Source organism: Populus alba, chromosome 1, assembly GCF_005239225.2.
Source record: "Populus alba chromosome 1, ASM523922v2, whole genome shotgun sequence".
Classification (NCBI taxonomy): domain Eukaryota; kingdom Viridiplantae; phylum Streptophyta; class Magnoliopsida; order Malpighiales; family Salicaceae; genus Populus; species Populus alba.
In genome coordinates this window covers 46,343,576-46,397,542 of record NC_133284.1, presented here as the reverse complement: position 1 = coordinate 46,397,542, position 53,967 = coordinate 46,343,576, and the positions used below count along the sequence as shown (strand labels likewise).

General features: G+C 32.4%; 4 protein-coding genes, 2 long non-coding RNA genes and 1 other non-coding gene across 11 annotated transcripts; 4 read left to right on the top strand and 3 right to left on the bottom strand.

Annotated features, from left to right (window-relative positions):
- The first annotated feature begins 5,962 nt into the window (after positions 1–5,962).
- LOC118058607 (uncharacterized) lies at positions 5,963–7,267 on the top strand. Its single transcript, XR_004689200.2, has 3 exons — positions 5,963–6,369; positions 6,633–6,768; positions 7,127–7,267. It is a non-coding gene; the product is annotated as an uncharacterized lncRNA (long non-coding RNA).
- On the bottom strand, positions 6,982–7,991 carry LOC118058604 (uncharacterized). Its single transcript, XR_012169806.1, has 2 exons — positions 7,817–7,991; positions 6,982–7,575 (listed from the first exon to the last, which is right to left on the bottom strand). It is a non-coding gene; the product is annotated as an uncharacterized lncRNA (long non-coding RNA).
- A 1,684-nt stretch (positions 7,992–9,675) lies between these two features.
- LOC118058602 (double-strand break repair protein MRE11) lies at positions 9,676–19,086 on the top strand. Of its 2 annotated transcripts, XM_035071326.2 has the most exons (23): positions 9,676–9,803; positions 10,044–10,080; positions 10,338–10,473; positions 10,719–10,876; positions 11,269–11,359; positions 11,622–11,741; positions 11,824–11,892; positions 11,977–12,068; positions 12,285–12,387; positions 12,465–12,572; positions 12,665–12,727; positions 12,809–12,880; positions 13,013–13,090; positions 13,574–13,636; positions 13,733–13,793; positions 15,210–15,292; positions 15,633–15,746; positions 15,993–16,070; positions 16,524–16,595; positions 16,757–17,022; positions 17,534–17,639; positions 18,320–18,523; positions 18,713–19,086. In XM_035071326.2, the coding sequence occupies exons 2-23, from the start codon at positions 10,064–10,066 to the stop codon at positions 18,887–18,889; spliced, it is 2,331 nt and encodes a 776-aa protein (XP_034927217.1). In that variant the 5' UTR covers positions 9,676–9,803; positions 10,044–10,063; the 3' UTR covers positions 18,890–19,086. The 2 variants fall into 2 exon arrangements, with proteins under 2 accessions (XP_034927217.1, XP_034927216.1); XM_035071325.2 differs by lacking the exons at positions 17,534–17,639; positions 18,320–18,523; positions 18,713–19,086 and having other exon boundaries at positions 9,693–9,854; positions 16,757–17,232.
- Positions 19,087–19,108: 22 nt separating this feature from the next.
- Positions 19,109–23,298, bottom strand: LOC118058603 (uncharacterized). The gene is made up of 6 exons (XM_035071327.2): positions 22,945–23,298; positions 22,291–22,355; positions 22,137–22,166; positions 21,151–22,024; positions 20,700–20,939; positions 19,109–19,538 (listed from the first exon to the last, which is right to left on the bottom strand). The coding sequence occupies exons 1-6, from the start codon at positions 22,984–22,986 to the stop codon at positions 19,470–19,472; spliced, it is 1,320 nt and encodes a 439-aa protein (XP_034927218.1). The 5' UTR covers positions 22,987–23,298; the 3' UTR covers positions 19,109–19,469.
- Positions 23,299–24,931: 1,633 nt separating this feature from the next.
- LOC118058620 (small nucleolar RNA Z247) lies at positions 24,932–25,068 on the top strand. The gene has a single exon (XR_004689201.1). It is a non-coding gene; the product is annotated as a small nucleolar RNA Z247 (small nucleolar RNA).
- A 6,221-nt stretch (positions 25,069–31,289) lies between these two features.
- Positions 31,290–32,654, top strand: LOC118058601 (chlorophyll a-b binding protein 13, chloroplastic). Its single transcript, XM_035071323.2, has 3 exons — positions 31,290–31,525; positions 31,630–31,791; positions 31,992–32,654. Exons 1-3 carry the CDS (start codon positions 31,406–31,408, stop codon positions 32,499–32,501), a joined length of 792 nt encoding a protein of 263 aa, XP_034927214.1. The 5' UTR covers positions 31,290–31,405; the 3' UTR covers positions 32,502–32,654.
- A 223-nt stretch (positions 32,655–32,877) lies between these two features.
- LOC118058599 (myosin-2) lies at positions 32,878–47,263 on the bottom strand. Of its 4 annotated transcripts, none has more exons than XM_035071322.2 (25): positions 47,005–47,263; positions 45,470–45,941; positions 44,181–44,282; positions 43,938–44,081; positions 43,685–43,835; positions 43,549–43,576; positions 43,204–43,372; positions 43,044–43,107; positions 42,912–42,925; positions 42,738–42,822; positions 41,618–41,721; positions 41,364–41,502; positions 40,708–40,826; positions 40,439–40,594; positions 40,265–40,354; positions 39,522–39,599; positions 39,237–39,395; positions 38,124–38,291; positions 37,686–37,891; positions 37,465–37,600; positions 36,242–36,371; positions 35,803–35,916; positions 35,612–35,727; positions 34,621–34,833; positions 32,878–33,820 (listed from the first exon to the last, which is right to left on the bottom strand). In XM_035071322.2, exons 2-25 carry the CDS (start codon positions 45,905–45,907, stop codon positions 33,356–33,358), a joined length of 3,588 nt encoding a protein of 1,195 aa, XP_034927213.1. In that variant the 5' UTR covers positions 45,908–45,941; positions 47,005–47,263; the 3' UTR covers positions 32,878–33,355. The 4 variants fall into 4 exon arrangements, with proteins under 4 accessions (XP_034927213.1, XP_034927212.1, XP_034927210.1 ...); XM_035071321.2 differs by having other exon boundaries at positions 47,083–47,263; XM_035071319.2 differs by having other exon boundaries at positions 47,090–47,262.
- Between the last annotated feature and the right edge of the window lie 6,704 nt (positions 47,264–53,967).

The window sequence follows — 53,967 nt, the reverse complement described above, 5'->3', positions numbered from 1 at the left end:
ATGAGTTTCTTTGTGTCATTTAATTTATATAATTGAGATTGTTTTCGATAATATTAGTTGGTGTTGTAATTAGCGTCTTGGTGTCTTTTTTTATTTTCTCTTCCATTTCTTCTTTCTTCATTATAATTTGTGCTAGCTTATTTGAATATTTTTTGAAATTTTGTGTTTTTCAATCATCACATGCATTATTATTTCTCTAATTTTTTTTTTAAATGGTGTTATTTTACTAATTTGTTATTCTTAAAAACAATAATAAGCAAAAACAGTCTTATATAATCAGATTCACGTGGGATAAGGCTTTCCATAGGATTTTTGGGTTTCCTCTTTCATTTAATACCAAGTTTAAGTGTTTGAAAGTATAATAATAATTGCTTTTTAAAATGTGTTTTATTACCAAACATATTAAAATAATATTTTTTTAAAAAAATTATTTTTGACATAAACATGTCAAAATAACCTGAAAACATAAAAAATATATTAATTTAAAACAAAATAAAAAAATTTCAAAAACACTTTTCAATCACAATATTAAAGATAGTCTAAATTCAAAATCTTAAGTTCCTTTGACTTCATGTTTTTTCTTTGTTGATTTCTAGAATATTAGTATCCAATATTTATGCAACTATCCTTTACAGCTATTTCAATTTCATGCAACTTTGCTTCCTTTTCGTTTACTTTCAAGATTCACAAATAAGCTTTGACTCGAAATTAATAGCTACATGATATCCCATATTTAAACATTTTTCTTCGCATTCCTTTGTTTACAAGACTCACACGTAATTTTTTTTTTAAAAAAGTATTATTAATTAATCTCTTGATAATATTTATCTTTAAAAAACACTTTTTACAAAGAGAGAGAATATCTAAAACTTACAAACTACTTAGTGAATTCCTAGCATCATCAATAAGAAGCGTATGATTTTATTTAAATTATGCAAATTATAAGTTTATAACATCTCTCCCCTTCTATAAAAATGCCACTATTTTTCTAAATGAGGAGATATTTATTGAGATATGCCTCCGCAATGTTAGAAAAATTCAAAATTATGCATAAACTATAGATTAATTAGCGAAAACTCCTAGTTAGTAATTTGCTTTTCATTTCTTATTATCTATGTGTGTATTTAGTAATGCATTACAGGGTATTTTTAAAAAGTTTTTTTAATTGAAAATATATTAAAATATTGTTTTTTAATTTTTTTTATATTATCAGATCATAACCATAAAATTTTTTCAATAAAAATATAATTTAAAAAGTTCTTTGAAAAACAAGTTCAAGTGCATTAACAAATATACCCTAAATAAAACATATAATTAAAAGCACTAAAAATATGATACAGTTGAAAGGACAAAATCAAGGTCGTCAATTCCGTTTCGTTTCGTCTGGAAGGGCCGAAACATCTCATACCAATTCAAAAAACGAAACAATTTTCATCTTATTTTAAATCTTGGTTCGTTCCGGATTTTTCGACTAAATTCCATTCGGAATGTTCCGGTTTCATTCCACATGTTCCGTTCTGGTCTTGAAAAGCCATTGAATAAAATTGAACCTAGTTCAATTTAATTAATTAAACCACCCAAGTATAAAAAGCTCTTTTTCATTACTATTTTCAATAACAATGATATTAATAATAACATTGAAAATTATTATTACTATTTACATTAACAATGATATTAATTTTTTAAAATTAGATTTATCACTAATATATATAGTTTATATTCATATTGTTTTTTTCAAGTTTATACTTTGTAGGAATTTGAGTAAAATAAGAAATGTTTTAGATCTCATTAGCTTTGATAACATTAACCTAATTTTATATTTAAAATATTTGTGTTAAAACATTTTAATTTCATGATATTTTGATATTTTGTTTAAGTTGAATTGCTTTAAGTTAAAGATCTATTTAATTCTTGACTATTTAGAAATATTTTAAATTTTGAAATTATATTTGTTTGACATTATGTTTATATTGCATAATTTATAATTATTTTATCTTGAATTTGAATTATGTTTGTTTTTGTGTGTGTGTGTGTGTATGAACAGTACAACCCCGAAACAGTATGTTAAAACACTCAAAAACTAAAATATTTCATTCCAATTAAAAAAACAAAATACCTACCAAAATGAAATTATCATGCTTGAACAAAATAGCCCAAATATTCCACTCATTTCCATAAATGAATGGCAGGACATTGTTGTCAATATAAAACATTCAGGAATGAATAATATTAATTATATTATACAATACTTTAATAGGTGTGGGGGAATCATTGTTCTCCCACACCAAAAGCACTGTGGATTACTGTTGTAATCCATAGTGCATTTCTTTTTTTTTTTTTTTTTTTTTTTTTCAACTTTCCTCTTTTTCTTTTTTTTCCTTTTATGTTTTTTCAAAAACTATTTTTTGTTAATTTTACTTTTAAAATATTGAGCTGATTCTCTTTTTTTTTTGTTTTTTTTCTTTTTTTCCTAAATTACTTTTTTTTTTCAACTTTCCTCTTTTTTTTTTTTTTTTCCTTCTATTTTTTTTTTCCAAAACTATCTTTGTTAATTTTACTTTTTTAAATGTTGAGCTGATTAAAAATTTTGATTTGTAATTTTTTTTCTTTAAAATATTATAGATTGCTACGATATTTTTCCATATAGTTTTTCTATTTTCTATTTTTATGTTTCAAAATTATATTTGTCAATTTTATTTTTTGAAATCATTATTTCCCCACGCCCAAATGCATTGTAGATTACAACAATAATCCACAGTGCATTCCTCTCTCTTTTTGTTTTTGCACTTTTTCATTTTTTTTTCAACTTTCCCTTTTTTTCTGTTTTTTTTCCAAAATTACTTTCCTTTTTTTTTTTTTCAACTTCCTCTTTTTCTTTTTTCTTTTTTATTTTTTTTTCAAAATTATCTTTATTGATTTAATTTTTAAATATTGAGCTGGTTAAAAATTTTGCTTTATAATTTTTTTCATTTAAAATATTGTGGATTGCTACGATATTTTTCCATGTAGTTTCTCTTTTATTTTATTTTTTAAAATAATATTTGTTGATTTTTTTTTATTTTTTATATTGAGTTGATTGAGAATTTAGTTTTATAATTTTTTTCTTTAAAACATTGTTGATCCCTATAGTGTTTCTTTGCATTGTTTTTTTTTTATATGATTTTCTTTGAAATTATCTTTTTTATTTTATTTTTTAATATTAAACTGATTAAAAATTACAGTTACAGTATATGAGCAAAGCATTTTAACTTTCCTCGCAAATAATTGTGGCTTGCTATAATGTTTTTTCCTACATGATTTTTTTCTGTTTTGTTATGTTTTTCTTTAAAATTATCTTTTTTAATTTTATTTTTTAAATATTAAGCTGGTTAAGAATTGCAATTACAAGTGAATACAAGTTTTTCCTCACAAAACACTATGTATTGATACAGTTTTTCCTCACATGGTTTTTTTCCAGTTTCTTTTGTGTTTTTTTTTTTTGTATTATTTTTTTCTAAAATTATCTTCGTCGTTTTTTTTTTTAATAAAGTTGGTTAGAATTTAACTTTGTAATAAAGCTTAATTATGTGGGAAAAGCACTGTAGTTTTTCTCATAAAACATTATGGAGAATTACAATTACAAGTCATTACAAATAATGTTAAATCATGTGGGAAAGCACTATAACTTTCATCACAAAACATTGTGAATTGCTATAGTGTTTCTAACATGATTGTTTTCCCTTTTTTATGTTTTTTTTGTTATTTTTTTAAATTGTCTATGTCAATTTGATTTTTTTTAATATTGAGCTGCTAAGAATTGAGTTTTGTATTTTTTTTCTTTAAAACACTATGAATTGTTGCAATATTTTCTCATATAATTTTTTTTAAAATTATCTTTGTCAAATTTTTTTTTAATATCAAGTTGGTTGAAAATTATAATTACAATAAACTTAAATCATATGGGAAAAGCATTGTAGTTTTTCTCATACAACACTGTAGTTTTTCTCACAAAACATTATCAATTGCTGCAATATTTTTTTTCTCATGAGATTTTTTCCTTCTAAAATTATCTTTGTTGGCTTTTTTTTTTAATATTAAGTTGGTAGAGAATTTAGTTTTGTAATTTTTTTTGCTTTTTATTAACAGAAAAGCTAAATCATGTGGTGAAAGCACTATATCTTTCCTCCCAAAACACTGTGGATTACTACAAATCATTTTGTTCAGTTTCTAAGTTTTTTTTATCACCAACACAATTTTTTTTTCCGTCATGAAATATTGACTCTACCATACCTTTAGTTTCTAGTACTTATTTAGAGCTAATTTACAATTATAACATTATCAAATATATTTGTTTTATAAGCTCGTGGCAGCGCGTGGGCATGTATCTCGTAAAATATTAGAAGATGTAGCTAAATTACTATGCTCACACCTGCAAAATATTATTTATTAGAATTCTGTTTTGTTTTTTTATAATATTTTTTTTTTAATTTAACCCTTCAACAACCCTATCTTTTTTTTATTTAATTTTATTATTTTGTATTAAATTGTTTCGGAAATTTACTTCTTATTTTTTTTTCTTTATGTTAAGTCATATAATGATCTCATATATTTAATTTTTTTTCTTCTTAATTTCAACTTTCAATGTTAAATATATTATATTAGAAGTGGAGTTTTATAGTGTTTTTTTAATGAATTTATCTCGATTGCACGACTTAAGTTATGAGTTTAGTAGGTAAACATGAGTTGATCCGTGTCAATTTTTTTTTGTTTATTTCTAATTGATTTTTTTTTTATTTTTTAATATTGAGTTAGTTGAAAATTGAAATTTCATACCTTTTTTTAATTTTTTTTATGGAATTATACCGATCTCATTACTTAGATCGTGAGTTTGATTGGTTCGCTATGTTAAAATTTTTTAGGTTTCTTTCTTAACTTGAATATTTTTTAATTGTTGATTGTGATTTTTTTTAAAAAAAAAAGTTCATGGAGAGTTATCCTGATATTAAGATTGGGTTGTGTGTTCAATTTTTTTGGGTTCCGTTTTTTACTATAATATTTTTTAATTGTTGCTCGTATTTTTTTTTTTTTTTTTTCATGTTGTTATCAAGATATCATGACTGGGTTGTGTGTTTGACATATTAACATTGGCTCACTCAATTTATTTATTTTTTCTTATCATTTTTTAATTGATTTTTTTTTTCAGTTTCACCCTACAACAACCTAGTATCTTTTTTTAATTATTATTTTTAATTTCATCTTTTAATATAAGGTTGTTTGAGAATTGAGATGTGTAATTTTCTTCAATTTGTGTTTTTGGAGTTCTCTCGGTCTCATAAATTTATTTTTTTCTCGATTTCAATCTTTAATATTAGATTTATTAAAAATTAAATTTCATAATTTTTTATTTATTTATTCTGAACGAAGTTATCTCGATTTTATGACTTAGGTGATAACTATAACAAGAGAGCTTAGATTGACTCTTTTTTTTCTTTTTTCTTCTTTTAATTGGTTTTTTTTTCATCCTTTTAATATTGAAGTGGTTGGAAATTGAGTTTTGTATTATTTTTTTTCAATTTAATTTCTATGAGTTTATTCTAATCTCATAACGCAGGTTAAGAGTTTGCAAATTAAATGTAGCTAACTCGTATGGTTTTTTTTATCAATTTCATTACTTAACATTTAATTAATTAAAATTAATTTTCATAATTTATTTTTTATAAGGTTATAACGATCTTATAATTTTGATTATGAATTTAAAAAATTAAGTTGAGTTAATTTAAGATATTATTATATCAATATTTAAAAAGAAAAGTTCTCAAACATGTTTCATATTAATATTTAAAAGAGATATTTAATATGTCATTTTAAATTTATAACTAAATAACTTTTTTTCATTAAAAATTATGTTAATAATGTTTGAATATTCTTTTATTAGAAAAAATAATTATCTAAAAATTAAATTAAATAGCAACCCAAAAAAAATAAGAAAGGGAGAGAGAAAATTGGGGGGCTATTTTCTGCCCTTTTCTGAGTGTCATCCTTTCTTCTTTGAAATTCCCCGTCACCGCAAAACCCTTTCAACTCCTTTCAATACCAAAATCAAACGGTGAAAAAATGTCTCTCTGTAATGTTTTTCTTTTCTCGGCAACCATAAAGCGTGTGCTCCCTTGCTTTTTAACTCTTTCATTCGTGTTTGTATTTACTTGCTATTATATCTTCAGAAGTCCTGATTTGTGGAACTTGTTTTTGATATTTAAGTGATTTTGAGTTTCTATCCAGGATTTTAGTTATTTTTTTTATTTTTAAATTTACATTACTGTTTTTTTTTTTTTTTTTTTATTTGCCCTTTGTGTTTTTTTGAAGAGGAAGGACCGGGGGAGACTTGTCAAGGTGAATTTCTCTCTCTCTCTCTCTGTGTTTATTTTTTAATTTAATATTTGATATCTGATTGCAAGTTAGAGAGAAAAATAAATTAATCGCATATAAAAAAAGATGAAATTTTAAACCAAAGAGGCCTAGATTGGCTAAAAATTTTGATTTTTTTTTTCCAATCTCATTATACTATACTGTAAGGCAAGTCTTGGTAACTGGGAATTTTTTACATTTATTTTGGAGTTTTTGTTTTTGTGATTATATTGAAATGGGTTTCCCAGGGATGATGTTGCAAATACGCTTCGAATACTTGTTGCAACGGATTGTCATCTAGGGTATATGGAGAAGGATGAGATACGGCGGCATGATTCTTTCCAGGCTTTCGAAGAGACATACTCCATAGCTGAGCAGTAGAAGGTAATTTTGTTTGTGTGTGCTATTGATTTGCTTTTGTGATGTGCCTGCTGGTTTGAAAGTTCTTGCTATATCTTGTATATATAGATATACTTTTCTAAAACAATGATCTACTTTGTGATGGCTAAGGCATTGAGAAGCATGTTCTCTTTTGACCCAGGGGCAGTAATTCTCACATTCTCATATTTCAATTTCCAGATAACATGAACAAGTAGATTCTTTAACACAGATCTCTTGTGAAAACGCTTATTTACTGACCCACTAATCAAGTAAAGTACATACATATCTCCAAAATACAATGACATGTGATACAAAAACATATATTTCTACACAACCCATGATTTTTAAAGGACCTCCGCAGGCGGCTGGTTTGTTTCCTCTTCTTCAAGGCATCTCACACTTCCAATGAGCTTGCTCGACATGTGGAGTACCCCAACAACTGTTTGGCATAAAATGCTGTACAACTCCTGGAATGATTCGAATGCTATTTTCACAAATAAACAGACCCACATCAAGGAAATGATGCAGCCCAAGATTGGATAAAGAATTGCTAGCAGCAAAATTGCAGCAAAGCCGCCAGCAAAGAGGCGGATGTTGCCAACATGTGTGTGATGGATTGATTCAGAAGCTCGGAGCATAACCTCAACCACCAATGCCGTGGCATATATAAACAGAGCCAGGAGGAAAATGAACATGATAAGATTGTGTGTGTCCCAGGGGGACGCTTGAACTGATTGGTACTTCACTTGGATATAATTGTTTGACGTCTTGAGGAGAAGGGCAAAGATCCCATGTTGCACAATAATGATGCTGTCAAAATGGCAAAGTCAATGTCATTAGCCCAAAATGTAACTTTTAAAGAGGAAATTTTGACTTCGTTTCCTACACTCTGAGCAAAGGAAACAAAGACCAGATGGATCAACACTAAGGCTAGTTTTGTTATTGAGACTTGAACAGGAATAGATTACAGTAGAAGAAAAATTAAAGTCAGTGAAGATCAATAAACGGAAAAGGAAATTAAACTGAATGAAAAAAAGAAGAAAATACCAACCTTTCTTTTTCAAAAGCAAGATTTGGGCTCTGGCTGTCAGCCATTTCCTTTTTTTTTCCCCTCTCTACAGAGCTAATAGCCTAATACAGTCTCTTCAGTTGGTGGGAAGGGAGCTCAATTTGGATATGAGATGGTGCAAAGCCTCTCCATATGTGTGTGTATATATGTGTGTGTGTGTGTGGTGGGCTTTCTTGGAAGCTTGGGGCTACAAGAAAAAGAAGGGCTATGGTGGTCAAAGGACGTCTCCCGTTTTCGTTTTTGTACGAGACGAGTTGTAACAAAAGAAGACGTCTCAAGACGTGTCAGAAAGACACAAGTTGGGGGGGGGGTTTTTTCATCGAACTTTGACTAAAACGGCAATCAAGTCTTCTCCCATGGCAATCATAATTAATAATTAAGTAATACTCTAAAAGGCTTCCCCACGCCTTTTATTTATTTTACTAGTTACATGAATTGTGTTTGTGTGATGTTAAGAGTTAATTTTTTAATATAAAAAATATTAAAAAAATAAAATTTAAAAATGTTAAGTTTTTTTATAAAGTTATATCCAAGAATCTTGGGTTTAACTATAATATTTGACTTTAGAGTAATATTTATAATAATATTAAATTTACATGACTTAAGTTTAAATGAGTCTGGTTGTGACACTGAACCTAAGAGCATTGGATGTAGGTTTTTACTGTAAGTCGTGTGATAAAAGTATGATAATTAAATAGATTAATTAAAAAAAAAATCAAAAAAAAAAAACCAATAAAAAAAAAAACTAATGAAGAAAAAGAAAAAAATCTGAATTAATTGAGTTAATCCTTCAAACTAAATTAACCTATCAAACCTAAGATTCGTGTTATGAAAGTTTGATAATTAAATAGAAAAAAAAAATTGACGGGTTTACCCATAATTAACAGGGTTAACCCGTCAAACCAAGTTAACTTGTCAAGCCCGAGATATATGTCATAAAAGTCTGATAATTAAATATAAAGAAATTTAACATTAATAAACTAAACTAAACGAAAAAAATTAATTAAAAAAAACAATTTCTCGGGTTAACCCGTCAAACCAGGTTAAACCATCAAACTTCGGGATCCGCGCCTATGAAAGTTTAATAACTAAATAGAAAAAAAAAATTGACGGGTTTACCCAAAATTAACTGAGTTAACCTGTCAAACCAAGTTAACCTGTCAAGTCCGAGATATGTGTCATGAAAGTCATAATTAAATAGAAAAAAAAATTAACATTAACAAACTAAACTAAAACAAAAAAAATTAATTAAAAAGAAAAACAATTATGAGTTAACCCGTCAAACCAGATTAAGCTATCAAACCCAAGATCTGTGTCATGAAAGTCTGATATCTAAATAAATAAAAAATTAACATTACAAACTAAATCTACAAAAAAATTTTATTAAAAGAAAAAAAAAAGGCAAAAAAAAAAAAACAGTTAATATATGTTATAATATAATAATTATAATTATATTCATAATCGGTTAGTTGTTTTTGTTATTTTTTTTTAATTTTATTATTTAACATTGAATTAATTAGGAATTTATTTTTATAATTAATTTTAATTTATTTTTTATAGAATTATTTTGATCTTCATAATTTAGATTATGAATTTCGATAAAATAACTCGGGTTGATATAATATATCATTATATTAATATTTTAAAAGAAAAAGTTTTCAAACATGTTTCATATTAATATTTTAAAAAATATATTCCATACATGTCATATTTTAAATTTATAATTAAATAACTTTTTTTTATTAAAAATTATGTTAATAATGTTTGAATATTTTTTTATTAGAAAAAAATAATTATCTAAAAATTAAACTAAATAGCAACCCAGTAAAAAAAAAAAAAAAAAAAAAAAAAAGGGAGAGAGAAATGTGGGGGACTGTTTTCTGCCCATTTCTGAGTGTCTTCCTTTCTTCTTTGAAATTCCCCGCCACCGCAAAACCCTTTCTGCTCCTTTCAATCCCAAAATCAAACGGTAAAAAAATGTCTCTCTGTAATGTTTTTCTTTTCTCGGCAACCAAACAGCGTGCGCTTCCTTGCTTTTTAGCTCTTTCATTCGTGTTTGTATTTACTTGCTATTATATCTTCAGAAGTCCTGATTTGTGGAACTTTTTTTGATAAACAAGTGATTTTGAGTTTCTATCTAGGATCTTAGGTATTTTTTTAATTTTAAATTTACATTATTGTTGTTTTTATTTGCTCTTTGTGTTTTTAGGTTTTTGAAGAGGAAGGACCATGGGAGACTTGTCAAGGTGAATTTCTCTCTCTCTCAGTTTATTTTTTTAATTTAACATTTAATATCTGATTTCAAGTTAGAGAGAAAAATAAATTAATCGCATTTAAAAAAAGATGAAATTTTAAACCAAAGAGGCTTAGATTGGCTGAAAATTTTGAATTTTTTTTTTCAATCTCATTGTGCTGTACTGCTAGCAAGTCTTGGTAGCTGGGAATTTTTTACATTTATTTTAGAATTTTTGTTTTTGTGATTATATTGAAATGGGTTTCCCAGGGATGATGTTGCAAATACGCTTCGAATACTTGTTGCAACGGATTGTCATCTAGGATATATGGAGAAGGATGAAGTACGGCGGCATGATTCTTTCCAGGCTTTCGAAGAGATATGCTCCATAGCTGAGCAGAAGAAGGTAATTTTGTTTGTGTGCGCTATTTATTTGGTTTTGTAATGTGCCAGCTGGTTTGAAAGTTCTTGCTATATCTTGTATTTATAGATATACTTTTCTTAAACAATGATCTACTTTGTGAGGGCTAAGGCATAGAGAAGCATGTTCTCTTTTGACCGAGGGGCAGTAATTCTCATATTCAATAATCATACATCAAACTTCTTGCAAATAGCATCGAGGTTTACTGCGTGACTTCTATTTGGTAACAGGTGGACTTCTTACTCCTTGGCGGTGATCTGTTTCATGAGAATAAGCCCTCAAGGTCGACATTAGTTAAGGCCATTGAGATTCTTCGCCGTCATTGCCTCAATGATCAACCAGTTCAGTTCCAAGTTGTTAGTGACCAGACTGTAAATTTTGCAAACGTGTAAGAATTTAATCCACTGGTATTTCATTTCTTTTCTTTGGCTGGAAAGTGATTTTCTGCTTCCAATTCATTTTGAAAGAGAGCTAATGACTTCATGTATAAGTTGACCTCTGGATTCTTATCCATGTTGTCACCATGACTTAGTTCATTATTCTATTAAGTTGAGTAAATGTAAAGCCGGACTGTATTTTTAGGATATCCATATCATGATTTTGTGTTTTTTTGTTATGTTGTAACATTTTTTGTTTTTCATTTATATGTTCAATGATAGAAACACTATTCAGGCTATATGTATGGAGACACAAACACACTTGATTCTTTGCAGAAAAATCAAGGTGCAACTCTTCAAATATACTTGGTAGTGCGTAACAACCTTTATTGTATTGTATCAGATTTGGCCACGTAAATTATGAAGATCCACACTTCAATGTTGGCTTGCCAGTGTTCAGTATTCATGGAAATCATGATGATCCTGCTGGAGTGGTATGGATTTATGGTAACATGGTTTTCCTAAGTAAATTTAGAGTGCAGATAACTATTGCTGCTTGTGTTCACTTTTAAGTGGCGCACAAGGATCTGCTGGCTTTTTTATTCAATGCTAATTTAAGATGACAATTTTTCGCTGTCTGTTCTGGCAATGGAAATAAACTTCTTTAAACAAATTTGATGCATTTATTCAACCATATATTTCAACTGCTCTTGAGTACAACACATCTTGTGCTCCTTACTCTGGTCATTGGTGCAGGACAACCTTTCTGCAGTAGATATCCTGTCAGCATGCAATCTAGTGAACTATTTTGGAAAAATGGCACTTGAGGGTTCTGGAGTGGGTCAGATCACACTTTACCCCATCCTTGTTAGGAAGGTATGTTAGTGGATAAATTTAGCAGGATGCATGGGGTATTTTAAATACTTTAGAAATGACCTGTTGTTAATTTGATTTGCAGGGTTCAACAGCTGTGGCTCTTTATGGTCTTGGGAACATTCGGGATGAACGGCTTAATAGAATGTTTCAGGTATTTAGTATGAAACTTTTTCTGCTGTTTAATTTCTTATTTGAGGTACTCACCTATCTGTTTGGTTTGTCTTTAATTTCTCAGACACCACATGCTGTGCAGTGGATGAGACCTGAAGCCCAAGAAGGCTGTCTAGTGTCAGACTGGTTCAACATGCTGGTACTTCATCAGAACAGGTTGTGTGTGAGTGAAACAGTATTAGTGTGTACGAGTGTGTGAAAGTGTCTGTATGTGTTTTTGCCTGCTTTTCTTGAAAAGGAAATGTCTAGATTTGTCTTTGAAATTTTACCTAACCTGGACATTTTGATGTTCACATTGTCTATTAGAATTATTAAAATTGTATCTTGTATTGTAATTTTTTTATATTCTGAATCTTCTATTGTGGTCTGCAGAGTGAAAACAAACCCAAAAAATGCTATAAATGAACATTTTCTACCAAGGTTCCTGGACTTCATAGTGTGGGGTCATGAACATGAATGCCTTGTTGATCCACAGGTGCCACTAGCATTTTTTTTTCAACTATCTTTTTTGTCCGCATCTCACTGAATTGAAGATGGGTTTTGATTTAAAAGGAAGTTCCAGGGATGGGTTTTCACATAACGCAACCAGGTTCATCAGTTGCAACATCACTGATTGATGGAGAATCAAAGCCGAAGCATGTGCTGCTTCTAGAAATTAAGGTAGCCTATAGGAAAACCTTGGAGAAAACATCCTTTTAATAGATGTGGTACCTTTTGTTTTACAGTGTTTTCTTGATGTGTTTTTCTTGTAGGGAAATCAATATCGCCCAACCAAGATACCTTTGACTTCTGTGAGGCCTTTTGAATATAAAGAGGTAATATAAAGAGGTAACCTAATGACTTTCTTACTTCATCTGTGAAAGAACTTTACTAACTTGCTTAGGTTCATCATGCAGATTGTATTAAAGGATGAATCTGACATTGATCCCAATGATCAGAATTCAATTCTTGAACATTTAGACAAAGTGGTAAGTCCTGTTTCCTACGATTGGAAAGGACAATTTTGGATATTTTAGGTTATCATGCCATCTTACCACTTTATCATAGACTTCATTGGTGCTGTGCATTTGCTAACTGTATCATCATAACTTCTACTGTAGGTCAGAAATCTGATAGAGAAATCTAGCAAAAAGGCTGTTAGCAGATCAGAGCTCAAGCTTCCCTTAGTTCGGATTAAGGTAACATCTGCCTATACTTACAGATGATACTATTTATTACATGTCATTCTCATCATCATCTTTGGGGCCCTGCTCTTAAGTCTTCATATTACCATATATTAAACAAAAAACTTAAAAAGTGTTCTTAATTTTTCAAAAAATCACACTCATCATTATTAGGGACAGGGTACATTCCGCCATATTTGAAGCCACAATTTCTTGTTCAACTCAAATAACTTTTCAGAACTTTATTCTGGCCTTACAATCAAATTATTTGACTCATATTGCAATGCTTCTGACTTTGAAGAGGTTAAAAAGCATTTGGTGCTTCTTTTACCAATCAAATTAGGGAATTTGCAACTTCACATAGATTGCATGTCTACAATAAGCAGAGGCTAATGGCACCTAAGCCTTCTAGTAGGGATGGCAAAAGGTGTCGAGAATGGATACTTTATTCTTGGACAATTGTAATCCATCTGCTGACTGATCTGGTTAATTTGACAGGTAGATTACTCTGGATTTATGACAATAAATCCTCAAAGATTTGGACAGAAGTATGTGGGAAAGGTATTCTGCCCATTACTCCTCTCATTCAGGGAGTTAAGCTCACTTTATTTTGAGTACATCCGAGCATTGATCCTTAATTTCCTCTACTTTTTTCAGGTTGCAAATCCTCAAGACATACTTATTTTCTCAAAGACTTCTAAGAAGGGGCGGAATGAAGGTATTGTGAAACCTCAAATTGATGTTGTTTACCTTCTTTGTATTGATAGTATGATTATTTGTATATCTACTAAATGTGTGCACAATTAAGCCTCATTGCAATTGGATCTGCACATGTGTAATTGCATGCCTTGGTTATGGTTTTATTTTGAATCCCAATGAGTACTGCATGTATGAGATCTGGGGAGGTCTAATGGATGAAGTGTGAACAATTGACTTGTTCTTGCCTCATAGTGTGGACCTTGGTTAAAAGATTGTTCAATATCTTTTGAAATATTGAAAATAAATATTTAAAAAATTCTTTTTTTATACACTTCTATAATATAATAATACTTTTACAATTTTTTCCAATAAAAAAAACAATTGTATCACATTACTGCTACAAATACTGAAAAAAAAAATTTGAACTACATCTATAATGTGCAATTGTTCAATTCTAAATTTAAATTCTCATGACTCTGCCCTAACACTTGAAACAAAACATTTAACAACACATTCCTAAGCAGGAAATTTGAAATGCATGTATGAAGTGATGAGCTCCACACATTCCTGTACACTCAAAAGATTAAACAATGCATATCTATGGAGGGAATTTAAAACACAAATATTTTTCTTCAAGGGATGAATGTTATATGTGCTACCATGGTGATGGAGGACCTGTTAGGGATTTTCATATTTTTATCTTAGAAAGAAAATGGTGTATGTGCCTTTCTCTCTCTCTCTCTCTATATATATATATTGCTTGACTCCTCTTCCCCATCTCCACCTTCATCCTCTCTCTCTCTCCCCACTCTTTTCTTATCTCTTCCCTGTTCAACATTACATGAAGCCTGAGTTGTTTGAGCTTCAGGTATTTTCCAGTTGAACTTGGTCAACCTGAAGTTCATCTTTTAACAATTGCCTTTATGTTGTGGCTTGATTTATAACTTCTTCTTTTTTCTTTTTTCTTTTTTAAATAAGTTTTGCAACCTTCTAGTGTAATAAAGCAGTATAGTTGCTAGAAGGAACTAACATCGCTTTCAAGTGAAGCCCAAATTGTGGTTTATCATCTCAAGTACTTTAAACTATATGCTTGCAAGGAACCTTCAAGTTGGTCTTTGCACTGCCTGTGGCCTTGCAGCTTGGGTTGCTTAGTATGGTTCTGGTACTGTAGTTGTTGAACTTTGACATTGAAACATGTCGGAGTTCTTGTTGCTATTGAAATCTTTTTATGATTTCTTTATTTAAGTATTTCTTATCGGATAATGTCCATATTTCATGCCACGGAACCAACATGTTTTGAAAATAATATCAAGGATTTGTCTTGTACTTCTTTCCCACCTTTTTAAGAAATAAAAAGTTCAGTTTCAATGTAGTAATTGCGTAAATTTGTTGCTGTGTATTTAAGCAACACTATAATGTTTTTCTTGAATTGCAGCTAAATTTGATGATACTGAACGCCTTCGCCCAGAAGAATTAAATCAACAAAACATAGAGGCTTTAGTTGCTGAAAATAATCTGGTACTTACTCATCATGTCCTTCATTTCTTCATTACTTCACCTGGTAACTCTTGTTTGAATATTAAACATCATAGTAAAATGGAGTTCCTGTATATCATCTACAGGATCCAAATATCTTGTAATGCTTTATTATTCCAGTTCTAGAGGATGACTTTAGTGGTTCCATATATGAGAGATCTCTATCCAACATATAATTCTCTTTTCAACCTTCTATTAAATTGAACTACATAAAATCCTGGAATAAAGTTAGAAATAGCTTAGAATCAGTCACATAGTGCATTTTTTTTTTCTTTAATCAATTTTGAGTCTTGATTCTGTGTGATAATTTCTGTTCTTGCAGAAAATGGAGATTCTTCCGGTCAATGATTTGGATGTTGCATTGCACAATTTTGTTAGTAAAGATGATAAGATGGCATTCTATGCTTGCGTGCAATATAATCTTCAAGAAACGCGTGTAAGTATGCCATAATATATTCCCATTTTGAAGTAATTCATGGAATATCTACTGGATTGCTTCTGAATCACTGCATTTATGCTGTCAAAGTCTATATGGATAATTTCTTGTGGACTACTAGTGGTTCTCCTTTGAGTTATTTGTGTGGACCACTGTGTCGGGACATTATATTTCTTGCTGATGCTTTGATTTATTAACCATTATATTTCTTGCTGATGCTTTTGATTTATTAACTTACTTCCACAGAGCAAAATTGCAAAAGATTCAGATACCATGAAGTTTGAAGATGAAGATCTAATTCTTAAAGTTGGAGAATGCTTGGAGGCAAGAATTTTATGTTCTTATTATTCATAATATTAATTGCCATGAAGGTTAACTAACGTCCAATTATCCCTGGGACTTAGTTCTTTTTCCAAAGCATGATATACAGGTGGTTGCATTTTTCAAAGCAGTTGGCAGCCACTTTTTCAGTCCTTGAGGCTTTGACAGTTGCTCAATTTGATTTTATTTGTTGTGGAAACTTTTAATTTTCACATCTGTTAGTGTGTCTATTCAGTAGGTATACTTTTTCTTCATATATGTATGCGTGCATTATTTACTTTTGGTGCCTTAGCATTATGCTTTTGGGGTGGTTAAACCAACAAACAATGAGCTCCAAATGACTCATTCAGAAGCTCTCCTCAAAGCTCATGCTGAGCCTTTATTTTACCTAGTAAAATCAGTTATATACCAAGCCAGGAATATATTTTTTTGATGATACTATAATACTTGTTGCAGGAACGCATCAAGGAAAGGTCTGTACACTCCACTGATGCTGCACAATTCACATCCGGTGCACAGTCCATGGAGGTACTTCATGCTTATTTTCAATTTTTGTAAGCGAAATGGGTTTTTCCAAGTTCATTGCAATAACATTAGTAATTCCCAATATTTTCTCTTATTAAAAACTCATTGTACCAGCTAAAAGAAATTGTCTGAGCCTCTGCTCTCTCTCTCTCTCTCTCTCTCAGGATTTCAGAAGTACAAGTGCTGGAGTTGGAAGTGCTGTTTCATTTAGTGATGAGGAAGATGCAGCACAGATATCTGGCTCCACATCCACCACTAGAGGCCGAAAAGGGTCAAGAGTTGGTTCTAGGTCTTCACATGATGTGTCAGAAACTGGTAAAGGCAAAACTTCTGCAAGAGGAAGGGGAAGGGGAAGGGGTAGGGGAAGAGGCTCAAGTAATTTGAAGCAGACGACTCTTGATGCAACTCTAGGGTTTCGCCAGTCTCAGAGGTTCGTGCGTTTGTCCCTGATTTTTCTTATTTTATGTCTGATTATGTAGAAAGGGATGGAATTTATAGTAACATGCCAATTATGTTTGAAGGGGATGGGATTTATCTAAATGACAGCTTTTAGTGGACTAAGCATCAACAATCTCAAGAAAAGAAATAAGGAAATTAAATCATAGCCTGCATCATCTATCAAATCAGAGTTTTATTTAAATTCCAACTATGGCAAAACCAGGGAAATCTGGAGGCTCTGATCACTCACAGAAAAATATGAGTTAAAGAGAAGCTGCCTTATCTTCATTGTGTACGAAATTTGTGAAAAAGTGCGTTAAACAGTTTTAAGGATCTCTGCTAAACAATACTCATGTATCATTAATACCCTAATTTTCATTTGCTCACTTTTGTTCAAAGCCTTTGAGGGGGTACCTCACTAAATTCTGGGCAGTTCTTTTGGTCAAAAAGGGCATGCTGACTTTTCATATCATTGGCCATACTTCAAATTTTTGGCGTTGCAGGTCTGCATCATCAGTTAGAAGTGTTGCTGTTGAGGATGAAAATGTTGATTCAGCTTCAAGTGAAGATTCAAAAAAACTTGGAATGAATGAGGTTGCTGATAGCTCGGTATGGCCAGCTAGCCGCTATTATTGGCTTTGTTTTTTCATTTCTCAACTCTTTTAAATATAAGTTTTCATGATATCACCTCGATTGGTGTAAAAAAAAAACCTGTGCCTTAATCTTATACCTTCACTCAGAATAAATTGAAAGAAACAGAACTAGGGATTCCACTAGCAACAGAAGGAACCATCCACCAATTACAGCAATCTTGAATTTATCTTCAGGAAACTAGTTACAAGCCATTAATTTACTAATGGATTTTGCAAGATGGGGCCATGTTTTGTTTAAGCTTATCATGTGGGTGATTGTCTATAAGCACACAGCCTCAGTTCATTTTGCTTCAACCTAACCAAGTTAACATAATATTGGATGGAACAAAATATTTTCTTGGAGACCAGGTTGCAAGACATTGCCTCTTTCCTATAAATAAGAGTCTCATTTGTAGTCCAACTTAATATTCCGGAAGTAAAATGTAGATGTTTTAAAAGCGAATCTAAAGCTAAAGTTCAAGTTCGAAATTTTGTTTCTGAGTACTTTTGACTTTTGAAGCTCTTGATTAACTGAGAATCAGGCACATATATCAAGATGAATCTCCTGTTGCTCGGTTAATGTGATAGATTCTAATGCATGTGCCAAAAATGGATTGAATCAAATATACATGTAACTGGATTTGGTCTGTTGTGCAGAACGATGATGAGAGCATCCAAGGCAAGGGACGCAAAAGAGCTGCTGCAAGGGGAAGAGGAAGAGGAAGAGGTGCTACACCATCAAAGCGGGGAAGAAAATCTGAAAATTCTGCCCTTCAGAGGATGCTCATGAACAAGGATGATGATGATGATGACGACGATGACGATGACGTGACAAAGAGATTAAATAAGTCTCAACCTCGGGTCGGTGACTTCTAGATTCTTTCGCCTAGGGGAATTTTATTTGTGCATATTAGCTAATACCACATAATTGGTCAATCTCACAGTTTGCCAGATGGCAAAGCTTAGAAATCTCTCCTCCACGGGTTATTTTATGATTACCTTACAAATTTGCAATTTATACTTGAATTTCAAGGTATTAACATTTTTTAGTTCTACTTGAACCTGACAAGTATCCCCTTTTTTGTAGGTAACAAGGAATTATGGTGCTTTAAGAAGGTAAGAGCAGCTGAGGTCTCGCACTCCTATCCTAGATACTGGTGGAGCAGATGGTCTGCTATGATCACGCGGACCCATTCTGGTGTGCATCCTTGTTTGAAGAATTGCTGATGACCCATGCGCTCTGTAATGGAAATGAAGAGAAAACACTAATCCGGCAGTATTTTCTAATACCGGCAAGCCACAGAGCTAATGACGCTGATGCATACTAGAGTGCTAGTTGCCGCATGCTTGTTGTGGTCTTGTACAAATTTGAGCTTGTATAGAACATGACTAATATGAAGCAGCTTTGAGGTCTTTTTATTACATGATCAAGTGGGGTCTTGCTCCTCTTACCCACCCAAGTGGTATCCCAAAGTAAGTCACAATCCAGATAAATATACAAGAGTTAATTGCAAGGTTATTTGTTAATACAGCCTGCCGGAATAAATAAAAAAAATGAAAGCTGCTTAGCTTCTTGACAGCTAGTTCGTATATGCTCAGATAGCAAGGCCTGAGGGAAAAGAACCACGGCGCCTGTACGAAAGAAAGCTAAGCACGGCCAGCCAAAAAAAAAAAAAGGCATAATAACAAAATTTGCCCCTGGATATGGCAAGTTTGATATGGAAGCAACAGAAGTGGGATGAAATTTCACGTTTCTTTGATAGAGAAATTAGGTTTACAATATATGTACTGTCCAGCAATGCTTTGTTTATCGGAGGTGTCTCCTCTGACTCAAATTTGCTGAATGCCTCCCCTTGGTTGGACTGCTGGCTTTTCCCTGCTCAAAAGTTTGTTGAAAAATCAGATTGTGTGAAGCTATGGCATACAAAAATTCACAGTTGAGCAAAATAATGACACTCAATTTGCAATCCACCAGAAACATCATATAAGGGATGTTGCATCGGTTCTTTGTTGATGATAATCCCATCTTCAGACTAATTGGGTTATTAAGAGTATGTTTATTTTTATATTTTAAAAGTACTTTTAAAAAATTAAAGTTTTTTATTTTAAATTAATATTTTTTTTTAATTTTCAGTTTGTTTTGATGTACTAATGTTAAAAATAAATTTTAAAAAATAAAATAAATTATTTAAATATATTTCTAACTAAAAAATACTTTAGAAAACAGCCATTACAATAAAACTAAAATAACTCTAAAAGCAAAACCACACCAACGATATGCCATCATAACAGCACTTAATAACTCTGCATGCAAGTCCAATAAGAAATCCTCCCTAGGAAATAAATTCCGTCAACAGACTCAAAAGCAAACAATTGGAATTTTTTTTCAAATGAGTAAATTTTGATTTTCAACTGTTACCACGTTCACGAACAACTTATGAAGCTGCCAACCTCAAGTACTATTGCGTTCTTTTGAAAGGTCAAGTGGGGTTAGAGAAGGAAAAGGGATAAAAGAATGGTGCTCCTTCTCATTCCTGCCTTTGCAAGCTAAAATTCCCAATTTTAATTTGATTGCAACATGAGGATTGGCGAGGACAGGAGCAATAAAGAACAACTTCCACATATTACACATTTATCAGTCCAAACCCTACTTGTGTTTGTAATCCAAAGACATCTTAAGAAAGAAACAAATGTCTTCCACTAGAACGCATTAGAGTCTGTTAAATTTCTTCCACAGGGTAGAAGTAAAAAAGGCTTAGACAAATAAATCAAGATGCTTTATAACAGCAGGCTCTTGTTAAATTTCTCATTACCAAAATTTAGTTAACCATTTCAGACTTCTTCTAATGAGCTGTGTAATGTTTAGCTTACAAATAAAGAAGAAGAAGAAGAAGAAATGTGAAGTTTCATTCAATTTCCGCATGATGATTTTATCCTCATGAAATGGTAAAGAACCTCACATGTCCATAGATGACTATGCAATTTTCAGGAAAAAAGAAGCAAACAAAATCAAAGTTCAGGACAGACAATTTCGTACCTTTTGTCTAACCAACACTGTTTTGTCACCCTTTTGTGGCACATCCAGTTTAGTCCCTCTGCTGCTGCAATTCAAGCTCAGGGAAGCTTTTCCTGTCACGTTTTCTTTTCCAGGGCCTACCGATTTGTTGATCCCGCAGACTCTCACCTTCTCCTTGGCTTTTGCGGTACCAAGTAATGGGTGTAGTTCATTACCTCTATGGTCTGCCAACGCTTTTACACGAAGGGTCTGGTTCTGAACCTGCAAAGTTTAACAATTTCAACTTGTTCCCATCTTTATGACAAGTCATTTATTAAAAATTCTAATAAATGTCACTCATCTTGGCAACCTATTACTGTCATTAAAATAGAATGCAATAAGTTATTTTACATGTAATTTATCAAAGAGCCAAAAGTTTCTGGGCTTGGAAAATTTAGCAACACACATCTCTTGAATTTGTACAGATTCTAACCTTTGATTTCAGAGCTTCTAGGGAAGCTGACTTTGCAACATTGCTTATACCTCCCTTTCTAGAATTAAAGACCTTCTCCTTAACTCGAACATCAGAAGCCTTGGACATGCCAGAATCTTTTGTTTTCTTCCTCGCTGCTTCAGTCATCCTTGTCACATTTCTGCTATCTGGAGTTTGTTCTTTGAACGCAAGTGTTGAGCTCTTAGCATCGTAACCAGGGTTTGACGATGATCCCCAACTAGATTTGCTGGATGAAGATCTGCGATCTCTTAATTGCTTATTCTCATCATTAATCTCCACCCTTGATGCTTTTCTTGTAACAAAGCTTTTCCTGAGACCATTCCTGACAGCTGACAAAAGCCCACTTGCGTGATCAAATCCTCGACTTGATACTTCTAGGTTCCTTTGCTTTGCTTGATGATCTCTCTCAGATGTAACAGTACTTGTATTGCTTTCAGCTGCCTTAACCACCAGAGAATTCAAACTACTTTCTGTACCACCTTGACCAGATTTGGCTTCTAAATCAGTTTCCTTAGCATTTCGAGTGAAGCTCTTCCCAGAAACCACACTTACTTTTGACCTAGAAGTTCCTTTAGAATTTACTAAGCTTAGTTTGGGTTTTATTTTGTCTTTGGATTCTGAATTCACCCTCGAAGACTTACTTAACACCTTAACTGGATGCTGCTTATTCATTGAAATATCGTGACCACCTCCTCCCCATTTCTTGCTTGCATAATGTTTGCCCCTTGATCTTGAGACAGAGGATGGAATATTCGGGGAAAATGACCCCTTACACTCAAAATCTGAAGATGTACTCTTCTCACCAGAATAAGCAAACGCAGATTTTAACTGGCGAGAAGAACATTGGTGGAACCTGTATTGATTTAGTTGTTAATAAGCATCACTATTTTAGATTTTCACCAACAAAAATTCCACTGCTAAATATGGAAAATAGAAATATAACCAAGGAGGATAAAGATGCTTACGGATGGCTAGTTCTAAACCACTCATCATCTCTGCAATGTGGAAAAAAGAAACGTATCAGTATCACAAATGCAGAATTTCGCTTACCATGGAATTCTGAAAAAAAATGGAATTCTAGTAGCAGTTCATAACACAAAGAGGAAGTGATGAACTAACACATCTTGGTAGTTAGACTTTGCTTCTACCAAAAAATCCAGCCAAATTGGTGCTTCAATTTCTTCCTATACATCAACAATCAGAGCGTAATCAACAACGTCTAATAAATGAATGCGTGAAAATCCATATAAAATATAAAGGCCACCATTAGCAAACAAAAGGCAATGTGATTGAAAAAAAAATGATATCAACTGAGCCTAAAATTTTGGAAATAAGACATCAAATATGCTCAAATCAATTCAGGAATATTAACTAAGTCCAAAATCAACATTGTATATCATGACATAATCTACAACAAATCTAAAAAAAAAAAAAAATGAAAAAATACAATCAATAATCAAAATAGGACCCCAAGATTAAAAATATATTAGAAATAAAACATCTCTTGCCCCAAACATGTTAAATCCCTATCAGAGATACTACCAAGATACCAAATTCAAGATAAAGAACCTCGAAATTTCAATCAAAACCTGTTAGATAACCCCTCTTAAACTACACACATGACCCTCATAAAACATGTGACAAAAACAACCAAAAAGAAAAAACATTTCACAATGCAACAAAAATCGGGTACCCATTCAAAGATACAGAAAAAACCATAAACCCCATTAGAATCCTCTTTTTTTTTTTTAATAAAAGAAGTACGAGAGTTACCAGAAATGCCCAGTGATCTCTATCCTTATTTACCAGATCCATTTTATGGTTTCTTTCGTAAGTGATGAAGAAGAACCCTTCAACAACAAAAAATCACACTGTTCGTGTTTCTTGATTGAATTGTTCTAAAGAACCCAAATTTTCCATTTCAAATCTAATGGGTTTTGTTTGTTCTCTTGGCTCCTCCGCTTCTCTCCTGTTTTTTTTTTTTAACAAAAATCCCAGTGTGGAGACTGCCACGTTTTTATTACACGTGACGTTACAAGTGTCTTAGATCTCTGCTTGAGTGAGTTAAGGACGTCGGATTGATTTACGAGTTGGTGGACTATGTGGAGCCCACGAAAGTTGACGGCTGAGATCTTTTGATGGGAGGGTGGAAATGTTAATAAAATGGTATGGTTTTTATGGAAAGATGGGGCAAGTAATTCGACCGTTGGGAAATTTTGAAATATTGAAATGATGGAATGAGAGTGGGCGAAGGCTACTGTCACGGCTTGGTTCATTTTCTTACATGAAGGACAAATTATATTTCGGGAGGAAGGGAGACCCCGATACAAGGAATTAAGAAAGAATGAAGATTCTTTTAAGCTTTTTGCAATATTTTTCTTCCACTTTTCTCCAATGTTTCTGGATTTTTTTTTAAAAAAAATTACACAGTAATTTAAAATTTTTTTACAAAATAATACTATTTTAAAAAAATTAAATAACATTATTTCATCTTATTATATTTCAGAAATGCAAAGCATGATATATTATTAAAAACATACATAGACACAACAATCATTTTTTTTTTCAAACTAGCATCCTCAGCTCTAAATTTTTTTAAAAAAACTCATTGAACACTTGTTTTTTTTTCTTTAAACACCCAAAAATCAAACTCATCCTATTATTCAAGCATTTTGAAATGTTTTTCTCTTCAAAATTATTAACTAAATTAAATATCAAGTTAACAAAATTAATAATAAATCTCATTAGAACTAATTTTTTTGTTAGAGTTAAATACAAGAAAATTTATTGCTAGAATTCTTGTGGGATGGCTACTAGAATTTAATTGATGTTGTGGCTCAGATTATAATATCAATTAAATTTCTAAACTGTCATAGAAGATCAAGTAATGGTTACTGAATTCAAGGGTGAAGATACTGATCCACCCGTGAATGCAGTAACAAGAATTGCAGAAGATCATGACAAACAATCCTATGAAGATCAGGACTCTGATCTGCCAGTGATTGAACCAGCAACAACTTATCCTTCGTGAATGCAGCAGCAGATAAATAGCTGGAAGATATGATCTCATGAATTCAAAATCTACAGCTTTTGCCAACCATATCAATGTATACGTTAGAAGAGGTTGTCACTGTAATACTATATATACAAGATGTGTATAGAATAAACATAAGATAGAAAACCGTGTAATTCTATTAAATACATCAGCTATTATTTTTCTATATGATATCAAAGCTTCTAAAAGACTAATGTCTAAATGTCTTCCTCAAATTCTCCTCCTACAACTCTACCCTTCTCCTCTATCATTTTCATGCCTTCTGTTGCTACTGTCAAACTCAACCATGACAACTTTCTTCTCTGGAAAGCACTACTTATACCATATTTCAGAGGCCAAGATCTCTTTGGTTATATAGATGGTAGCATTCCCAAACCACCTAAAATCATCTCTGTTACTCACCCTGAAAATTCTGTTGTCTCTGAACGTCTAAACCCAGCCTACTCTCAATATGTTAGTCAGGACAATCTTATTCTAAGTACTCTTATGACTTCTCTGTCAGAGCCAATACTTGCTCAAATTGTCACTTATACATCGTCCAAAGCTGTATGGAATGCATTGGATGACACCTTCTCATCTCGTTCTCGTGCGCGCATCTTACAAATTCACACACAACTTGCAACCGCAACGAAAGAAAGTAAAATAGCCAATGATTACTTCCATTACATGAAAAGACTCATGGATGAACTGGCCGTTGCTGGACAACCACTGAATCATGATGATATTACAACATATATTCTTGCAGGACTCAGCCATGAATATGACAGCTTTGTGGCCTCCATATCAGCACGCACTGATGACATTACCCTTGAAGAAATTTATTCTCTATTACTAACTTCTGAAGCGCGTCTGTCAAGGCATCAACTCACTCTTATCATCCAGCAACCTTCTGCCAATATTGTTTATTGACAAAACAATCTTCCAAGGCGTGGTGGTTTTCGTGACAAGGGGCATGCTAGTCGTGGTGGTTATAATTCCAGCCATAAGAATCATGATCAACCATCTGTTGTTTGCCAGATATGTGGTAAGATCGGACACTTTGCTAAGAAATGTTATTTTCGCTTTGATTTATCTTACCAAGAAGCACCTCCTCTACCAACAAAGTAAGGTCTTGTTGCTATGCGTAACAACTCAAACAATACGTGGGACACTGCATGGAATGCAGATACAAGAGCCACACATCATTTTACCAATGATGTTAACACTTTGACTCGTTAGAAATCCGACTATGCTGGTGTAGATTGTGTTAAATTTGGAAATGGCCAAGGTTTGCAAATCTCAAAAACTGGGACATCCGAAATTTCCACTCCCTCTTCTATCGTTGTTCTTAATAACATTCTTCTTGTTCCTAAAATACATAAAAATTTATTGTTCGTGCATCAATTATGTGTTGACAATAACGTCTATTTTGAGTTTCACTCATATTATTTTCTTGTGAAGAATATCTTGGGGAATGTCCTTCATTGGGGTTATCTTCATGAAGGACTTTATCAATTCACTAATAATTTGAGTCTTCCTAAAGCCTTTTCCTGTGTTTGTTCCTATGAGTAGCATCGTAGACTTGGCCATGCATCTACTCCAGTGGTCAATCAAGTGTTATCCCTCATTTCTTTTCCTGTAGAGAAAAATAAAACACACAATGTGTGCCCTGAATGTCAAATGGAAAAAAGCCATAATTTGCCTTTTAAAACTTCTACTTCTATTTTGATGCATCCTTTGGATTTAATTTTCACCGATGTGTGGGGACCTGCATCAGTTTCTTCCACAACTGGTGCTAAATATTACGTTAGCTTTCTTGATGATTATTCCAAGTTTCTTTGGTTATTTTCTATTCAACTCAAATCTGATGTTAAACATGTCTTTTTAAATTTTCAAACATATGTTGAAAAAAAAGTTTGATAGGAAAATAAAAGCCATACAATCAGACTGAGGTGAGGAATATCGCCGACTAAACACTTATTTTCACCAAAATGGTATTAATCATCACCTAGCTTGCCCGCACACTCACCAACAAAATGGCGCTATTGAACGCAAACATCGACACATTATCGAAGTTGGTTTAAGCTTGTTGGCTCATTCTCATTTACCTATGATATATTGGGAAGATGCTTTTCAAACCGCTACCTATATCATAAACAGACTTCTCACACCTGTTTTACACCACAAATCCCCCTTTGAAATTCTTCATACTAAGATACCTGATTATCATTTTTTGCGTGTGTTTGGTTGTAGCTGCTGGCCTAACTTAAGACCTTATAACAAGAATAAACTAAATTTTTGATAAAAAAAACCTGCATTTTTATTGGTTATAGTCTTTGTCATCAAGGGTATAAGTGTTTAGATCTCTCTACGGGTAAAATCTATGTCTCTCGCAATGTTATCTTTGATGAAACTTTATTCCCTTACTCACACACCACTATCTCTGTGAGTGATAAATTTTCTCCTTCCATGTCTGTATCTCTCCCACATCAGATCACTGTACCACAATTCCCATGTCCCAATGAGTTGCAACCTAACCACATTCCTACATGCACACCATCTGCACCTCTTATGTTGATTACTACAGGAACAAATGCTCAGGCTCCGCCTCCAGCACCCTCTACAGAAACAGAACCAGCTTTGCCTCCCACTGTTTCTCCAGCTACTGCTCCAATTTCTCATGCCAATCCTCTGCCAGTTCCTACCAACAATCACTCTATGGTCACAAGGTCCAAAAATAATATTCATCGCCTAAGACAATCAAGTGATGATTTTATTCGCTATCCATTACCAAAAGCCTTAACCGCAGCACTTAGTCCCACATCAACAGAACCAACATCATACAGTCAGGCCTCCAAATCTATACATTGGCGAGAGGCCATGAATCAAGAGTTCTCTGCATTACTTCACAATGGCACTTGGTCCTTGGTCTTACCTCCCACACATGCAAATATTATGGGATGTCAATGGATCTATAAAATCAAAAGAAAGGCGGATGGAGCTATTGAGCGTTATAAGGCTCGCTTAGTAGTTAAAGGATTTTACCAACAAGAAAGGGTTGATTTCTCTGAGACATTCAGCCCAGTCATCAAAGATTCCACCATTCGGTTAGTCATCTCTCTTGCAGTAACATATCAATGGTTTATCAAACAGTTGGATATGCAAAATGCTTTCTTGCACGGTGACTTGCATGAACATGTGTTTATGAGTCAACTACAAGGCTATGTTCATCCTCAGTATCCTAACCATGTGTGCAAACTACACAAATCTCTTTATGGTTTACGCCAAGCACCTCGCTCTTGGTTCTTCAAACTTTCAACCAAACTCTTGTCCTTGGGGTTCTGTGAAAGTAAGGCAGATACATCTCTATTTGTGCTTCAGAATTTTAATTATGTGATCTACATTCTAATCTATGTAGATGATATCTTAATTACCGACTCCAGTCCATCTGTCATCACCAACATTATTCATTCTCTTCAAACCACCTTTGTTGTCAAAGATTTAGGCAGTCTCGCTTACTTTCTTGGTGTCAAAGCACTTTGGTGCATAGATGGTATCTACTTAACTCAACGCAAATATATTGTTGACTTGCTTAAAAGGAGCAAAATGGAGAATGCTAAGCCCTGCAGCAGTCCAATGGCCTCTAACTGTCGACTTACTTCTATTAATAGTACTCTGTTTGAAGACATTAATCTTTACCGCAGTATAGTAGGATAGCATGCAGTATTTGGCTTTCACAAGACCTGATTTAGCATTTGTTGTTCATAAAGTTAGCAAATTTATGCATAATCCTCTGGACACTCATTGGCTGGCTGTCAAGCGTATAGTACGCTACCTCAAGCACTCCATCTCAATTGGTTTGTTTATCGCCAAAGCTGTTACTTCCACCTTGCAGGCATTCTCCGATTCTAACTGGGCCGCCGACAGAGATGATCGCATATCAGTTGGTGCTTATTGCATTTACATGGGTTCCAACTTAATTTCTTGGAGTTGCAAACAATAACCTACAGTAGCACGCAACAACACAAAAGCTGAGTACAAAGCAATTGTCAATGCTGCTGCAGAACTAATTTGGTTTAAATCCATTCTCCATGAACTTGGTTTGCCCCTGAAGCATAGTCCAACTTTGTGGTGTGACAATATTGGTGCAACTTACCTGACATCCAATCCTAAATTTCATGCACGCACCAAACACATCGAGATTGATGTTCATTTCGTCCGCGACCAAGTTTCCAACAAAGAACTCGTGGTTAAATTTATCTTTAGCAAAGATCAGTTAGCTGATGCCCTTACCAAGCCTTTGCCACCAGTTAAATTCAACCAGGTTCAACGCAATCTGAATGTTCGTGAACTACCCTCCAGATTGAGGGGGCGTGTAGAAGATCAAGTAATGGTTACTAAATTCAAGGGTGAAGATACTGATCCACCCATGAATACAGCAACAGGAATTGCAGAAGATCATGACAAATAATCCTATGAAGATCAGGACTTTGATCCGCCAGTGATTGAAGCAGCAACAACTTATCCTTCGTGAATGCAGCAACAGATAAATAGCTAGAAGATATGATCTCATGAATTCAAAATCTACAGCTGTTGCCAACCACATCAATTTATATGCTAGAAGAGGTTGTCACTCTAATACTATATATACAAGATGTGTATAGAATAAACATAAGATAGAAAAGCGTGTAATTCTATTAAATACATCAGCTATTATTTTTCTATAATGTAACATAAAAAATAAATATCAGCAATTTTTTTACTGTTATGTTAATTCACTGTTACTTTTTAATTTGAATACTAATTGCTCAATTTGTCCATGTTTATGTCCTTTTCTCCTTGACACAATTTTTTATAAGGTTAAGGAAAGAGGATAGAAAGCAAGGGTTGAGTGTCGTGGGAAAATTGTTCTAAATTTTCCATCATCTCTTCCCCCATATTAACATAAAAATTGATAATTTTATATTCATAAAAATTAATTGAGATATGTATAAACTAACCCAAATATTTCTAATAATTCTAATTGAATTGGATAATAGGACGAGCTGCAAGGAAATATATTTTCTTTTTTTACAATGTAATTTAGCTAATATTGAAAAATTATACAACTAAACATAAGTATGTTTTCACAGCTGTGTATACAATGAAAATTTTTTAAATGAAAAAAGATTCAAGTGTTATTTATAAAATCCCTTGAGTTTCCCGTTGAAAAAAAAAAAAAATAGAACCGAAATAGGTTGTTGAGATTTTGTTTTTTTGCACGAAACACATAATCCTTTTGCATTTCTATAAAGTTTGATTGTATGAAGCTTTAGGTCGAGGTCGTGCATTTGAGAAGGTTAAGTGATTTTCAAACACTAAATATTCTAAAGTGTAAACAGGTAGTTTATGATTGATATAATCATAGTAAAAATTGATTTTAAAAAAAAAAACGAATGGAATTTGCTAAGTGGAAATTATTTGTTTTAGTACTGATAGGAAAGGTGTTTTTTTTTTTTTTTTTTAATTTTTATGAAAAAGCCACAAAATTGATGAATTTTGGACCTCTAATTCATTTTTTTTTTTGTAAGAAAAATTGTACTCAAATACCTTGTAGGTCCCCTCAACAACATGTGATTACTAAAAAATACTTTTAAAAGATATGAAAAAACACCGTACATTATATTTTTCATTTCACTTTTTTGCAAGGAATTGATTTTTATTCTGATTTTCATCCTTCCTATTTTTTAGAATTGAACTTTGTTTTCTTTTTTATTTATGATACTTCTAGTCTAATTACTCACTTCATAAATTTAAACTATTAACATGAGCTGAATTTTTTTTTTTATTTTCTTTTTTAATTTTATCGTTTATCATTTTAAAAAAAATAGCCTTATAGTTTTTCATAATTTTATTTTTATTGGGATTATCCCGATCTTATGACTTGAATAATAAATCTTGCAAGTTAACCCGAGTTGATTAATCTCTTATTATTCAAGTTACATATTTATCATGCTAGCTAGGATTGACTCAAATTATTATTTTTTTATCCAATCTCGTACTTACCAAGGTTTTTTTTTTCCAAGTTATTGTGATCTTTATTTTTATAAAAAAATTATCCCTTTATTATTATTGTATATTCTTTCTTTAATACACTTGCGTCACTTACACTATCACTCTTTTTTTATATATAATTTATTCTAATTATGGTTATTATTTTAATTGATATTTTTTAATTTTTTTTTTCAATAATTCTTAAATTTATGTTAAAGTTAATATCCTTCTATGATTTCTTGTTTTGCTTATTTTGTTTTTTTAATTGAGGTCTTTTTTTAAATGTTTTTGTATGTATTTAAATTTTTTAAAATATTATTTCGATTCATCTATAATTATTAAAACATAAAAATATTTATTTTAATATATAGAAATATTTTTTCTTTTATTTTTTTTATTCAAACAATTTCATATACACATACATTTATATTGAGCACAAAGTCATTAAACACAACTGAATATAGAGTTTATGTTGTGGGATCAAATATTTTAATTTATATCCATCTTTTAATTTTTGTATTTTTCATCTTTAGTTATTATTAATGATTTTATTTATTTATTGACATAAATGGTTTTTGATTTATTTAGTTTGATGTATATATGAGTTTTTCAATTTATATTTTGAATTTTTTTATATAAAAAAACACATGGGATAAGTTTGCATATATATTCAATTTTTTTAAAAAAATAATTATTCAATCCACAGTAAAACAATGTTAAAAAGCTAGTAATTGAAACTAAATCACTTCTCAAATAATCTTGAAGACCATTCAACATGATATATTTAAATAAATTTTTATAAATACGGGTCTCAAGATTTGAATTTAAAAAATGAAATAATTTCTTTTCAACAAGAGATTAACAAAACTATCTAAAGGAGAGACAAGATAATATACGAGGATAGAAGGAGATGAGTTGGCGATACTTGAAATCCTTTGCAGCTTCCTCATTGGTTGTTTTAAACCTCTAAGACCACCACCACCACCACCACCACATGTCTCTCTTCCGTTGTTCACCACTCGTTCTTTTGATTCTCATGCTTTCCTTCACATATAAGCTTAACTCTTCCCTTTCGACGCCCTTCCACTGTACATTTCTCTCCTCTTCAAGAGACATCAACAAGTTTTAACCTAAGAAAACAGCACTGTTGAAAGTATTTGCAAGACAATGGCATCACTTGCTAGCTCCAGCACCATTGTTAGACCAACCCCGTTTCTTGGCAAAAGGGGTTCAAATGCTAACCCTCTTAGAGATGTTGTATCCATGGGAAATGGCAAATACACCATGGTAGGTTTCTCTCTCTCTCTCTCTCTCTCTCTCCCCTCTAGACGTTGTCCTTTTTTTTTTTTTCCTTTGATGGGGGCTAACATGGATAGGTTCTGCTTGAACAGAGCAATGAGTTGTGGTATGGACCTGACAGGGTGAAGTACTTGGGACCATTTTCAGCTCAGACTCCTTCATACCTGACTGGAGAATTCCCAGGTGACTATGGATGGGACACTGCTGGTTTATCAGCTGATCCTGAGGCCTTTGCGAAGAACAGGGCTCTTGAGGTAACCTTTTTGTCTAAAAAATCATGACAAGTTTCTCTATGATGAATAATAATTGCCTTCGAAAATCATGTAAGATGGAATATTTTGATACAAATGCGACTTGGATATTACTAGCCTAGCACAATTCTTGGAGAGGTTTTAGTGATGGAAAGAAGGATCTTTGACAACGTCGAATTAAAACTACTGTGCAATATTCTTAGGTGATCCATGGCAGATGGGCTATGCTTGGAGCACTAGGCTGCATCACCCCAGAGGTCCTTGAGAAATGGGTTAAAGTAGACTTCAAGGAACCAGTGTGGTTCAAAGCTGGAGCTCAAATCTTCTCAGAAGGTGGCTTGGACTACTTGGGCAACCCCAACCTTGTCCATGCCCAAAGCATCCTCGCTGTCCTTGGATTCCAAGTTGTCCTCATGGGCCTTGTTGAGGGATTCCGCATCAATGGTCTCCCCGGAGTAGGAGAGGGTAATGACCTTTACCCTGGTGGCCAATACTTCGACCCTCTCGGCCTGGCCGATGATCCAACTACATTCGCCGAGCTCAAGGTGAAGGAAATCAAGAATGGACGGCTAGCCATGTTCTCCATGTTTGGATTCTTTGTTCAGGCTATTGTTACTGGAAAAGGTCCCCTGGAGAATCTCTTGGACCACCTAGACAACCCTGTTGCTAACAACGCTTGGGTCTACGCCACCAAGTTTGTGCCTGGGTCATAAATTAACATTTAATTTCTTCGATTAGAATGGAAAGACCTTGCCTGAATTGTCATGGTTCCTGTATTTCTAGATTAAAGACTTTGTATCGTTGAGATCCAAAGTACATTGTACAACCTGTTTTATTGTGTGATCCAGTGTAAATTGTTGTGACAACTGAAGGTTTTCTTAATTAAGATGAACCTCAAACATGGAGGCATGGCATCAATGCTATACAAACCTTACTGCCTGCTATGCCATTGCATCAAATATATATTCAAGAAAGTTAAAAACACCATGAGAAACAGCATTTCTAATTGATTGATCCAACTTTCAAGCAATGTTTCTTCCAAATATGAACTTGGTATTTGCATGAACAAAACAATGACAGCAAAGTAGATTAGAACAATGCCCCGATGCTTCAGGGGGTAAACAAATTACTTACAATATACTTGTTATGATAACATAACAAGCAACATAGCAATTTCACTCCATATTTCACAACTGGGACTACCAAGTTCGTCCTTGTATCTACGCTAACAAAATATACAACTGACTTCCACTTAAAAAAAAAAAAAAAAAAAAACTGGGACAGGAACAAACCTATCTGGCTATTCACATGGCCGTCAATCCTTCCACCAAGCAACAAAAATTGGTAGACGCGTACAATTTCTCCAACTACACTACCCTCATGAAATATACCAATTGCCAGTTGCCATAACAAGAATAAAAGCAACACATCCAGAATCAGAAACGAAACAGCTTCCTGGAAGCATTGTCGCTTCTCGATTGCTGCTTTGAGTACTCTTCAATTTCTCCATGTCACACCAAATATTATCATATCATAAGCTGGATCATTTTGATCCTCTCATGCCTGCCTATCTTCTCCACCATTTTCGGCGATTTCTATCAACTTCTCCATGCCCAAGTTTGTGAAGCCTTGTCTTCGTCTCCCGTAATCTAACCTTATAGTCTTTCTTCCAAGTCTCAAACTTAAGTTTCAATCTTCGAAGCTCTTCATCAGGATTCATGTTGGAAGCTGATTGTCCTGCCCTGACCTCAACTAATGCTTTGGCATCATCATTGAAATTTTGTTTCTGCAGCTCAAATTCCTTTGCGAGATTGTTGACTACATTTACAGGGCCATTATTCTCCCTCCCTGCTCTTAAATCAGGAAAGGCATTAGCAAATATGTTGGGTGTGTTCCCACCAGGAGTTCGTGATTCCATTGAAACATTATCTTCAGAATCATAATCACGAGGTGATGTAGAAGAATCAAGTTTTCCAGGTTGGGCTGCAGTGTTATCAGCAGCAAGACTCTTTCTGGCAGCGGCAAGACTTGTCTGCAGTAGAATTAAAGAATACTTCGTCAGGCAATGGATAACGAGTTACTTCGCAGTTTTCAATCTTTGTGTGTGTAGGCTTGTGTGCACACACATCAATAAGAGATCAGTAATTTTACTTTCCACATTGCATTTGAAGCTATTGATAGAGGAGCAACCATAACAAATTTAGATGGATTGTCATGCATCAATATGCAAAAATTAATCTCTTAATTCTCGGCTTTGAGATGGATCATGGTGCAGAGATCAGTAATAAAGGAAGTAGCAGAAAGGTTTTGATCTCCTCAGAAGACATGGACCTGAACCAGCCCAATACCAACAAAATTTACCATTGCAGCCATTGAATCATTCATCAGAGGATATTTATTAAAGTTGCCTTCTCAACTTCTCCTGGGTTTTGAAAATAAATCCATCAAATAACATTAGAAAATTGAAGATACTACTCAGTTAAAGAGCATGACCATACAATTTACGATTACTCCACTTTTTTTTGGCTCTATAGTGGGACCTAGACCAGCTAAAGAGCATTGGAAGTCCCTATGCTTATTTAGTGGATCATCTTGGACAGCCAATATACCTAATATGTACATGGGAATGCTCAAACTAATTCCAATTGACAATCTAATCCTACAGTCTATGTATCTAGTGAAATATAATGACAGTTCAATATAGAAGCAATTGCTTGAAATTAATTTCTCCACAGTTCTTAAATCTGTTTTAAGTTCCTGTTATACTAACCACAAAATAAAACATATGATGTATGCACTTAGTAATGAATTAATATTAAAAAGCAAACTCACTTGCAATGATAACATCTGCATTTGCCACATCTCTTCCATTGCTTTCATTTTTGCCTCATAATCAGACCACCTTTTCTCATACTGTTGTAATTGCTCTTGCAGTGCAGCATTTTCCTCTTCCTTTTGCCCAATTATTGCTTCTGCTTTAACAACCCTTTTTTGGAGCTCTGCCAAAATTGAAGTCTGAATGTCAATCTGCTCTTGTGGTATGACCTGGTCAAGCACGAGAAGTCAACTTCTTAGCTCTTCAAAGATGCTTGATATGCACAGAAAAAACAAGGAAAAAGCCTCTCTAAATATTGCACACGTCAGAGCATACATGAAATCTCATCACAGTAGAATGGAACAACATAATTGCACCAACACCAATGTTATACCCAAAGTATAGCGTTCAAACAGACAAGGCCAAGGATTAACACTGCCCTGAAAGGTTGCAGTTCATCAACAAATGTCATCTATCATAGGTTGAATATAATGCATTATAGCAGGCAGACCAACGACAGTAAATGCAATTATTTATTGTGCACATTGTTTTATTGAATATCAAGATTTCAGAAGAAAATACAATAGGTTGACTGAATACATGATATGGGAAAGGTCAAATACCTAGAAATCAATTCAAACCAATGAAAGACAAACACTATACAGCCAGAAAGAAGGATGTATTGGACATTCAACAAATGAACCTGGCATCCATACAGCTTAAAACTGTGTGTGGGTGTGTGCAGAAAAAATCTGTACAAATGCATAATAGTGATACAAATTTCAGCCTTGTGGCCCTTCCTCCCATGATGAGTTTCATAAGACAAATAACAAAGGAAATACAACTAATTGAAAGAAATCTTGCCAGAAGCCAGAGAAACCAAATACGTGCAAACTTCTGTACATTATATTTGGGAAAGGCAGTGACCAACAACCAATTTCAACAAAGGGACAAAAAAGAAAATAAAATCAGGTTGTTGAAACGAAATAATTAGACCAAAGAACATACCTTCACTTCTGAAATCTTCTTGCCTGGCTTTCTTTTAGAATTTGAATTCTCATGGATTAACCGCTTCATTTTATGCATATTGTTGAATTGCTTTCGAGCCAACCACCCCCGGATTACTGCAGGGACAAATAATGAGAATATTGTATCTAACAGACAAAAAGTTAAAATCACCAGTAAATAACAGCATCTACCAGATTGTAAATATACAGCTGCTACTAGCTGCTCGTCCATTGCTATGGGAGCACTAGCTGTGCATTTCTTTTTAATGTGATTGAATTTCCTTCTTATGTTTTCACCACGGACAACTGCATCTCAATAGTAACTTGAATCAAATGCTGAGCAGAAAATACTTAAATAATCAATAACAAGCTCCTCAGCATCCATCCCGAAGGAACAGACTATGCTAAGAGCTGCCTGACAACTGATTTTGGTGCCATATAGCAAAAACATACAGAGCACCAAGGACAAAGGACACCTAAAACAGAAAATACGCTTTGTATTTGTATGGTGCAAAGAAAATGTGAGCCAAAATATGAAATTAACAAGACTACAAAGCAAATGATTTTGGTGCCATATAGCAAAAACATACAGAGAACCATTGAAATTTTTTTTTGAAGAATAGTGCATTACATGATTGTAATACCATCACTCCTTGTTTGAGTTCATGGAAATTGCGACGGGCCTGGCCACCACGGAAGCATTTTTGTACCCCAACAATACCTCGCAGAAACTGTTTTCTCTGCTCTTCTAATGTTCCAATCTGTGAGCCAACAATAAGAGTCAGGGATCTAGTTAAACATGAAAATCTTGCTACAAGCAAAGAGATTTATTCAAACCAATTCCTGAAAGTAGCATCAAACTAATGAGTGAACTAAGCTATGTTTTGCTCTTAAATTGGGTAATGATGATATTATTGTACACAGAAGAATAGATTGTACCTCACGTAATGAGAAATGGAAATATTACAAGCAAGAACATAGAGGAGCCAGCAACCCAATATTGTTCCAGCCACTTTAATTTTTTCTAACTCATCTCTTCCTTTTTCTGATCAAAACCCTAATCTAATATACTGGAGTGCATATAAGCAATTGATACTTAAAGCAACAGCCAATCAAGGCCACAAGGACAAGCAAAATTTCACAGAAATCAAAGCTAACCAGTATGATGACAGCAGCCATATATAGCTTGATCTATTGCGCCAGGGCAGAAACAAACCAAGCCAAGACAAGTAGAGGTTTTGTTGCATTCAAGCTCTATGTGGTTTAATTCTAAAAAGCTTGAGAAAGAAATTTTCTAATGGCAGCTCAAGCTTGGAACTGTCGCAGAGCTTGGATCTATTGCACCAGAGAAGAAACAAGCCAAGACAAGACGAGTAGAGGAATTCCATTCAAGCTCCATGAGGTTTAATTCTAAAAAGCTTAGAAATACATTTTCTAATGGCAGCTCAAGCTTGGATCTGTTGCTAAGCTTGGTAAACTTTGATCAGATCATAAGCTCCTCTATTCCATTGACAACACTGGCAAGAGCCATGCACTCAAAACTTTTACTTCGTCATCTTACACTATTGTTAGTTTTTTTATTTATCATTATTTTTTTTCATATATTATGTATAAAACACTTTCCGTTAAGACTTTATTTTCTAGAATGTGCCAGGGTAATTTAATATAAAGACAATCCAATGATTAAATGCAGCTCTGGAGGTTTAGCAAAATACACCCCGTCATCAAGTCCATGCTAAAAGGCTGAAGTACAACTTCAAGGCCATTAAAAGCAACGCAGATGTAATCCATAAACACCATATTAGAGGAAATAACAAAACATTTATGAACTGTGAAAATAACATGAGTACATACCTGGCCCATCCGAAGATACACTTTGGTGTAACCAACTTGATACATTTCAGGGAGGACATTAAATTTTTTTAGAACAGCAACTGACAAGCTTAATGGATCCTGAGATACATTTGTATCCAGGAGTAGGAAACCATACCTAAATCACATGCAGGGTTATGATAGGAACGATCAGCTTTAAAATAAGGAATTATTGGAGAACTAACAGATTGTATCTTATTTACCTTCCTGCAAATTCTTGATGAGTCATTCGAGTAGGATATCCAGATCTTGAGATCCTCACAACCTCCAAAACTCCACAACATCGGAGTTGCTTTGAGACAAGATCATCTTCATACTGGCCAGGAAGCTGCTTACCATTTGGTTTTATGCAGCGAATGAAATGAGGCGTAGTTTTCTCCAACTGGTGCATTAGTTTGAAGAGTTGACTCTGCAGACAGGAACAACCACTCAACATTTTGCAAAATACAAAGTATGCCAGAATGCAGATAAAAACAAAAAATGGTTGATGCTGTTGCCAGAAGAATTATTATTTTGCCCAAGCACAAGATACAGTTTTTAGTATGCAGCGATCAATTCTAGAGCACCCAAAGTCAACCAGTAAAAGTGTTCAAAATGCCAGAAATTATAATTGTTATGCAGAACAGTAGAAGCTTATCTACCTTGAACTTTGTGCCAACACTTTGCATTGAGGGTTCCGACCCACCAAATTGGCTGGATGGACTTGCTAATTTCGGTAATTGACAACCACATGATGATAGCAATTGGATGAAATCAGAATGCATTGGATCTCGGTTCTTTTCTAGAAACCCATTTGTATCATACACAACCTGACAAAACTCCAAATATTAGTTTATTCTTTAACCTATTATCAACTTAAAGGTTCAGAAAGAATAATAGTTTCTAAGGATCAGAGTCAAATGTAATTTTAGCTGACAGCTGGAGATGCTACTCAAACAAAATAGTAAAATATGCCAAATACAAGAAAAAGTACCTTCTATCAAAATAAATATCTTAGAGCATTTTCAATTATGAGAAATTACTTGTCTCATTGCTAAGATGCAAATAAATATTAAAATTTGGATTTAGAACAAATGAGTTCCGACATTAAGAGTTTCCTTTTTAAGTTTTTGGCATCAATTCCAACTACTGAGAAAAATTGAAGCTATAAAAGCTCTACAGAGTTTCATCATTGTAACATGATTCTACAAGTGGATCAAATTTGCAACGGGTGCCTGGCCATGATTAGGTGCTGCAATATAATTGTTTCCTATTATCTAATTAACTACTTAATGACAAGGAAATCCTACAAGGACAAAATATAAGCAGGAAGATATACAGCACCACGTTGCATCTTCAGTTATTCCACATTATATGGAACTTTCTTTTTTTCCAGAATTGTTGATAATTAAATTTAAAACATGAAAATCATGAGTGAGAAAAGGGTGGAAAGATGGATGATGCAGAACGACCACCGATGGACATAAAAAAAATATCTACAAAATCATTAATAGTACAAGGGTTGAAGTCTTCGTAAATATCAGATCCCTATTTATAGGCAATTTTTGTAACTTTTATTAACTTTTTCTGCGGTCAGTTGTTGTCATCATGTAAGATTTTTCTTAAGCATATTATGAACTGCTTTACATGTATTCATTTCAAATCTAATACAATGGAACAAGCAAAAACCCTGATTGAACTAAAGCTGCCAATCTGACTTAAAAATTTCAACAGAGCAAAAAATCATAGCTCCTCAAAAGTAAACTATAACTCACCTCTCCAGCATAATGACAAACACCAAAAGCCCTGCCTCTTTCACCTTTAAAGCAAGGATTACCATTCAAATATTGCTTGAGCTTATTGGCAAAGGTTAAATCAGTGGCATTGGGGAAATTTGATTCCTCATCCAATAACGACAATAGCCCCAAAGGTTTCTGCAGAAACCAAAACAATTAAGGAGTGACCACCTTAAGTATAAGGCAAGCATTTTGATATCACACGCCTAGGAGAACTCTAAATATGCATGTGCAGGACATAGACAAGAGAAGCTGTTACAATACCTTCTCAAAGAGATTTAAGCACTCTTGATTATCCTCAAAATCAACTTTAGTCCAATCAATCCCATCCTCTTCATACTCCTGCAATTAATAAATAAAATGGTGAGTTTGACAGTTAAAACAATCAGATTTCATTAACCAAAATTCTTAAGCAGGAAGCGGGGTGAGAAAATACACCCAAAAAGTCAATGAGACTTTATAGTTGAGGAAATAAAAGAATCCAAGTTTTAAAATAGAGAAAAATGGTTGCGATAATTAGTTGGTGTGATCAGAGCAATGCAGACCTAAAATATGACTTTCTACACATTTTCTAAATACAAACATTTTAAAATGCAACTTACAAGTTAGCACAGAAATTTAACTGAATACTTAGATGCTTCAATATTGGAGTTGCAACAATCTACATAGATGTCACATTTGTTTCATGCCTATGACCAGGCAGCATAACTTCATGGAAACAGAGAAGCCAACAATTTTGGTGATGTACACTTCTTGATTCGCTTTTAAAAATCCCTCTTACACAATTTTGCAAGTGTCTAGACAGCAAAAGCATATTCATTTCATTTTTATTAATTAGAGATGACATGTAAACATTCATTCACAGTGAAAAAACACAGAAAATAAGTTTGTGTATGAAATGATAGCATATGGATAGCATTTTGCACCATTGCTTGCAACCACAAAGGCCACTTCCATTATGATCAGCACACCCCAGTGTTGATGTTGCTTCAATATGATATGCTTACCTGCTGCTCAAGTTTAAATAGATGCCGGTTGAAATGTTGCTGCAGCCTCTCATTTGCATAATTTATGCAAAATTGCTCAAAGCTATTATTCTGAAAATGTAAAGAGGTGATCATCAGGGACACAAGTGTAGAGCACTAAAAGTCTCACCAAACAGATAGATAAGATTTATAAACCTTAAATGACTCAAATCCATAAATATCAAGGATACTTATGGATCTCCCAGTAATCATCAGTTCACCCACTTCAAATGACTTGTTTATTTGTACCACAAGCCACTCAAACAGGTCTGCATAGATAAACTTTGACAATGCATCTCTTCTATCAATAGCCTGAAAAGAATACGATAAGGAACCCTTAAAAAACCATGTATCACAGGTGAATATACAATGCTTTTGGGGTAATGCGTGGGTAAATTTGTTTTCAAATGAAGAACTAAACATGCCTGCTGCATTGTCAATTTTTTAGCAATGCTATCCTTTCCAGCTTGGATTTTATGGCTTGATAGAGCCAACATCAGATCCTGGGCACTGCAATTTAATAGCCTGGCAGCACTGTTTACAGCTGCCAAAAGGAAAACAAATGGAATCAATCTTATTTCAGAAAAATCACCATGATATACCAGTGATAGCATGTCATGAATTTAGCATTGCCTCATGCAATGTGCATGTTTGAAGATCCATTATTAATCAAAATCATTGGATAGATCCATTCCACTCATTCAACTGAGTGTTTATATCAGCAGACATTCAAACACATTAAATACTATTTCAGCATGATACTTGAAATGAAATTGCACAGGTGATTATGCTCATCCAAATTGCCATAGGAAATCCAGGACCAAACTCAGTAAACCCCATCTCTTTCCATGAAAATATTCTTCTGTTAGGAAGACACCAACTCTTAAAACAATGAACAGATTCAACTAGGCACTTGCACCTTTTTTATGATGACTCGAGACAAGCTAATCAAGCGAAAAACAATCACTATGTGATTTCCCAATTACATTTATGGTGAAATAAGAGAAAATAAGATGTTGTCAGCTATTGTCAAGTACTAAAAGCTGGCAATTCAATTTACTCAAATTGATATCACTCTTACCTTCATCGGCCAATGCCTCCACATGATTTTCATTGTCAATTACTTGAAATGAAATGTTTCCAAGCCACAATACTGCAGCAAGCATTGCAAATGCCTGCTCTTGATCTTCTTTGTGAATTTGAACAATGTCCAGGGCTTCCTGGGGAGATAAGGAAAATAACACACAAATAGGGAAAGATGGATGCTTATGACCATGAAATAAAATGAAGTGACAGTGGGCCTTCAACCCATAAACAGACAATCATTTGAATTACCACAAGCTTATGAAACTTCATGCCATCATTAACACCGTCGATTACCAAGCACTCACTCTGGTTAAGATACTTGTACTCGCTAGCCATTTTAAGGTTAAGTCTATCTGCAGAAGAAACAAGAAATTACCCCAACTCATGAATCAATTGCATAGTGGAACATAGAAGTAGAGAACACATGATATATGTTTATCTTTTCAAGAAAAAGAGCTGGAACATAGAAGTAGCATGAGAGTTTCTGATTGATAACTACAATAAAGCCTTCCCAAAGTAATCTCAGTCAGCTATATGGATTTATGATTGACCATTAACAAATTTCAGTGTGTTGTGTCTTCTACAATTATAAATCACCAACAAAATTAGCATATAGAGAATGTTCAAGCAATTGGATGATATACCATTTGGTTACAAAAAACATCTTTCCATTTTTGCAGATTTCATTTTCTTTTTAACAGGAAAAGGTGTTCATTTGGCAGAACATGAAGAACTGTTTCCAATTATGAAAAATCAGAAATGCATTATATTTTAAGAAATACAACATAATACGTAAGTACATTGATCAAGCATAAATATCATTTGAAAAAAAAAAACAAATTATTATAATCTGAGGGCACAACAAGGATTTACAGGCTTCAACCACCAATGACAATAAAAGCAATAACAATCTAAGAGAGGAAAAGTACTTTGGTAATAGTGAGTATCGAGAAACTGCACAACCAAGTGGATGACACCAGATGTTTTTTTGGATGCTAATAGGGTCAGGAAAAAAAAAATTGAACTTGGTAGGAGCAAATGTTGTCCAGATGAAAAACAAAGCAAAATTGTATACAAGTTTCAACATAAACATGGAAAAACAAGGATTCACAATTCTTATTTTTTAAGGGAAAGGAGGGGGGGGGTTGCAATATTTTTGGGGAGAGAAAAAAGGCTTTGATTTTTCCAAGACTGAGCGAACCTTCATTTCCCAGTGCAACTAACATTCAGTTGAGATTCTAGAAGACATAAATAGTTATAGATAGACACGTGATGTCAATGCTACTAGTTCAGCCCTTTCTGTTCTGTGAAAGAAAGGAAAATACATGCATCCCATCACATGCAAGGTAGCATAATGCAAAAACAGTACCTCTAAGAGTCGATGGAGCACCAGCACAAAGTTGATAGAAGATATGGTATGATCTTTCACCATTGGCAAGCTGAACTACTCTTGACTGGTCAAATGAGAAAATGTAATGTCAGAAATGGATGGTGATGCTGATTGACATTCCAAGCTAAAACTTCAGAAGCAGGGGTAACTTGCCTTTTCGAGTAGGACTATCAACAATTATCATCGGCGAATGGTTTTTGAATATACATGAGTTCAGGTTAATCAGTACCCAGATATCAAATGGCAGACCAATAATGACAATCTATTCAACTTCAACATACTTACAAGTTTGGATTTTAGCACCGTGAATCTTTCCTGATGCGGTAAAATGAATTTCAATCAACTTTCCCTGCACCAATTGAGAATTACCTATAAACCAAATTACAAGAACAACAGATTTAGGAATCTAACCCAATAAGAAGAAAAAGAATTGGTGACAGCTTACAAATCTACTAGAGTTGTCATTCCTGGATGTTTTTGCATTCCCAAATGCTTCAAGTATACAATTGGTCTGAAGGATTTCATACTCCATACCATCATTGCCACAACCAAGAGCAGCCAAGTACTGCATAGCATACTTCGCTGTCTCAGTTTTCCCAGCTCCACTTTCACCACTGTAGGATAAAAAATAAAAGTGACTCTTCAGAGCAGCAGAAATATCTCAATTGCTCATGAAACATGAAAGAGGCAATTAAAGCTGCATAAAAGAAAATACCACAAGACAACAAGGGAAAATATCATGGAAAAGCTCCAAATTAGACTACATTAATGAAAGAAAAAGGCAACAAACCTTATGATTATGGATTGGTTCTTTTCATCTGCAAAACCTCAGACAGGAAAAAAAAAAGAATGAAGAAATAAGAACTCTCAGAAACAATACTAACTTCAAACTCAAATGGTGAAAGGAAAAAAAACGATTCATCCACCTCTCATCATCTCATTATAAGCAGCATCTGCTATAGCATAAACATGAGGGCTGTCCTTAGCCTTCTGCTTGTAAGAAGTGAGGGTTTCATTTCCATAAATTGGGATGTCTTTAAAAGGATTGACTGCAATCAAAACTGGGCCTGCTTTACTCTGTGGAAGGAAACACAACAGCCAGTCAAAGACAAGCAGAAAGGAAACATAAATTTGGCTTGCAAGGCAATTGCATGACCATCAGGATTATATTCTACTCACATAAATCAAATCCTGAGCATATCTGTGCTTAACATTATGAAGCACAGAAGGTTCATTTAAATAACTAAGCTGTATGAGATCATCTACACCCTCAAGGACATCAGGATTTGCAGGTATGAGCTCTTCTGTAGACACTTTGATAACCTAGCAAAATGAAAAGCATTATTGCATATATAATCCACCAAGGAAGTAACCAGCACGTGTTTAAATAGAATCAGGGATAAAAGGAGCTTATTAACTTACAGTTCCTGATGAAAGTGAAACAGTTGCTTCATCCCCTGAAGTTGACTGTATCTTTCCTATCCCCCATTGCCCATTTGGGAGCCGACACCAGACACGTAGCCTCTGAAAAAAAAATGTTTAAATTAATGTTTCAATTCTCACAAATTTAAAGAAAAAAGCAGAGAGAGAGTTTTCCCACAAAAGTATGCTCTTCTCAAAACAAATCTGGTGCCTTCTGAGAAGCTACTGTAATAATTGACAATAAAATAACAAATCCTTAGTATATAGCCTCCCTAAACACTTCAGCTACAGTGGATCTTCTAATTTAAATTACGTGCCTTCTGGGAAGCTACTGTAATAATTGACAATAAATAACAAATCCTTAGTATCTAGCCTCTCTAAACACTTCAGCTACAGTGGATCTTCTAATTTAAATTTGGCACAGCTTTTGCTTCTGCTTTTAGGTGCTTTTGGCTTAAAAATGCATTAAATTGATGTTTTTTAGTGATTTATGATTTTAATGTGCTAATTTCAAAAATAAAAAAACAAAATTGAAAGAACGCATTTTCATGCATTTTTCAAGCAAAAAGCTATTTTGAAAAGCACCATGCACCACAATCCTAGACACCCATTTATGATAAAAGGTGCCATCCAAGTACACACTACGTGATACCTACGAACTCATCTCAACAACACAACAAAGTTAACTTGTATCTTCTTTCGCACTCTGCCCCCACCCACCATAAACCATTAACAATAACAACTCTGCTCTTTCTTCAAAGTTAGTCTTCCAGTAAGTACAGCAATATAGAACAGGAACTAATGTTCTCTTCGAGCTTAAGTACCCCTGCTGCTACACATGACACCAATGAATTCTCCATGATAAGAAACTTTCTTTAACTCTTAAAATTACTATTTCTGCCGTGTAATTATAACAAAAACCCTAACTAACAAAACATCCATAACAAGAAACATCCAAGCATTCCTCTTCTTGCAGCACAAAATTGCAAGCTAATAATAATATTAAACACCAATAACCAGGTTAATCCAACAAAATAAGAATAAAAACCAAACACATGACACCAATGAATTCCCCATGATAAGAAAACTCTTAAAATTACTATTTCTGCAATGTAATTATAACAAAAACCTTAACTAACAAAACATGCATAACAAGAAACACCCAAGCATTCCTCTTCTTGCAACACGAAATTGCAAGCTAATAATAATATTAAACACCAATAACCAAGTTAATCCAACAAAATAAGAATAAAAACCAAACACATTAATTAAGTTTTTTCATCAGTTACCTTCTTGATAAAATAACCAATGTTATCATCCCACTCTTTCCCCTTTGGCACTGAACCCGTGACTGGTCCCTTCACTTTCTCATTATTCTCTTCTACATACGGATTAGAATCCACACAATTTTGATCTTTCCTCATTTTCTTGCTTCCAAAACTCCCTGATTTGTACCCTAACTCCTTCTCCTTTCTTTTATTATACTCCTTCACTTTAGTAACTCTTGTCTCCACTTTGCTCTCCACTTCTCCATTGGAACCAACTTTAAAGTCTGTAGGCAGTGAGTGGCGTGCTGAAGGAAGGCGTGCCCTAGAAGCAGGCCGTGCTGGCAAAGCAGGCGGCAGGTCCTTTGAATTCTCCAAAGCCTCATCTCGTCGCCGCAGCGAATCTAGCATCTCCTCCAAAGAGCTCCTTGTCACTGCGGCTGGTGATGCTGATAACATCATTTTTATCGCCAACTTTTCTTCCAATGTCAAAACCCTGAAAAAATGACACACCAGTAACTCATAATCTTTAAGAAGAGCGCTCAAAGTGGGACCTCCAAAATTAGATTACAGTCAGGATTTCTCCTAACAACTTGGGATCGATGCTTGCGTTTATGAGGCCCAGAAGGTAAAAGAAGATGACACAAATTGGGTTTTTCTTTTCTGTTTTGTTTTTTCTCTATTGAGTCAAAAATTGAATAGAAAGAAAGAAAGAACTGATTCAACAACAAACTCTAAAATTGTCACCAAAAGCTCAGAAACTTGTAATTCAGTACACAACACTTTCAAAAAAAACAAAACAAAACTGCTTAGATCATCTGCTTAAGATCAACATGGGACCCGCGAACTTAAATTAACAACTAATGACCGGTGATTATGAGGCCCGAAATGCAAAAGAAAAGGGAAGAAACTCAAGATGACACCATCTTTGCAATAAATTATTACATATACAGAAAGTTGCTAATATGGGGTGGTTTTGTGATTAAAACAAATATTCAAGAGGAACAAAAAAAAGAAAACTATAACTCAACAACAAGTCGATAATTGTTACCAAAAGCTGAAAAATTGGGATTTATTAAGGACAGCTTGATAGCTTACAAACCCTAATCTGGATCAAAACTACAAATTTCCAGAAACAATAAAGAAGACAAAAATCTCAAATTCAAAATAAAAACAGCTTCTTGTCTCAAAAACTCAAAATTGATGTTTAGACAAGATAACATTTCAAAAATAATAATAATAATAATAATAATAATAATAATAATAATAATAAAACAAGTATAATTACAATTGGTAACCAGAAACTCGAAATCTTTGTCTCCAACAAACGCCACCTTGTCCACTTCGAAGCTAAAGACCCAAAAAAGAAACCTTAATCTGGACAGAAATTTAAGGCTGAAGGTTTTAAGAGAAGGCGAGATTTACAGGTGGAAACAAGAAAACAAACTTCGTTTAAGGAAAAAAGAGCGTAAGTTACGAGGGAGGTTGAAAGAGTAACAAAATGTGGTTTAAGTTTGTTAAGAAAACAAAAAACAAAAAACAGAGAGAGAAAAACAAACCTTGAGACTAGAGGGAAAGAGGGAAAAAAGGCTGTTTTTTTATAGAAAAAAAAAGAAGGAAAAACAGCAGAACAGAACTTATTACTAGTTTTGATGAGGTTGTTGTTGTGGGTAGTGTCGTTGTTGTTGCTGCTTTAAGGTTTTCTTCGTCTTCTTCTTCTTTTTTTTTATGTAATGTTGTTTGTGGTTGCAGGAATTCAAATTTTGTGCTCGTTAGGTGGGGAGGGTATTTTTATTCGTTTCTTGACAAAAACGGTTTATTAGATCTGATAAAAAAAGATGATGGATAAGGCAAAATGTTAAAACTTTGCTTCATAAAACGCACAGCATTTGGCACCATAATGGTAACTCTTTAAAACAAAAATTAAAAAAAAATAATTTTTTTATGGTTTTGATATTATGATTTCAAAAAATAATTTTTATAAAATTAAAAAATATTATTTTAATAAAAAATACTTTAAAATATAATTATTACCATATTCTCAAACACTCTCAATATTTTATTATTTTTTTTAAGATTAGAGAGGTAGTATAATTCTTTTGAAAAGACATAAATTTATTTTAAAATTGATCAAAAGATTATTTGGAATTAATTATTTATTGTTTAATTATCATATTTAATTGATAAGAAAAGATAAAATTTATTTTATTTTTTTCTTTTATTATACTTATCACCTCCATCCTATTCTTTTAAATATCTCTAAAAATAGAGGTAAATAATTACTTTAAAAAAAAACTAGTTTTAACATTAACTTCTCCTATTTAGTTAATAAATCACAGAAGTTAGCTTTTAATTTATTTTTGTACTATTTTTAGATATTTAATTCTTTTTTAAATTCAATTCTTAAGACTTAAAATAATTATAAACGTAACATTTTATTAAAACATCTTAATTTAATATACTAATTTATTTTATTTCATGTCTTTACTTTTTAAATCAAATATATTTTTATCTTTTTTATCTATTTCTTCTATTGACCAAATATAATGCGACTTAAAAAAGCTAGGAGAGAAAATATGGAAAGTTTACCGGGGATTTTAGGGTTGAATCATCTTTTGGGTTTTTTTTTTTAATTTTAGGTGGAATTTACAGCTTTTATTTGGTTTTAAGAAAGTAAATATTTGAAAATTTGAGTTAATTACCGTTATAGGATTTGCTGTGTTGTTTGGGTGGATGACATTACCCCACTGAGATTCTACTGCTTATGTGGGACTTTGTTTATTGCACTAGAAATGGAATTATATGTAATGTTGTTATCTACGACAAAAAAAGAATCTATCAATCAATCATGGATGGCCGTAATTGTTAAGATAATTCAAGCAAGTCTGTTTAAAAGTATAATTGAGTTGTTTTTTAAAATAAATTTTATTTAAAAATATATTAAAATTATATTTTTTAAAAAAATATTATTTTTAAAATTAATGTATTAAAATGATATAAAAATACTAAAAAAATATTAATTTAAAATAAAAAAATTTAAATTAATTAAAATATTTTTAAATACAAAAATAAATAGAAAAACTCTAATTCTGATCTTGAATAATTGAACTGATGGCATCCTCTTCTTCGTTATAAATTTATTTTCTTTTATTGAATACAAAATAGCTGGAGTATTTTTTTTTTTCTATGATAATGTATTTTTAAACTAGTTTATATGTTAATCAAATGATATTAAAGATGCACCGCTCATGACAATCTATTGCATTAAGATGAATTTAATAATTAAAAAAAAAAATACTAACGATGAAGATTAAATTCAAAAAATTAATGAATTAAGAAAAAAAAATTAACCATGAAGACAACCCTTTGAAATTAATAAGAGTAGTGATTAATTAAACCTTGTCGATGCCCAAAAAAATCTAGAAAAAAATAATTAAAACGCTGATAAAATTATTGATAGAAAGGCAATTTTATTGGCATTTCTATAGGTAATTTTATTGGAATTTCCATATGTTCAAGGCTTTCCAGCGAATTTGGCAAAGAAAGATTCTAACGGGAAATAGGCAGGAAAATCTTATTTTTTGGTGCATTACTCCAGTGGTATTTTTAGCTACCAACCAAAAAAAACCCGACGAGATACTTTCCAATAACATGTTTTTGTCAACAATTAAAAATACTAATGAAATCTAGCTTAAATACTAACAAAATATTTATCCAGTATTGTCCAATATTTTGGTAGTGTTACTTCTTTAACCTATGGAGAATAAGTTAAATAAAATGATGATAATCATCATTATTATCATTAGAATAAGGTGAAAGCATAGTTTGTTTTTGCATTTAAATGGATTTTAAAAATATATTTGGCTTGAAGAGATATTAAATTGATTTTTTTTTTAATGTTTTATAATTATTTTGATGTGTTGACATAAAAAATAGAAAATAATTTGAAAAAATATATATATTAATATATTTTAAAGTAAAAAAAACATCATGTATCATAATATCAAACACATATTAAAATAAAACTAGGATTAAAATGGTTGTTAGTAGATTTTTATTCTTTTTCATTCCAGAAGGAAGAAGCTTCGAATAGCTTCCACTCAATAACAAGGTATAAAATATACCAAAATGGCTAGATAAATCACTGTATAGTAATTTATAATATTTTATTTTAATTCCATTCTTAAATATATTTTTCAATTATAGCTTTCTATGTGAAAATTAATAACCAATTTGTTAAAATTTATTAAAAATAGAAAACATTCAGCAAAAGAAGACGAAGGTGTAGAATAAAAAAAAATCTTATAACCAATCTCAAATTCGCTGGCAAAATTTTTTATTTAGTCCACTAAATTTTTTTTTTTTTCTTTTCAATTTTAATTTAAAAGTTTATTTTTTTAACATTTTAGTCTTTCAGTTTCAAAAAAAGAAAGAGAAAATCTTTTAAAATTAATAATAAATATAAAAAAAAAACATTATCAATTTAGTCATTTTCTAGTGTCATAAAATATTCATATTATTATCAATAATTTTTATTAAAATGTTTATGAACTTTCATTATGCCTAACAAAGTAGATCAGGGTAGAGAGATTTCCTAGTTAGATTTTTTTATATATATAAATTGTGTATTAATTCCCATATTTGGTAAACCAGCCTAATCTTAGCAATAAATAGATAATTTTCATAGCTAACACATAGGTAATTGATGATTAGTCGATGGCTAAGTCCTTCTATCATAATGGGTCACGATTCATTAAATAACGGAGCGCTTAGACGGATATAATTTGTATAAATAAGGTAGTTCAATTTTAAACCATCTACTTTCCCTTGTTTAGCATTCATAGTATTATAAGATTAATTATGGCAAATCAAGACTACGTCCCTTCTAAATTGAATAAGCAAAATCAATGCATTCATGTGGTTTATTTCACAACTTTCTTTCAAATTCAAAATCAAAATAATAATATAAAAAAACATATAAATTGGTTTTGACCTGAGCCAGGACCTCAAGAATCAAAATATTTGAAAATGTGTTAACAGTTGTTTTTTAAAGTATTTTTTTTAATATATTAAAAAAATATTTTTTATTAAAAAAATTATTTTTAACATCATTGTATCAAAATAATATGAAAATACAAAAAAATAAATTAATTTAAAGTAAAAAAATTAATTTTTTAAAAAATATTTTTAAAATTCAAAAACAAATAAGATCTAATTAATCTTCATAAATAAAAATCAAGTAAAGTTCTTCTTGGCATAATTTTTTCAAATTATTTTTCATCTTTTAACTAAAAAATTACAAAAACTCATGTTATAAATCACTTTTAACTTAAATAAATAAATAAATAAAAACTTTTAAACTTGGGTCAAATTTTCACTTTTTTATGAAATAATTCTGAATAGCTAAAACCGTGGCGTGGGGTGGTTATAATCAAATGTTCCTTTAGAGGAAAAAAATAATAATAATGACAGGAGTTCAACAAACTACATTGAAACTAATTGAAATATATATATATATATATGATATCAGAACCAAAAACGGCAGACTGAATAAAGTTTCTGCACGCCAGGAACCAGTCGCTTGGAAGCTAAGCACTTAGACCAGTGAATTAAAATGATCCATTGCCGGAAATGGCATGGTAGTGAATAAGCTCTCGAAAGAGGGCACTTTCATTTTTTCCGGCATATAAAATAATATGAATAATTGATGAGTTTTAATGGCTGTATGCAGTGCAACGTGCCGGAAAGGATAGGGAATGTCTTTTTGTCTTTGGACCATTTTTAGTCGATTTGATTAAAAAGCTAAGATAATCTTTTAAAAATTTAAATCATGTGCATGATTGTGGGTCGAGTTAAGATAAGGTATTGTGAGTCAATGTTTGTTGGATTGTGACCTTCCATGTTGAGGACGGAAGCTTGAATAACTTGGAAAACAGGTGACACTAGGGCCAGTGCTTCCGGGACGGATGAAAAGCTAATTATTATATTAAAAAAAAAATATAAGTGTCATTTTTTTTCATGTGATAAGATATTTAAAATAATAATAATAAAAACTTAATTAGTGTATCAGATCAAATTAATCAATTATTATATATGTTAACAAGTAAAAAAAAAATGTTGATGTGACTTGTTCAACCTACTAAATTAAAAGCGAACAAATTATATTGTTCAAATGGTGATTTGATTAAAATCATGTTATTGTTATTTTAAACTAAACTTAATCCCAACTTAAATGTACATTACAATAAAAAATGATCAAATCGTAAATAAAGTTAGAAAGTGAAATGAAAAGACAATGATATAGTGTATTAATCAGGATTAATATGTAAAATCTATTAGAGAATAATATAAATTATATATTAGGACCTCATTTAAGAGCTTAAGCTATTAGGTTAAATTGGTTCTTTGATATGGTATCATAGTCTTGATGACCAAACGGCCACAAGTTCAAATCTCACCATCCTCATTTATTTGATAAAAATCAAGCACAAGATAGTGTGAGTCTGTGCAAATTTCAAGCTTAAAAAGGGTTTTTACTTGAGATGATGTATTAGGAAATAATATAAATTATATCTTGAGAATTCACTTAAAAGTTTAAGTTATTAGATGTAGTTGGTTCTTTGATAAAATCTATGACTTGAGTAATGATCATTATGAAAATGAGCTAACTTGGTTGAACAATTTGTGTCTTTCTTTTTCTTCCTTTATTCTATTCCTGGTTGGGTCTTAATTGATTATTAATTGTCCTCGAGCTACATTACATCCATAACCAAATTCTTCAGTTGTAAAGAATTATAAATGAAATTTAAGAAATAAAAAATATTGAAGGATAAGACTGGAAAAAAAAATATAAGCATGAAGAAAGGAATAAAAACCAAGAAAATTCAGGTGAATATCTTAAATTTAGGTTAATTTTCTAAACCCACAACCTGTGAAATGCTAGACTCGAGTTCAACAAAGAAACTCAATTCTCAATCAATTTAATGTTGAAGGATGAAATAAAAAAAAATCCAATATAAAAAATTTGTCAAAGTAAAACAAATAACAATAAATAAAAAAAAGATCCGTAGACCACGCACGACATCCAAAAATGGAGGGGCCACCAAGACGATATGAATGTTGCCTCGTAAAATACCATCTGACCACTAGTCTGTCTCTACACGCGTCATCCTAATGGTACGGCTTCAACCCATATTTTGACGCATGCAATGCATACATGAGTTGTTTTTTTAATAATATTTATATTTATTCAATTACAAAGTACTCTCATTCAACTTAATAATAACAAAAAAAAAAAACTAAAATGAAAAGACAAAAAAGCTCATGAATATTATTATTTTTTTATTTTAAGGGCAATCTAGTTATTTTAACGTGTTTCAAAAATAAAAATCTAAACAATTTAGTTTAATATTTTTTGCTTTTAAAACTAAATTATTAATTTTACGGTGCAAAAATATGAAAATAACCTATTATTCCCAATAGTGAAGCCAAATGTTTTTGGCAAGTTAACGGGCAAATTTGTTATTTTATTACTTCAGTCCATAACGTAAAATAAAAGAGTTTAGAACTACAGTATTTGTCACTACTAAAAACAGCTGTTTTAGTTTTTTTCTCAATGGATGCCCCTCAATTTGACACCTGTTTTGGTATTAGTGGCTAGCTACCTCCTGTCCAAAAAAAATATTAGTGGCTACTAAAATGTTTCTAGAGGCGAATTTATGTTCTCCAGTCTGTGACAACAAAAACAAAGAAAAAATGAGAGAAGGTGGTGGATGAGATAGTTACAGGCCAATGTAGAGGTCAAGATTTGCTTAGACCTCTCGACTATTTGTTTCCATGTAATATTTTTAATTTGTCCCGCTATTCCACTACTATATTTTAGTTTTCTTTTTTCCTTTTTAAAGGACTAAAGTGACATCCTCTTTTGTAAAAATAAAATAAAATAAAGGGACATCATAAGAGAGTCAATTCCATATATATATATATATATATATGGTTCAATTCCTTGTAGCTTTGGATGACCTTGGATGATTCATATTTTCTGAAAGACACTACATGAAATTGATTTCTTTATTAAGGTTTTGTTTCGGTTATAATTATAATTACAATTAAACTTATACCACTCTTCGCTAAGAATAAACTATTAATTAACTCTTGATTTAATTATATACAAGAAGTTCTTTTCAAGCTTGTTTGAGAAGGTGATGCAAACCACGTTCCCTTAAATTTTAAATATTTTTTATTAAAAATTATATATTTTTTATGTTTTTCAGATTGTATTGACATGCTGGTATCAAAAATAATTTTTTAAAAAATAAAAAAAAATTCTTTTGATGCATTTCTAAACGAAAAACAGTTTGAACCACAACTGCTACCACAATCTCTAACAAGCCTTTATGTTGAATGGAAAATCAACATGAAGTTTTTTTCAATCGAAAACACTCAAAATGATGTTTTTTTTTATGATTTTTTATATTATTATATTAAAATCATAAACAAATATTTAAAAAACACCAATCTAA

Coding starts and splice junctions, on each gene's coding strand:
- LOC118058602 (XM_035071326.2), top strand. Junction 12,728..12,808: donor GGCCTTTTGAATATAAAGAG/GTAATATAAAGA, acceptor TTCATCATGCAG/ATTGTATTAAAGGATGAATC. Junction 13,637..13,732: donor GACAGAAGTATGTGGGAAAG/GTATTCTGCCCA, acceptor TACTTTTTTCAG/GTTGCAAATCCTCAAGACAT.
- LOC118058603 (XM_035071327.2), bottom strand. CDS start 22,986: ATGGATCTGGTAAATAAGGATAGAGATCACTGGGCATTTCTG. Junction 22,025..22,136: donor TGGTTTAGAACTAGCCATCC/GTAAGCATCTTT, acceptor AAATCAATACAG/GTTCCACCAATGTTCTTCTC. Junction 19,539..20,699: donor CAGTGTTGGTTAGACAAAAG/GTACGAAATTGT, acceptor ACTTTTGAGCAG/GGAAAAGCCAGCAGTCCAAC.
- LOC118058601 (XM_035071323.2), top strand. CDS start 31,406: ATGGCATCACTTGCTAGCTCCAGCACCATTGTTAGACCAACCCCGTTT. Junction 31,526..31,629: donor GAAATGGCAAATACACCATG/GTAGGTTTCTCT, acceptor CTGCTTGAACAG/AGCAATGAGTTGTGGTATGG. Junction 31,792..31,991: donor CGAAGAACAGGGCTCTTGAG/GTAACCTTTTTG, acceptor CAATATTCTTAG/GTGATCCATGGCAGATGGGC.
- LOC118058599 (XM_035071322.2), bottom strand. CDS start 45,907: ATGATGTTATCAGCATCACCAGCCGCAGTGACAAGGAGCTCTTTGGAG. Junction 37,892..38,123: donor GTGTTGGCACAAAGTTCAAG/GTAGATAAGCTT, acceptor TCCTGTCTGCAG/AGTCAACTCTTCAAACTAAT. Junction 33,821..34,620: donor TGCAGATGTTATCATTGCAA/GTGAGTTTGCTT, acceptor ATTCTACTGCAG/ACAAGTCTTGCCGCTGCCAG.